This window comes from Salvelinus fontinalis, chromosome 30 (genome assembly GCF_029448725.1).
Source record: "Salvelinus fontinalis isolate EN_2023a chromosome 30, ASM2944872v1, whole genome shotgun sequence".
In the NCBI taxonomy this organism is placed as follows: domain Eukaryota; kingdom Metazoa; phylum Chordata; class Actinopteri; order Salmoniformes; family Salmonidae; genus Salvelinus; species Salvelinus fontinalis.
This window is the reverse complement of record NC_074694.1, coordinates 10,870,750-10,942,838: the sequence shown is the minus strand read 5'-3', so window position 1 is coordinate 10,942,838 and position 72,089 is coordinate 10,870,750. Positions and strand designations below refer to the sequence as shown.

Below are 72,089 nucleotides of genomic sequence, written 5' to 3'. Positions count from 1 at the left end.
AGTGGAGGGGCGGCAGGTAGCCTAGTGGTTAGAGTGTAGGGACGAGAGGTATCCTAGTGGTTAGAGTTTAGGGACGGCAGGTATCCTAGTTGTTAGAGTGTAGGGACGGCAGGTATCCTAGTTGTTAGAGTGTAGGGACGGCAGGTATCCTGGTGGTTAGAGTGTGGGGACGGCAGGTATCCTAGTTGTTAGAGTGTAGGGACGGCAGGTATCCTAGTGGTTAGAGTGTAGGGACGGCAGGTATCCTGGTGGATAGAGTGTGGGGACGGCAGGTATTCTAGTGGTTAGAGTAAGTATCCTAGTGGTTAGAGTGTAGGGATGGCAGGTATCCTAGTGGTTAGAGTGTAGGGATGGCAGGTATGCTGGTGGTTAGAGTTTAGGGGCGGCAGGTATCCTAGTTGTTAGAGTGGAGGGGCGGCAGGTATCCTAGTGGTTAGAGTGTAGGGACGGCAGGTATCCTAGTGGTTAGAGTTTAGGGGCGGCAGGTATCCTAGTTGTTAGAGTGTAGGGACGGCAGGTATCCTAGTGGTTAGAGTGTAGGGGCGGCAGGTATCCTAGTGGTTAGAGTGTAGGGGCGGCAGGTATCCTAGTGGTTAGAGTTTAGGGACGGCAGGTATCCTAGTGGTTAGAGTATGTATCCTAGTGGTTAGAGTGTAGGGGCGGCAGGTATCCTAGTGGTTAGAGTGTAGGGGCGGCAGGTATCCTGGTGGTTAGAGTGTGGGGACGGCAGGTATCCTAGTGGTTAGAGTGTAGGGGCGGCAGGTATCCTAGTGGGTTAGAGTGTAGGGACGACAGGTATCCTAGTGGTTAGAGTTTAGGGACGGCAGGTATCCTAGTGATTAGAGTTTAGGGACGGCAGGTATCCTAGTGGTTAGAGTTTAGGGGCGGCAGGCATCCTAGTGGTTAGAGTGGAGGGGCGGCAGGTAGCCTAGTGGTTAGAGTGTAGGGACGAGAGGTATCCTAGTGGTTAGAGTTTAGGGACGGCAGGTATCCTAGTTGTTAGAGTGTAGGGACGGCAGGTATCCTAGTTGTTAGAGTGTAGGGACGGCAGGTATCCTGGTGGTTAGAGTGTGGGGACGGCAGGTATCCTAGTTGTTAGAGTGTAGGGACGGCAGGTATCCTAGTGGTTAGAGTGTAGGGACGGCAGGTATCCTGGTGGATAGAGTGTGGGGACGGCAGGTATTCTAGTGGTTAGAGTAAGTATCCTAGTGGTTAGAGTGTAGGGATGGCAGGTATCCTAGTGGTTAGAGTGTAGGGATGGCAGGTATGCTGGTGGTTAGAGTTTAGGGGCGGCAGGTATCCTAGTTGTTAGAGTGGAGGGGCGGCAGGTATCCTAGTGGTTAGAGTGTAGGGACGGCAGGTATCCTAGTGGTTAGAGTTTAGGGGCGGCAGGTATCCTAGTTGTTAGAGTGTAGGGACGGCAGGTATCCTAGTGGTTAGAGTGTAGGGGCGGCAGGTATCCTAGTGGTTAGAGTGTAGGGGCGGCAGGTATCCTAGTGGTTAGAGTTTAGGGACGGCAGGTATCCTAGTGGTTAGAGTATGTATCCTAGTGGTTAGAGTGTAGGGGCGTCAGGTATCCTAGTGGTTAGGGTGTAGGGACGGCAGGTATCCTAGTGGTTAGAGTGTAGGGGCGGCAGGTATCCTAGTGGTTAGAGTGTAGGGGCGGCAGGTATCCTAGTGGTTAGGGTGTAGGGACGGCAGGTATCCTAGTGGTTAGAGTGTAGGGGCGGCAGGTATCCTAGTGGGTTAGAGTGTAGGGACGACAGGTATCCTAGTGGTTAGAGTTTAGGGACGGCAGGTATCCTAGTGATTAGAGTTTAGGGACGGCAGGTATCCTAGTGGTTAGAGTTTAGGGGCGGCAGGTATCCTAGTGGTTAGAGTTTAGGGACGGCAGGTATCCTAGTGGTTAGAGTTTAGGGGCGGCAGGTATCCTAGTGGTTAGAGTGGAGGGGCGGCAGGTAGCCTAGTGGTTAGAGTGTAGGGACGGCAGGTATCCTAGTGGTTAGAGTTTAGGGGCGGCAGGTATCCTAGTGGTTAGAGTTTAGGGACGGCAGGTATCCTAGTGGTTAGAGTTTAGGGACGGCAGGTATCCTAGTGGTTAGAGTGTAGGGGCGGCAGGTATCCTAGTGGTTAGAGTGTAGGGGCGGCAGGTATCCTAGTGGTTAGAGTGTAGGGACGGCAGGTATCCTAGTGGTTAGAGTGTAGGGGCGGCAGGTATCCTAGTTGTTAGAGTGTAGGGACGGCAGGTATCCTAGTGGTTAGAGTGTAGGGGCGGCAGGTATCCTAGTGGTTAGAGTGTAGGGGCGGCAGGTATCCTAGTGGTTAGAGTTTAGGGACGGCAGGTATCCTAGTGGTTAGAGTATGTATCCTAGTGGTTAGAGTGTAGGGGCGTCAGGTATCCTAGTGGTTAGGGTGTAGGGACGGCAGGTATCCTAGTGGTTAGAGTGTAGGGGCGGCAGGTATCCTAGTGGGTTAGAGTGTAGGGACGGCAGGTATCCTGGTGGTTAGAGTGTAGGGACGGCAGGTATCCTAGTGGGTTAGAGTGTAGGGACGGCAGGTATCCTAGTGGTTAGAGTGTAGGGACGGCAGGTATCCTAGTGGTTAGAGTGTAGGGGCGGCAGGTATCCTAGTGGTTAGAACAGGTATCCTAGTCGTTAGAGTGTAGGGACGGCAGGTATCCTAGTGGTTAGAGTGTAGGGACGGCAGGTATCCTATTGGTTAGAGTGTAGGGGCGGCAGGTATCCTAGTGGTTAGAGTGTAGGGACGGCAGGTATCCTAGTGGTTAGAGTGTAGGGACGGCAGGTATCCTAGTGGTTAGAGTGTAGGGGCGGCAGGTATCCTAGTGGTTAGAACAGGTATCCTAGTCGTTAGAGTGTAGGGACGGCAGGTATCCTAGTGGTTAGAGTGTAGGGGCGGCAGGTATCCTAGTGGTTAGAGTGTAGGGACGGCAGGTATCGTAGTGGTTAGAGTGTAGGGGCGGCAGGTATCCTAGTGGTTAGAGTGTAGGGGCGGCAGGTATCCTAGTGGTTAGAATTTAGGGACGGCAGGTATCCTAGTTGTTAGAGTGTAGGGACGGCAGGTATCCTAGTGGTTAGAGTGTAGGGGCGGCAGGTATCCTAGTGGTTAGAGTGTAGGGGCGGCAGGTATCCTAGTGGTTAGAGTTTAGGGACGGCAGGTATCCTAGTGGTTAGAGTATGTATCCTAGTGGTTAGAGTGTAGGGGCGTCAGGTATCCTAGTGGTTAGGGTGTAGGGACGGCAGGTATCCTAGTGGTTAGAGTGTAGGGGCGGCAGGTATCCTAGTGGGTTAGAGTGTAGGGACGGCAGGTATCCTGGTGGTTAGAGTGTAGGGACGGCAGGTATCCTAGTGGGTTAGAGTGTAGGGACGGCAGGTATCCTAGTGGTTAGAGTGTAGGGACGGCAGGTATCCTAGTGGTTAGAGTGTAGGGGCGGCAGGTATCCTAGTGGTTAGAACAGGTATCCTAGTCGTTAGAGTGTAGGGACGGCAGGTATCCTAGTGGTTAGAGTGTAGGGACGGCAGGTATCCTATTGGTTAGAGTGTAGGGGCGGCAGGTATCCTAGTGGTTAGAGTGTAGGGACGGCAGGTATCCTAGTGGTTAGAGTGTAGGGACGGCAGGTATCCTAGTGGTTAGAGTGTAGGGGCGGCAGGTATCCTAGTGGTTAGAACAGGTATCCTAGTCGTTAGAGTGTAGGGACGGCAGGTATCCTAGTGGTTAGAGTGTAGGGGCGGCAGGTATCCTAGTGGTTAGAGTGTAGGGACGGCAGGTATCGTAGTGGTTAGAGTGTAGGGGCGGCAGGTATCCTAGTGGTTAGAGTGTAGGGGCGGCAGGTATCCTAGTGGTTAGAATTTAGGGACGGCAGGTATCCTAGTGGTTAGAGTATGTATCCTAGTGGTTAGAGTGTAGGGGCGGCAGGTATCCTAGTGGTTAGAGTGTAGGGGCGGCAGGTATCCTAGTGGTTAGAGTGTGGGGACGGCAGGTATCCTAGTGATTAGAGTAGGTATCCTAGTGGTTAGAGTAGGTATCCTAGTGGTTAGAGTGTAGGGATGGCAGGTATCCTAGTGGTTAGAGTGTAGGGGCGGCAGGTATCCTAGTGGTTAGAACAGGTATCCTAGTCGTTAGAGTGTAGGGACGGCAGGTATCCTAGTGGTTAGAGTGTAGGGGCGGCAGGTATCCTAGTGGTTAGAGTGTAGGGACGGCAGGTATCGTAGTGGTTAGAGTGTAGGGGCGGCAGGTATCCTAGTGGTTAGAGTGTAGGGGCGGCAGGTATCCTAGTGGTTAGAATTTAGGGACGGCAGGTATCCTAGTGGTTAGAGTATGTATCCTAGTGGTTAGAGTGTAGGGGCGGCAGGTATCCTAGTGGTTAGAGTGTAGGGGCGGCAGGTATCCTAGTGGTTAGAGTGTGGGGACGGCAGGTATCCTAGTGGTTAGAGTAGGTATCCTAGTGGTTAGAGTAGGTATCCTAGTGGTTAGAGTGTAGGGATGGCAGGTATCCTAGTGGTTAGAGTGTAGGGATGGCAGGTATGCTGGTGGTTAGAGTGTAGGGACGGCAGGTATCCTAGTGGCTAGAGTGTAGGGGCGGCAGGTATCCTAGTGGTTAGAGTGTGGGGACGGCAGGTATCCTAGTGGTTAGAGTAGGTATCCTAGTGGTTAGAGTGTAGGGATGGCAGGTATCCTAGTGGCTAGAGTGTAGGGACGGCAGGTATCCTAGTGGTTAGAGTTTGGGTCGGCAGGTATCCTAGTGGTTAGAGTGTAGGGGCGGCAGGTATCCTAGTGGTTAGAGTTTAGGGACGGCAGGTATCCTAGTGGTTAGAGTGTAGGGGCGGCAGGTATCCTAGTGGTTAGAGTGTAGGGGCGGCAGGTATCCTAGTGGTTAGAGTTTAGGGGCGGCAGGTATCCTAGTGGTTAGAGTGTAGGGACGGCAGGTATCCTAGTGGTTAGAGTTTAGGGACGGCAGGTATCCTAGTGGATAGAGTTTAGGGGCGGCAGGTATCCTAGTGGTTAGAGTTTAGGGACGGCAGGTATCCTAGTGGTTAGAGTTTAGGGACGGCAGGTATCCTAGTGGTTAGAGTTTAGGGGCGGCAGGTATCCTAGTGGTTAGAGTGTAGGGACGGCAGGTATCCTAGTGGTTAGAGTTTAGGGGCGGCAGGTATCCTAGTGGTTAGAGTGTAGGGGCGGCAGGTATCCTAGTGGTTAGAGTGTAGGGACGGCAGGTATCCTAGTGGTTAGAGTGTAGGGGCGGCAGGTATCCTAGTGGTTAGATTGTAGGGACGTCAGGTATCCTAGTGGTTAGAGTGTAGGGGCGGCAGGTATCCTAGTGGTTAGAGTTTAGGGACGGCAGGTATCCTAGTGGTTAGAGTATGTATCCTAGTGGTTAGAGTGTAGGGGCGGCAGGTATCCTAGTGGTTAGAGTGTAGGGGCGGCAGGTATCCTAGTGGGTTAGAGTGTAGGGACGACAGGTATCCTAGTGGTTAGATTTTAGGGACGGCAGGTATCCTAGTGGTTAGAGTGTAGGGACGGCAGGTATCCTAGTGGTTAGAGTGTAGGGGCGGCAGGTATCCTAGTGGTTAGAGTGTAGGGGCGGCAGGTATCCTAGTGGTTAGAATTTAGGGACGGCAGGTATCCTAGTGGTTAGAGTATGTATCCTAGTGGTTAGAGTGTAGGGGCGGCAGGTATCCTAGTGGTTAGAGTGTAGGGGCGGCAGGTATCCTAGTGGTTAGAGTGTGGGGACGGCAGGTATCCTAGTGGTTAGAGTAGGTATCCTAGTGGTTAGAGTAGGTATCCTAGTGGTTAGAGTGTAGGGATGGCAGGTATCCTAGTGGTTAGAGTGTAGGGATGGCAGGTATGCTGGTGGTTAGAGTGTAGGGACGGCAGGTATCCTAGTGGCTAGAGTGTAGGGGCGGCAGGTATCCTAGTGGTTAGAGTGTGGGGACGGCAGGTATCCTAGTGGTTAGAGTAGGTATCCTAGTGGTTAGAGTGTAGGGATGGCAGGTATCCTAGTGGCTAGAGTGTAGGGACGGCAGGTATCCTAGTGGTTAGAGTTTGGGTCGGCAGGTATCCTAGTGGTTAGAGTGTAGGGGCGGCAGGTATCCTAGTGGTTAGAGTTTAGGGACGGCAGGTATCCTAGTGGTTAGAGTGTAGGGGCGGCAGGTATCCTAGTGGTTAGAGTGTAGGGGCGGCAGGTATCCTAGTGGTTAGAGTTTAGGGGCGGCAGGTATCCTAGTGGTTAGAGTGTAGGGACGGCAGGTATCCTAGTGGTTAGAGTTTAGGGACGGCAGGTATCCTAGTGGTTAGAGTTTAGGGACGGCAGGTATCCTAGTGGTTAGAGTTAAGGGACGGCAGGTATCCTAGTGGTTAGAGTTTAGGGGCGGCAGGTATCCTAGTGGTTAGAGTGTAGGGACGGCAGGTATCCAAGTGGTTAGAGTTTAGGGGCGGCAGGTATCCTAGTGGTTAGAGTGTAGGGGCGGCAGGTATCCTAGTGGTTAGAGTGTAGGGACGGCAGGTATCCTAGTGGTTAGAGTGTAGGGCCGGCAGGTATCCTAGTGGTTAGAGTGTAGGGACGGCAGGTATCCTAGTGGTTAGAGTGTAGGGGCGGCAGGTATCCTAGTGGTTAGAGTTTAGGGACGGAAGGTATCCTAGTGGTTAGAGTATGTATCCTAGTGGTTAGAGTGTAGGGGCGGCAGGTATCCTAGTGGTTAGAGTGTAGGGGCGGCAGGTATCCTAGTGGGTTAGAGTGTAGGGACGACAGGTATCCTAGTGGTTAGAGTGTAGGGGCGGCAGGTATCCTAGTGGTTAGAGTTTAGGGACGGAAGGTATCCTAGTGGTTAGAGTATGTATCCTAGTGGTTAGAGTGTAGGGGCGGCAGGTATCCTAGTGGTTAGAGTGTAGGGGCGGCAGGTATCCTAGTGGGTTAGAGTGTAGGGACGACAGGTATCCTAGTGGTTAGATTTTAGGGACGGCAGGTATCCTAGTGATTAGAGTTTAGGGACGGCAGGTATCCTAGTGGTTAGAGTGGAGGGGCGGCAGGTAGCCTAGTGGTTAGAGTGTAGGGACGGCAGGTATCCTAGTGGTTAGAGTTTAGGGGCGGCAGGTATCCTAGTGGTTAGAGTTTAGGGACGGCAGGTATCCTAGTGGTTAGAGTTTAGGGGCGGCAGGTATCCTAGTGGTTAGAGTTTAGGGACGGCAGGTATCCTAGTGGTTAGAGTTTAGGGACGGCAGGTATCCTAGTGGTTAGAGTGTAGGGGTGGCAGGTATCCTAGTGGTTAGAGTGTAGGGGCGGCAGGTATCCTAGTGGTTAGAGTGTAGGGACGGCAGGTATCCTAGTGGTTAGAGTGTAGGGGCGGCAGGTATCCTAGTGGTTAGAGTGTAGGGACGGCAGGTATCCTAGTGGTTAGAGTGTAGGGGCGGCAGGTATCCTAGTGGTTAGAGTGTAGGGGCGGCAGGTATCCTAGTGGTTAGAGTTTAGGGACGGCAGGTATCCTAGTGGTTAGAGTATGTATCCTAGTGGTTAGTGTGTAGGGACGTCAGGTATCCTAGTGGTTAGGGTGTAGGGACGGCAGGTATCCTAGTGGTTAGAGTGTAGGGGCGGCAGGTATCCTAGTGGGTTAGAGTGTAGGGACGGCAGGTATCCTAGTGGTTAGAGTGTAGGGGCGGCAGGTATCCTAGTGGTTAGAGTGTAGGGACGGCAGGTATCCTATTGGTTAGAGTGTAGGGGCGGCAGGTATCCTAGTGGTTAGAGTGTAGGGACGGCAGGTATCCTAGTGGTTAGAGTGTAGGGACGGCAGGTATCCTATTGGTTAGAGTGTAGGGGCGGCAGGTATCCTAGTGGTTAGAGTGTAGGGACGGCAGGTATCCTAGTGGTTAGAGTGTAGGGACGGCAGGTATCCTAGTGGTTAGAGTGTAGGGGCGGCAGGTATCCTAGTGGTTAGAACAGGTATCCTAGTGGTTAGAGTGTAGGGACGGCAGGTATCCTAGTGGTTAGAGTGTAGGGGCGGCAGGTATCCTAGTGGTTAGAGTGTAGGGACGGCAGGTATCCTAGTTGTTAGAGTGTAGGGGGGGCAGGTATCCTAGTGGTTAGAGTGTAGGGGCGGCAGGTATCCTAGTGGTTAGAGTTTAGGGACGGCAGGTATCCTAGTGGTTAGAGTATGTATCCTAGTGGTTAGAGTGTAGGGGCGGCAGGTATCCTAGTGGTTAGAGTGTAGGGGCGTCAGGTATCCTAGTGGTTAGGGTGTAGGGACGGCAGGTATCCTAGTGGTTAGAGTGTAGGGGCGGCAGGTATCCTAGTGGTTAGAGTTTAGGGGCGGCAGGTATCCTAGTGGTTAGAGTGTAGGGACGGCAGGTATCCTAGTGGTTAGAGTTTAGGGGCGGCAGGTATCCTAGTGGTTAGAGTGTAGGGGCGGCAGGTATCCTAGTGGTTAGAGTGTAGGGACGGCAGGTATCCTAGTGGTTAGAGTGTAGGGGCGGCAGGTATCCTAGTGGTTAGAGTGTAGGGACGGCAGGTATCCTAGTGGTTAGAGTGTAGGGGCGGCAGGTATCCTAGTGGTTAGAGTTTAGGGACGGCAGGTATCCTAGTGGTTAGAGTATGTATCCTAGTGGTTAGAGTGTAGGGGCGGCAGGTATCCTAGTGGTTAGAGTGTAGGGGCGGCAGGTATCCTAGTGGGTTAGAGTGTAGGGACGACAGGTATCCTAGTGGTTAGATTTTAGGGACGGCAGGTATCCTAGTGATTAGAGTTTAGGGACGGCAGGTATCCTAGTGGTTAGAGATTAGGGGCGGCAGGTATCCTAGTGGTTAGAGTGTAGGGGCGGCAGGTATCCTAGTGGGTTAGAGTGTAGGGACGGCAGGTATCGTAGTGGTTAGAGTGTAGGGGCGGCAGGTATCCTAGTGGTTAGAGTGTAGGGACGGCAGGTATCCTATTGGTTAGAGTGTAGGGGCGGCAGGTATCCTAGTGGTTAGAGTGTAGGGACGGCAGGTATCCTAGTGGTTAGAGTGTAGGGGCGGCAGGTATCCTAGTGGTTAGAACAGGTATCCTAGTCGTTAGAGTGTAGGGACGGCAGGTATCCTAGTGGTTAGAGTGTAGGGACGGCAGGTATCCTATTGGTTAGAGTGTAGGGGCGGCAGGTATCCTAGTGGTTAGAGTGTAGGGACGGCAGGTATCCTAGTGGTTAGAGTGTAGGGACGGCAGGTATCCTAGTGGTTAGAGTGTAGGGGCGGCAGGTATCCTAGTGGTTAGAACAGGTATCCTAGTCGTTAGAGTGTAGGGACGGCAGGTATCCTAGTGGTTAGAGTGTAGGGGCGGCAGGTATCCTAGTGGTTAGAGTGTAGGGACGGCAGGTATCGTAGTGGTTAGAGTGTAGGGGCGGCAGGTATCCTAGTGGTTAGAGTGTAGGGGCGGCAGGTATCCTAGTGGTTAGAATTTAGGGACGGCAGGTATCCTAGTGGTTAGAGTATGTATCCTAGTGGTTAGAGTGTAGGGGCGGCAGGTATCCTAGTGGTTAGAGTGTAGGGGCGGCAGGTATCCTAGTGGTTAGAGTGTGGGGACGGCAGGTATCCTAGTGGTTAGAGTAGGTATCCTAGTGGTTAGAGTAGGTATCCTAGTGGTTAGAGTGTAGGGATGGCAGGTATCCTAGTGGTTAGAGTGTAGGGGCGGCAGGTATCCTAGTGGTTAGAACAGGTATCCTAGTCGTTAGAGTGTAGGGACGGCAGGTATCCTAGTGGTTAGAGTGTAGGGGCGGCAGGTATCCTAGTGGTTAGAGTGTAGGGACGGCAGGTATCGTAGTGGTTAGAGTGTAGGGGCGGCAGGTATCCTAGTGGTTAGAGTGTAGGGGCGGCAGGTATCCTAGTGGTTAGAATTTAGGGACGGCAGGTATCCTAGTGGTTAGAGTATGTATCCTAGTGGTTAGAGTGTAGGGGCGGCAGGTATCCTAGTGGTTAGAGTGTAGGGGCGGCAGGTATCCTAGTGGTTAGAGTGTGGGGACGGCAGGTATCCTAGTGGTTAGAGTAGGTATCCTAGTGGTTAGAGTAGGTATCCTAGTGGTTAGAGTGTAGGGATGGCAGGTATCCTAGTGGTTAGAGTGTAGGGATGGCAGGTATGCTGGTGGTTAGAGTGTAGGGACGGCAGGTATCCTAGTGGCTAGAGTGTAGGGGCGGCAGGTATCCTAGTGGTTAGAGTGTGGGGACGGCAGGTATCCTAGTGGTTAGAGTAGGTATCCTAGTGGTTAGAGTGTAGGGATGGCAGGTATCCTAGTGGCTAGAGTGTAGGGACGGCAGGTATCCTAGTGGTTAGAGTTTGGGTCGGCAGGTATCCTAGTGGTTAGAGTGTAGGGGCGGCAGGTATCTTAGTGGTTAGAGTTTAGGGACGGCAGGTATCCTAGTGGTTAGAGTGTAGGGGCGGCAGGTATCCTAGTGGTTAGAGTGTAGGGGCGGCAGGTATCCTAGTGGTTAGAGTTTAGGGGCGGCAGGTATCCTAGTGGTTAGAGTGTAGGGACGGCAGGTATCCTAGTGGTTAGAGTTTAGGGACGGCAGGTATCCTAGTGGATAGAGTTTAGGGGCGGCAGGTATCCTAGTGGTTAGAGTTTAGGGACGGCAGGTATCCTAGTGGTTAGAGTTTAGGGACGGCAGGTATCCTAGTGGTTAGAGTTTAGGGGCGGCAGGTATCCTAGTGGTTAGAGTGTAGGGACGGCAGGTATCCTAGTGGTTAGAGTTTAGGGGCGGCAGGTATCCTAGTGGTTAGAGTGTAGGGGCGGCAGGTATCCTAGTGGTTAGAGTGTAGGGACGGCAGGTATCCTAGTGGTTAGAGTGTAGGGGCGGCAGGTATCCTAGTGGTTAGAGTGTAGGGACGGCAGGTATCCTAGTGGTTAGAGTGTAGGGGCGGCAGGTATCCTAGTGGTTAGAGTTTAGGGACGGCAGGTATCCTAGTGGTTAGAGTATGTATCCTAGTGGTTAGAGTGTAGGGGCGGCAGGTATCCTAGTGGTTAGAGTGTAGGGGCGGCAGGTATCCTAGTGGGTTAGAGTGTAGGGACGACAGGTATCCTAGTGGTTAGATTTTAGGGACGGCAGGTATCCTAGTGGTTAGAGTGTAGGGGCGGCAGGTATCCTAGTGGTTAGAATTTAGGGACGGCAGGTATCCTAGTGGTTAGAGTATGTATCCTAGTGGTTAGAGTGTAGGGGCGGCAGGTATCCTAGTGGTTAGAGTGTAGGGGCGGCAGGTATCCTAGTGGTTAGAGTGTGGGGACGGCAGGTATCCTAGTGGTTAGAGTAGGTATCCTAGTGGTTAGAGTAGGTATCCTAGTGGTTAGAGTGTAGGGATGGCAGGTATCCTAGTGGTTAGAGTGTAGGGATGGCAGGTATGCTGGTGGTTAGAGTGTAGGGACGGCAGGTATCCTAGTGGCTAGAGTGTAGGGGCGGCAGGTATCCTAGTGGTTAGAGTGTGGGGACGGCAGGTATCCTAGTGGTTAGAGTAGGTATCCTAGTGGTTAGAGTGTAGGGATGGCAGGTATCCTAGTGGCTAGAGTGTAGGGACGGCAGGTATCCTAGTGGTTAGAGTTTGGGTCGGCAGGTATCCTAGTGGTTAGAGTGTAGGGGCGGCAGGTATCCTAGTGGTTAGAGTTTAGGGACGGCAGGTATCCTAGTGGTTAGAGTGTAGGGGCGGCAGGTATCCTAGTGGTTAGAGTGTAGGGGCGGCAGGTATCCTAGTGGTTAGAGTTTAGGGGCGGCAGGTATCCTAGTGGTTAGAGTGTAGGGACGGCAGGTATCCTAGTGGTTAGAGTTTAGGGACGGCAGGTATCCTAGTGGTTAGAGTTTAGGGACGGCAGGTATCCTAGTGGTTAGAGTTAAGGGACGGCAGGTATCCTAGTGGTTAGAGTTTAGGGGCGGCAGGTATCCTAGTGGTTAGAGTGTAGGGACGGCAGGTATCCTAGTGGTTAGAGTTTAGGGGCGGCAGGTATCCTAGTGGTTAGAGTGTAGGGGCGGCAGGTATCCTAGTGGTTAGAGTGTAGGGACGGCAGGTATCCTAGTGGTTAGAGTGTAGGGGCGGCAGGTATCCTAGTGGTTAGAGTGTAGGGACGGCAGGTATCCTAGTGGTTAGAGTGTAGGGGCGGCAGGTATCCTAGTGGTTAGAGTTTAGGGACGGCAGGTATCCTAGTGGTTAGAGTATGTATCCTAGTGGTTAGAGTGTAGGGACTTCAGGTATCCTAGTGGTTAGAACAGGTATCCTAGTGGTTAGAGTGTAGGGACGGCAGGTATCCTAGTGGTTAGAACAGGTATCCTAGTGGTTAGAACAGGTATCCTAGTGGTTAGAGTGTAGGAGCGGCAGGTATCCTAGTGGTTAGAACAGGTATCCTAGTGGTTAGAGTTTAGGGACGGCAGGTATCCTAGTGGTTAGAACAGGTATCCTAGTGGTTAGAACAGGTATCCTAGTGGTTAGAGTGTAGGAGCGGCAGGTATCCTAGTGGTTAGAACAGGTATCCTAGTGGTTAGAGTTTAGGGACGGCAGGTATCCTAGTGGTTAGAACAGGTATCATAGTGGTTAGAACAGGTATCCTAGTGGTTTGAACAGGTATCCTAGTGGTTAGAACAGGTATCCTAGTGGTTAGAACAGGTATCCTAGTGGTTAGAACAGGTATCCTAGTGGTTAGAACAGGTATCCTAGTGGTTAGAACAGGTATCCTAGTGGTTAGAGTGTAGGGACGGCAGGTATCCTAGTGGTTAGAACAGGTATCCTAGTGGTTAGAACAGGTATCCTAGTCGTTAGAACAGGTATCCTAGTGGTTAGAACAGGTATCCTAGTGGTTAGAGTTTAGGGACGGCATGTATCCTAGTGGTTAGAGCAGGTATCCTAGTGGTTAGAACAGGTATCCTAGTGGTTAGAACAGGTATCCTAGTGGTTAGAGTTTAGGGACGGCAGGTATCCTAGTGGTTAGAGCAGGTATCCTAGTCGTTAGAGCAGGTATCCTAGTGGTTAGAACAGGTATCCTAGTGGTTAGAACAGGTATCCTAGTGGTTAGAACAGGTATCCTAGTGGTTAGAACAGGTATCCTAGTGGTTAGAACAGGTATCCTAGTGGTTAGAGTGTAGGGACGGCAGGTATCCTAGTGGTTAGAACAGGTATCCTAGTGGTTAGAACAGGTATCCTAGTGGATAGAACAGGTATCCTAGTGGTTAGAACAGGTATCCTAGTGGTTAGAACAGGTATCCTAGTGGTTAGAACAGGTATCCAATTGGTTAGAACAGGTATCCTAGTGGTTAGAACAGGTATCCTAGTGGTTAGAACAGGTATCCTAGTCGTTTTGCCACTGTTCCCCGGTAAGCCGTCCTCGTAAATAAGAATTTGTTCTTAAAACCTTAACACTTCTTAATACTTTTAGACTTTTATTCAAGTATTATTTTACTTGGTGACTTTCACATTTTACTTTAGTCATTTTCTATTAAGGTATCTTTACTTTTACTCAAGTGTGGCAATTGGGTACTTTTTCCACCGCAAGCAAACTTATAGTCTACAGTTCAAAGAGAAGGCAAAGAGGGAAGGCTATCCGTTTATTATAGCAAATGTAGATGTTGTAAATCAGCTAGTTAGCTGTTTAACTAGTTAGTTATGTTGTTGAAACAATCTAACTAGTCTTTACTTGTGATAGGAGTTTGTTCTGCTGCTGACATCTGCGTCTAAGGCCTACTAACAAACAGACTAATTGGAACCTTCCCTGTTCCCGACTGTGAAATGACACACGCAACTCACAAGGGAAACGGTACTACACTACTCTTCTGGGCCGGTACTACACTACTATTCTGGGTCGGTACTACACTACTCTTCTGGGCCGGTACTACACTACTCTTCTGGGCCGGTACTACACTACTCTTCTGGGCCGGTACTACACTACTCTTCTGGGCCGGTACTACACTACTCTTCTGGGCCGGTACTACACTACTCTTCTGGGCCGGTACTACACTACTCTTCTGGGCCGGTACTACACTACTCTTCTGGGCCGGTACTACACTACTCTTCTGGGCCGGTACTACACTACTCTTCTGGGCCGGTACTACACTACTCTTCTGGGCCGGTACTACACTACTCTTCTGGGCCGGTACTACACTACTCTTCTGGGCCGGTACTACACTACTCTTCTGGGCGGGTACTACACTACTCTTCTGGGCCGGTACTACACTACTCTTCTGGGCCGGTACTACACTACTCTTCTGGGCCGGTACTACACTACTCTTCTGGGCCGGTACTACACTACTCTTCTGGGACGGTACTACACTACTCTTCTGGAACGGTACTACACTACTCTTCTGGGACGGTACTACACTACTCTTCTGGGCCGGTACTACACTACTCTTCTGGGCCGGTACTACACTACTCTTCTGGGCCGGTACTACACTACTCTTCTGGGCCGGTACTACACTACTCTTCTGGGACGGTACTACACTACTCTTCTGGGACGGTACTACACTACTCTTCTGGGACGGTACTACACTACTCTTCTGGGACGGTACTACACTACTCTTCTGGGCCGGTACTACACTACTCTTCTGGGCCGGTACTACACTACTCTTCTGGGCCGGTACAACACTACTCTTCTGGGCCGGTACTACACTACTCTTCTGGGCCGGGAGCTTCTGCTTGCAGGACGAGTGCAGCGCACACTCCCATTGGGGGCAGGGAGGGTGAATTTTCCAAGAAGAAAAAAAAAGAGAGAAATTAACTAGTTTGAGCAATTAATTGAAATAGCAAGAGTCTCTCATGGGGACGATATGTACAGATGTAGGATCTTAATTTTAGACAGTTTGCTACAGAAGGAAAACAATCCTGTGGCAACAGGACATTTGAATTATTAATGGACATTTTTGTAGGGGTTGGTACATTTTTCTTGATGGAAAATCAAGTCTAAAATTTCAAAGTGGAAATTACAAAGTTCAGAAGCCTTTTTAAACCTCAAATACACTACAATTTCCTGTATTGCAGGACAGTTATCCTGCAACAGGGTGATCAAATTAAGAGCCTATATTTGTATATGTGTCACGGATTCCCCCAGTATTGCTGCTCATTCCTACGTCACCGCCTTCTAGGTGTCACTGAACTGGATCATCACCATCAACCCCGGACTGTTTTGTCTCATTACGCACACCTGGTTCCCATTCCCCCTGATTAGTGTGTGTATATATGTGCCCTCTGTTCCCCATTGTCCTTCTCGGTTATTGTTACCAGGTCCGTTGGTTCTGTGAGTACCTGTGCTGTTGTATCGGCTTCCATGCTACGTGCTATTGTTCCCTTGTTTTACGGGTCTCATCCCGTGTATTATTTAGAGGTTTACACCTCACTCTTTTGTTTGGGTGTAGAACATAAAACCCCCTATTACGTATTCCTATGCGTGTCTCCGATCATTATACAGCGTGACATTATGTCTCTCCATCTCAAGTATGGGTAACTGCACACGTGGAGTGTGTCTGAAAGTAGGCGTTGCAAAAGAAGTGGTTGTAAAACAACAACAACAACGATGGGTGTAAAATCAGCGCGCTGTATTGGTTAGACCGGCCATAGCAAGGTGCACCACTGTCAGCTCAATGTTTACGTAGCATGTTAATAGAATTTATGTAGCAGGTTAGGAGAATTAACCTAGCAGGTTAGGAGAATTAACCTAGCAGGTTAGAATAATTAACGTGGCAGGTTAGGACAATGAGGTTAAGGTTTAGAGTTTAGTTAAAATGCTACCGTTTGTCAACAATCGATTCATCATGCAGCACAATCAGCTACGCAAAATGGTCTTGAGTAGTAAACAAATCTGCACAATTAGCTGATTCGCTTTCCATACACCCACTTCTGTTGATCCTCCTACTTCTGTTAACACGCCCACTTTCAGACATACTCCAAGTATGCAGTTACCCATGACTCGTCCATCTTTAGCTGCCATGGGGGACCAGAGCCCTTTACTACGAATCAGGTTTGAGGAGTTAGCGAGGTGACTTAGGTCAACTCTGAGTTCAACTTGGGATAACAGGTACCATTAAAGTGGCTCACCTTTAAGCCAGGTACGTTTCTATGGCAATGAATCCTTCATAACTAACCTACTTCGGGGCAGGCTAACTCACGGCTAACGCCACCTATCCTGAATGAAGTGTCTGAGCTGCGAGTGGAAGACCAACAAAATCATGTTCCCTCCCTTTCGCAAAGATTGCGTCATCATCCCTTATTTGAAGAAGACCCCTGATTAAATATTTGATTAAACAATTTTTTCGGGGGTACATTTTTTATAAATATTAAAATACCTATCACATTACACGTGTAGTAATGACAGGATGCATAAAAGTTAAAAGAGCAGATGCTGAATATCCATTTGAGCGTGGTAAAGCTATTATTTACACTTTAAGATGGTGTATCAATACACCCAGTTACTACATAGATACAGGCGTCCTTCCTAACTCAGTTGCCGGAGAGGGAGGACACTGCTCAGGGATTTCACCATGAGGCGACTTTTAAAACAGTTACAGAGTTTAATGGCTGTGCTAGGAGAAAACTCAGGATGGATCAACAACATTGTAGTTACTTCACAATACTAACCTAAATGACAGACTGAAAAGAAGGACAGCTGTACAGAATACAAATACTCCAAAACATGCATCCTGTTTGCAACAAGGCACATAAGTAATACTGCAAGAAATGTGGCTTAGAAATGTACTTTATGTCCTAAATACAACGTGTTATGTTTGAGGCAAATCCAACATAACATATCGCTGAGTACCACTCTTCATATTTTCAAGCATGGTGGTGGCTACATAATGTTATGGGTATGCTTGTCATCGGCAAGGACTAGGGAGTTTTTCAGCATAAAAAATAAACGGAATACAGCTATAAGCACAAGCAAAATCCTAGCGGAAAACCTGGTTTAATCTGCTTTCAAACAGACACTATGTCACGCCCTGGCCTTATTATTCTTTGTTTTCTTGATTATTTTAGTTAGGTCAGGGTGTGACATGGGTAATGTTTATGTTTTGTTGGTTTTTGATGTTTATTTGGTAAAGGGGTTATGGGGTGTAAAATATGGTTTTGTGTTTAGTATAGATGTCTAGCGTTGTCTATGTTGGTGAGTGATCTAGAAGAGTCTATGGTTACCTGAATGAGTTCCCAATTAGAGACAGCTGATGTCGGTTGTCTCTGATTGGGAGCCTTATTTAGGGTAGCCATAGGCTCTCATTAATTGTGGGTAATTGTCTATGTAAGAACGTTAGTAGCCTGTATGTTTGTGCACAACGTTTGTAGCTTCACGGTCGTTTTGTTATTTTGTTAGTTTGTAAAGTGTTTTTGTGTCGTGTTCATCTTCGTTCGTGTTTAATAAAAGAAGATGGCATATTTTCCAAATGCTGCATTTTGGTCCATTAATCCGCCACACGATCGTGACAGAATTACCCACCATAGGACCAAGCGGCATGGAAGGCGGCAACAGGACATACCTACACAGGATCTCTGGAGTTGGGAGGAGGAATTGGAAGAAGATCCATGGGCACAACATGGAGAATATCGCCTCCCTCGTGAAGAGCTGGAGGCAGCGAAAGCCGAGAGGAGGCGATATGAGGAGGCAGCACGGAGACAAGGCTGGAGACCCGTGAGTACACCCCAAAAATTTCTTGGGGGGGGCCTTAAAGGGAGGGTGGCGAAGTCAGGTAGAAAACCTGCGCCTACTCCCTGTACTTACCGTGGAGAGCGGGAGTACGGGCAGACACCGTGTTACGCAGTAGAGCGCACGGTGTCTCCTGTACGCGTGCATAGCCCGGTTCGGTACATTGCAGCTCCACGTATCGGCCGGGCTAGACTGAGCGTTGAGCCATATGTCATGAAGCCGGCCCAACGCATCTGGTCACCAGTGCGTCTCCTCGGGCCGGCGTACATGGCACCAGCCTTACGCATGGTGTCCCCGGTTCGCCTACATAGGCCGGTGCGGGTTATTCCACCTCCCCGCACTGGTCAGGCGACGGGGAGCATAGAACCAGGTAAGGTTGGGCAGGCTCGGCGTTCAAGGGAGCCAGTACGCCTGCACGGTCCGGTATTTCCGGCGCCACCTCCCCGCCCCAACCCAGTACCACCAGTGCCTCCTCCACGCACTAGCTATATGGTGCGTGTCTCCAGCCCTTTACCACCAGTGTCTAAACCACGCACCAAGCCTCCTGTGTGTCCCCAGAGTCCTGTGCGTCCTGTTGCTGCTCCCCGCACTAGCCCTGAGATGCGTGTCCCCAGCCCGGTGCCACCAGTCCCGGCACCACGCACCAGGCCTACAGTGCGCCTCAGCCGGCAGGAATCTGCCGTCTGCACAGCATTGACTGAACTGCTCGTCTCCCCAGCGCCATCTGAGCCATCCGTCTCCCCAGCGCCATCTGAGCCATCCGTCTCCCCAGCGCCATCTGAGCCATCCGTCTGCAATGAGCCTGCAAAGCCGCCCGTCTGCCATGAGCCTGCAAAGCCGCCCGTCTGCCATGAGCCCACTGAGCCGTCCGCCAGACAGGAGCCGCTAGAGCCGCCAGCCAGACAGGAGCCGCTAGAGCCGTCCGTCAGACAGGATCTGCCAGAGCCGCCAACCAGACAGGATCTGCCAGAGCCGCCAACCAGACAGGATCTGCCAGAGCCGCCAACCAGACAGGAGCAGCCAAATCAGTCAGCCAGCCATGAGCAGCCAGATCCGTCAGCCAGCCATGAGCAGCCAGATCCGTCAGCCAGCCATGAGCAGCCAGATCCGTCAGCTAGCCATGAGCAGCCAGATCCGTCAGCTAGCCATGAGCAGCCAGATCCGTCAGCTAGCCATGAGCAGCCAGATCCGTCAGCTAGCCATGAGCAGCCAGATCCGTCAGCTAGCCATGAGCAGCCAGATCCGTCAGCTAGCCATGAGCAGCCAGATCCGTCAGCTAGCCATGAGCAGCCAGATCCGTCAGCTAGCCATGAGCAGCCAGATCCGTCAGCTAGCCATGAGCAGCCAGATCCGTCAGCCAGCCATGAGCAGCCAGATCCGTCAGCCAGCCATGAGCAGCCAGATCCGTCAGCCAGCCATGAGCAGCCAGATCCGTCAGCCAGCCATGAGCAGCCAGATCCGTCAGCCAGCCATGAGCAGCCAGATCCGTCAGCCAGCCATGAGCAGCCAGATCCGTCAGCCAGCCATGAGCAGCCAGATCAGTTAGCCAGCCATGAGCAGCCAGATCTGTCAGCCAGCCATGGGCTGTCCCTCAGTCCGGAGCTGCAGTCCCTCAGTCCGGAGCTGCAGTCCCTCAGTCCGGAGCTGCCATTCCTCAGTCCGGAGCTGCCCCTTACCCTGGAGCTGCCCCTTACCCTGGAGCTGCCCCTTCCCCTGGTGCTGCCCCTTACCCTGGTGCTGCCCCTTACCCTGGTACTGTCCCTGACCCTAGTACTGCCCCTGACCCTGGTACTGCCCCTGACCCTGGTACTGCCTCTTACCCTGGTTCTGCCCCTTAGTCTGGAACTGCCCCTGAATGCAATGGGGTTAATGTGGAGGGGGGTCGTTTGGAGGAGGCCTAGGAGGTGGTTAGGTACTGTGGTGACGTGGGGACTACGACCAGAGCCGGAGCCGCCACCGTGGAGGGGAGCACACCCAGACCCTCCCCTAGACTGTGTATGGTGCGCCCGGAGTTCGCGCCTCAAGGGGGGGGTTATGTCACGCCCTGGCCTTATTATTCTTTGTTTTCTTGATTATTTTAGTTAGGTCAGGGTGTGACATGGGTAATGTTTATGTTTTGTTGGTTTTTGATGTTTATTTGGTAAAGGGGTTATGGGGTGTAAAATATGGTTTTGTGTTTAGTATAGATGTCTAGCGTTGTCTATGTTGGTGAGTGATCTAGAAGAGTCTATGGTTACCTGAATGAGTTCCCAATTAGAGACAGCTGATGTCGGTTGTCTCTGATTGGGAGCCTTATTTAGGGTAGCCATAGGCTCTCATTAATTGTGGGTAATTGTCTATGTAAGAACGTTAGTAGCCTGTATGTTTGTGCACAACGTTTGTAGCTTCACGGTCGTTTTGTTATTTTGTTAGTTTGTAAAGTGTTTTTGTGTCGTGTTCATCTTCGTTCGTGTTTAATAAAAGAAGATGGCATATTTTCCAAATGCTGCATTTTGGTCCATTAATCCGCCACACGATCGTGACACACTGGGAGATTAATTCACCTTTCAGCAGGGCAATAACCTAAAACACAAGGCCAAATATACACTGGAGTTGTTTATCAAGATGACATAGAATGTTCCTGATCGGCCTAGTTTTAGTTTTGACTTAAATCGTCTTGAAAATCTATGGCAAGACTTGAAAATTACTGTCTAGCAATGATCAACAATCAATTTGACAGAGCTTGAAGAATTCATAAATAAATAATGGGAAAATACTGTACAATCCAGGTGTGCAAAGCTTTAAGAGACTTACCCAGAAAGACTCACAGCTCTTAGAGACTTACCCAGAAAGACTCACAGCTCTTAGAGACTTACCCAGAAAGACTCACAGCTCTTAGAGACTTACCCAGAAAGACTCACAGCTCTTAGAGACTTACCCAGAAAGACTCACAGCTCTTAGAGAGACTTACCCAGAAAGACTCACAGCTCTTAGAGACTTACCCAGAAAGACTCACAGCTCTTAGAGAGACTTACCCAGAAAGACTCACAGCTCTTAGAGACTTACCCAGAAAGACTCACAGCTCTTAGAGAGACTTACCCAGAAAGACTCACAGCTCTTAGAGAGACCTACCCAGAAAGACTCACAGCTCTTAGAGACTTACCCAGAAAGACTCACAGCTCTTAGAGACTTACCCAGAAAGACTCACAGCTCTTAGAGACTTACCCAGAAAGACTCACAGCTCTTAGAGACTTACCCAGAAAGACTCACAGCTCTTAGAGACTTACCCAGAAAGACTCACAGCTCTTAGAGACTTACCCAGAAAGACTCACAGCTCTTAGAGACTTACCCAGAAAGACTCACAGCTCTTAGAGACTTACCCAGAAAGACTCACAGCTCTAAGAGACTTACCCAGAAAGACTCACAGCTCTAAGAGACTTACCCAGAAAGACTCACAGCTCTTAGAGAGACTTACCCAGAAAGACTCACAGCTCTTAGAGACTTACCCAGAAAGACTCACAGCTCTTAGAGAGACTTACCCAGAAAGACTCACAGCTCTTAGAGACTTACCCAGAAAGACTCACAGCTCTTAGAGAGACTTACCCAGAAAGACTCACAGCTCTCAGAGACTTACCCAGAAAGACTCACAGCTCTTAGAGAGACTTACCCAGAAAGACTCACAGCTCTTAGAGACTTACCAAGAAAGACTCACAGCTCTTAGAGACTTACCCAGAAAGACTCACAGCTCTTAGAGACTTACCGAGAAAGACTCACAGCTCTTAGAGACTTACCCAGAAAGACTCACAGCTCTTAGAGACTTACCCAGAAAGACTCACAGCTATAATAGCTGCCAAGGGTGTTTCTACAAAGGATTTATTCAAGGGTGTGAATACGTTTTGACTTTGTTATTATGGCCAAATTGAATAGACTAACTCTGATTTGATTTGGCATGTATCATTCCTTCATTTGACATCCTAAAAGATCATTGTCCGTTTCGTTTAGACTCCCCCTCAAATGGAGGCTGTTAACAGATTGTGAATTTGATGGGAAATGGTGTCACCCGACATAAAGTCAACATCCATTCACTTCAACATGCCATAATGAAAAACACGGGCAGCCGCTGCAGTTGCATTGACTTGGTGCCATGTACTATTGTGTAATGAGCCGCTTTGATTTACTCACTCTTTGAGCCTTCGATATTACATAATGCGATGTTTCTGTCCAACCGACACTGTACCTTCGCTAGGTCTAGATAGCCCTCTCAGACTAGAAAACGATTGTCGCTAGACTAGAACAATATTATGTTGGCCTTTTACTCTGTACTCTAGTATCAAATCACCTACTAAGCTACCTGAGTGTGCAGCACTCGCCCACTACATTGTTTTCTCTTATGTTGCTGTAAATAATATCTCGCTCCTTTCTAGTTTTACAGTTTTATTGAAACCAAAAAAAGTAAAAATGCTACATTTGATTTTCATACCGACCACTCGTTGTGGCTTTGTCATGATTCTAAGAAAAGAATGAGTGAGATAAGATTGAATTAACCAAAGGATCCAGCCCTGTAATGATGATGACGACGTGACTGCTTCCTAATTAGGCGTTATTGTTTACGGTTGTCAGTGAGGAGAGGCAACGCAGCCTGTACCCAGGCCAGACCTGCGTTCAAACAACTATTTGTTTCCATTCAAACACTTTTCAGCATTTCATTGAGCCTGCCTGGAGTGCCAGATGGGTGGGGTTTGCACTTTTGGGATTATTCCAATGATTCCATTGCGTCAGGCAAGTTCAATCAAGCGCTGATAAAGCCTTCGAAAAAGAAAAACAAATTCTATTTGAGCCCAGGTCTGATTCAGCCCAGGAGGCAGCTAGGCACACACCCAAACCATGGACTTGACACCCTCCTTATGCAATGTCATTCAGATGTTGGTACTTCACATTCAAACCACATAATTACTTTGTCATTACAGTGCTGCACTGTAATCCCGTTCACACATTTACATACTGTATATTATGCTAATTAGGGTAACATTTGAATAGAATCAACATGATTATGATTAGAGTAAACCATTTTGCTTTCCTTTCAACAGGTATCTTATTGTGCACCTTGCTGATAATACTGCGTGTGTTATTTTATCAAGGTAATTTGAATGTACGTTTCAAGAATTCAGGCATGCATATGGCTTTGAACATATTGGTTTATGTCTCAAATGGCACCCTATTTCCTTTTATAATGCACTACTTTGGACTAGAGCCCTATGGGACCTGGTCAAAAGTAGCCCACTACTAAGGGAGTAGGGTACTATTTGAGACACAAACATTGACTTAACTAGACTAGAGAAGGGTTTAAAGTGTGTTTAGTCTATTGTAGCTCACGGTGGTGTAATGGAAGGTTGGTGGTCTATGGTTCAACTTTAGACTGGATTCTAGCTTTATCTGGGTATATTAAGACCAAGGCAGGAACTCAGAGTACACTTTAAAGCCACAATACTGAGTTTGTGTTTCAGCTTGTATACCAATCAATTGGAAAGGGCCATTGAACAGCGGGCGAAATCCCAGATTGTGCCTTCAAACAGACACAGAGAAAGGTGTCTGTCACGATGTTTTTTTTTCTGGTGAGTCGTTTCCCCTCCACTGTGGATCTGGTGTGCATCCCAATTGACACTCGTATATCCTATGTAGTCCACAGTGGGCCCTGGTCAGAAGTAGTGTACGGTGGGCCCTGGTCAGAAGTAGTGTACGGTGGGCCCTGGTCAGAAGTAGTGTACGGTGGGCCCTGGTCAGAAGTAGTACATGGTGGGCTCTGGTCAGAAGTAGTGTACGGTGGGCCCTGGTCAGAAGTAGTGCACGGTGGGCCCTGGTCAGAAGTAGTGTACGGTGGGCCCTGGTCAGAAGTAGTGTACGGTGGGCCCTGGTCAGAAGTAGTACATGGTGGGCCCTGGTCAGAAGTAGTGTACGGTGGGCCCTGGTCAGAAGTAGTACATGGTGGGCTCTGGTCAGAAGTAGTGTACGGTGGGCCCTGGTCAGAAGTAGTGCACGGTGGGCCCTGGTCAGAAGTAGTGTACGGTGGGCCCTGGTCAGAAGTAGTGTACGGTGGGCCCTGGTCAGAAGTAGTGTACGGTGGGCCCTGGTCAGAAGTAGTGTATGGTGGGCCCTGGTCAGAAGTAGTGTACGGTGGGCCCTGGTCAGAAGTAGTGTACAGTGGGCCCTGGTCAGAAGTAGTGCACGGTGGGCCCTGGTCAGAAGTAGTGTACGGTGGGTCCTGGTCAGAAGTAGTGTACGGTGGGCCCTGGTCAGAAGTAGTGTACGGTGGGCCCTGGTCAGAAGTAGTGTACGGTGGGCCCTGGTCAGAAGTAGTGTATGGTGGGCCCTGGTCAGAAGTAGTGTACGGTGGGCCCTGGTCAGAAGTAGTGTACGGTGGGCCCTGGTCAGAAGTAGTGCACGGTGGGCCCTGGTCAGAAGTAGTACACGGTGGGCCCTGGTCAGAAGTAGTGTACAGTGGGCCCTGGTCAGAAGTAGTAGAGGACTTTATAGGGCCATAATAATACCATTGTGCATGTACAGTATGTGTGTTCTGTAACAGCACCAGTAGAAAGAAATTGATTCCAAAATAGCCTATACCCGGTCTATCATCAATCAAAGTCAGTTTTCTCTTATTGACCAAAGTCAGGAAAAAGGCCAACCTCTCTGTGTCTATTTGAGTGAAATGGTCATTTTCAGTTATAATGCTTAATTCATCCCCCTTTAGACAGGATTCAGAAGCTTTTTAAAAAGTTGCACTAAAATGGCCTTTACTATAAATACGGCATAAAAACGCTTTTAGTTTCTATTCAGCTGCTCTTCTTCCTCAGTCTTTTAGTAACTGCTCTTCTTCCTCAGTCTTTTAGTAACTGCTCTTCTTCCTCAGTATTTTAGTAACTGCTCTTCTTCCTCAGTATTTTAGTAACTGCTCTTCTTCCTCAGTATTTTAGTAACCGGTGTTCTTCCTCAGTATTTTAGTAACTACTCTTCTTCCTCAGTATTTTAGTAACTGGTGTTCTTCCTCAGTCTTTTAGTAACTGCTCTTCTTCCTCAGTATTTTAGTAACTGCTCTTCTTCCTCAGTATTTTAGTAACTGCTCTTCTTCCTCAGTATTTTAGTAACTGGTGTTCTTCCTCAGTCTTTTAGAAGATACCTATTTTATGGGTCATCACCCTGCCACCAGTTTATTTTCTTATTTTTATCTGCGGCTGCATGGTCTGACAAAGCCAGCATGTTATCCATTTAGCTTTGCCTGATGGCCTTCTCTCTTGCTTGACCCTGAAGTACATAGAAGTAATGACATCACCCAGCACCACAGCCTATCTGTAAGTAATTATTGCAGATTGTCGAATGAGGAAAGGAAGGAAGGAAGGAGGAAAGGAAGCTTTGCAGCTCCAATTAGTTGCTCCTTATTCTCTTTCATCTGTCAGTGGGGCGTATAGAGGCTAACCTCTCCTGTACTGTCCAAGGCCAACGAGCTAGAGAGAGAGAGAGGGGAGAGAGAAAGGGGGGGAAAGGGGAGAGAGAGCGGGGGAGAGAAAAGGGGGAGATAGGGAGAGGGAGAGAGAGCGATTTGGTATTTTTTGTATTTATTATGGATCCCCCTTAGCTGCTGCCAAGGCAAAATTAAGGCAGCTAAACTCTCCTGTCCTGTCCAAGGCCAACGAGATAGAGAAAGAGAGCCTCAATCTCCAAAGTACACTTTGGCAATATGTACATTGTTATGTCATGCCAATAAAGCAAATGTAATTTAATATAATTGAGACAGGGAGAGAGAGATAGGGGGGGAGAGAGAGAGGGGGGAGATACATGTTACGCAGACCATTTGTCAGTGGTTAAACCCATCTATGGGATCAGGTTGCTGTGACCAACTGCAGTGCCACAATGGACCCTAACCCTGACCCTTCCTTAACCCCTATCCTTGACCCTTCCTTAACCCCTATCCCTGACCCTTCCTTAACCCCTATCCCTGACGTTTCCTTAACCCCTATCCCTGACCCATCCTTAACCTCTATCCCTGACCCTTCCTTAACCCCTATCCCTGACCCTTCCTTAACCCCTATCCCTGACCCTTCCTTAACCCCTATCCCTGACCCTTCCTTAACCCCTATCCCTGACCCTTCCTTAACCCCTATCCCTGACCCTTCCTTAACCCCTATCCCTGACCCTTCCTTAACCCCTATCCCTGACCCTTCCTTAACCCCTATCCCTGACCCTTCCTTAACCCCTATCCCTGACCCATCCTTAACCCCTATCCCTGACCCTTCCTTAACCCCTATCCCTGACCCTTCCTTAACCCCTATCCCTGGCCCTTCCTTAACCCCTATCCCTATCCCTAACCCTTCCTTAACCCCTATCCCTGACCCTTCCTTAACCCCTATCCCTGGCCCCTCCTTAACCCCTACCCCTATCCCTGACCCATCCTTAACCCCTATCCTTGACCCTTCCTTAACCCCTATCCCTGACCCTTCCTTAACCCTTGACCCTTCCTCAACCCCTATCCCTGACCCTTCCTTAACCCCTATCCCTGACCTTTCCTTAACCTCTATCCCTATCCCTGGCACTTCCTTAACCCCTATCCATATCCCTGGCCCTTCCTTAACCCCTATCCCTATCCCTGGCACTTCCTTAACCCCTATCCCTATCCCTGACCCTTCCTTAACCTCTATCCCTGACCCTTCCTTAACCCCTATCCCTGGCCCTTCCTTAACCCCTATCCCTGGCCCTTCCTTAACCCCTATCCCTGGCCTTTCCTTAACCCCTATCCCTGACCCTTCCTTAACCCCTATCCCTGGCCCTTCCTTAACTCCTATCCCTGACCCTTCCTTAACCCCTATCCCTGGCCCTTCCTTAACCCCTACCCCTGACCCTTCCTTAACCCCTATCCCTGGCCCTTCCTTAACTCCTATCCCTGACCCTTCCTTAACCCCTATCCCTGGCCCTTCCTTAACTCCTATCCCTGACCCTTCCTTAACCCCTATCCCTGACCCTTCCTTAACCCCTATCCCTGACCCTTCCTTAACCCCTATCCCTGGCCCTTCATCACTGTATGATTAAGGTTGTGCCTGTCCGTCTGCACGCGCCAGGCTGAGCGTATATTTTTCCTTTCTTTAATCCAGGCTGATTTTTGACAGACACAGGAGAGGATAGGACATGAGACAAAGAGGTACCATTAGAAAGAGCACCATGCTTGAAATACCTTCCCTTGCCTTGTAGATGATGATGGCGTAGTTGATTGACTGTTCAGATGCAAGAAACATTATTCTGGAAGTTGACCTTATTTCAGCAAGTGTTCTCTAAAGACCTTTTCCTAGATGATGGTACCTTATATATCTTGTAGGACAAGAGTATCAAGATCTTGCAAGATCCTCTAAGATATTAAACAAGATTGTCACCAGGGTAATTGTTCATTTTCTCATTCAGGTCTGGGTAGAGTTACCACCAAGACATACTTTTTTTTACACAGGGGCACGTGATGTCGTGCTATAAGATTTGAGTCTCACATCTCTCTGTGTGTCTGTCTGTAGCCTGGGGCCGCTGCCAAACAGCAGATGCAGGAAATGGAAACAAGTCGTCTGGTTATACGGAATGGATCCAGCTGGGCTGCAGTACAGGACAGTTCATTCAGTCACTAGAGGGTAACTAACTCAATGGGAAGAGGGAGAATTATCAATTAGAAAGAGTGTGAGATAATTGTTTATTAATAAATTAACTGATTTAGCCCAGTTATAGAAATCCAAAAACTACAGGTATCCTGACCAACACTGTTATGTGAAAATTAAGATGCAATATTGTGTATAATTCATGGTCATTTTAACACTTTTGAAGTGAAGTTAGCTTGTACAGTACAGTAGATATTGGGTCATTTCTCACCAGGTAGATTGTTTCTCTTTGAAATTAATGCATTACACATGATCCTAACTCTGGAGCTATAAATGTCATAACTTGCTCCATAATTTGTTGAGGCAGTAATGCACTAAATAATGTGCACACTGCCATAAAACCTCAACGAAGAAGAAGAAAATATAACTTGTTGCTTCATAACTTGTTGCTTCGTAACTTGTTGCTTCGTAACGTGTTGCTTCGTAACTTGTTGCTTCATAACTTGTTGCTTCATAACTTGTTGCTTCATAACTTGTTGCTCCATAACTTGTTGCTCCATAACTTGTTACTTCATAACTTGTTGCTCCATAACTTGTTGCTCCATAACTTGTTGCTCCTTTACTTGTTGCTTCATAACTTGTTGCTCCATAACTTGTTGCTCCTTTACTTGTTGCTTCATAACTTGTTGCTCAATAACTTGTTGCTCCATAACTTGTTGCTCCATAATTTGTTGCTTCATAACTTGTTGCTCAATAACTTGTTGCTTCATAACTTGTTGCTCCATAACTTGTTGCTTCATAACTTGTTGCTCAATAACTTGTTGCTCCATAATTTGTTGCTTCATAACTTGTTGCTCCATAACTTGTTGCTCCATAACGTGTTGCTTCATAACTTGTTGCTCAATAACTTGTTGCTTCATTACTTGTTACTCCTTTACTTGTTGCTTCATAACTTGTTGCTTCATAACTTGTTGCTTCATTACTTGTTGCTTCATAACTTGTTGCTTCATTACTTGTTACTCCTTTACTTGTTGCTTCATAACTTGTTGCTTCATAACTTGTTGCTCATAACTTGTTGCTTCATTACTTGTTACTCCTTTACTTGTTGCTTCATAACTTGTTGCTTCGTAACGTGTTGCTCCATAACGCGTTGCTTCATAACGTGTTGCTTCATAACATGTTGCTTCATAACTTGTTGCTCCACAACTTGTTGCTCAATAACTTGTTGCTTCATTACTTGTTACTCCTTTACTTGTTGCTTCATAACATGTTGCTTCATAACGTGTTGCTTCATAACTTGTTGCTCCACAACTTGTTGCTCAATAACTTGTTGCTTCATTACTTGTTACTCCATAACGTGTTGCTTCAAAACTTGTTGCTCCACAACTTGTTGCTCAATAACTTGTTGCTCCATAACTTGTTGCTTCATAACTTGTTGCTTCATAACTTGTTGCTCCAACACTTGTTGCTTCATAACTTGTTGCTTCGTAACTTGTTGCTTCGCTACTTGTTGCTTCATAACTTGTCGCTTCGCTACTTGTTGCTTCATAACTTGTTGCTTCATAACTTGTTGCTTCATAACTTGTTGCTTCATAACTTGTTGCTCCATAACTTGTTGCTCCATAACTTGTTGCTTCATAACTTGTTGCTTCATAACTTGTCGCTTCATAACTTGTCGCTTCATAACTTGTTGCTCCTCAACTTGTTGCTTCATAACTTGTTGCTTCATAACTTGTTGCTCCATAATTTGTTGCTCCTTTACTTGTTGCTTCATAACTTGTTGCTTCATAACTTGTTGCTCCATAACTTGTTGCTTCATAACTTGTTGCTTCACAACTTGTTGCTTCATAACTTGTTGCTTCATAACTTGTTGCTTCATAACTTGTTGCTCTTTCACTTGTTGCTTCATAACTTGTTGCTTCATAACTTGTTGCTTCATAACTTGTTGCTTCATAACTTGATGCTTCATAACTTGTTGTTTCATAACTTGTTGCTTCATAACTTGTTGCTTCATAACTTGTTGCTCTTACACTTGTTGCTCCATAACTTGTTGCTTCATAACTTGTTGCTTCATAACTTGTTGCTTCATAACTTGTTGCTTCATAATTTGTTGCTTCATAACTTGTTATTTCATAATTTGTTGCTTCATAACTTGTTGCTTCATAACTTGTTGCTTCATAACTTGTTGCTCCATAACTTGTTGCTTCATAACTTGTTGCTCCATAACTTGTTGCTTCATAACTTGTTGCTTCATAATTTGTTGCTTCATAATTTGTTGCTTCATAACTTGTTATTTCATAATTTGTTGCTTCATAACTTGTTGCTTCATAACTTGTTGCTTCGTAACTTGTTGCTTCATAATTTGTTGCTTCATAACTTGTTGCTTCATAACTTGTTGCTTCATAACTTGTTGCTTCATAACTTGTTGCTTCATAATTTGTTGCTTCATAACTTGTTGCTTCATAACTTGTTGCTTCATAACTTGTTGCTTCATTACTTGTTGCTTCATAACTTGTTGCTTCATAACTTGTTGCTCTTTCACTTGTTGCTTCATAACTTGTTGCTTCATAACATGTTGCTTCATAACTTGTTGCTCCATAACTTGTTGCTTTGTAACTTGTTGCTTCATAACTTGTTGCTCCTAATCAACAACAATGCCAATCAAACCTCATTTTATCAGAGATTGACTGATTGACCTTTAAATGATTAATAGATTAGTGCCTTAACTGTTTCTGGAACATGAGCTGAGTTTCACTCTGAAATAGGAGTCCCTAAATGTTGGCATTGCTTTCCTGGTGTTCCCTTTCATAGCATGCACAAGCCAGAAATGAAACAAAGCAGGCATCCACTTTACCTAAGCCTCCTGTATTTGATTGCCAAATACTGCTACCTATGCATTCAGTCTTGGCCTAGCCCTCTGGCTGTTGAATATTGCTACCCATCCACTCACATTAGAAGCCAAATGCTCCTGACGATGACAAGGAGGGATCACTGAAGATGACAAGGAAGAATCACTGAAGATGACAAGGAAGAATCACTGAAGATGACAAGGAGATTTCACTGAAGATGACAAGGAGGGATCAGTGAAGATGACAAGGAGGGATCACTGAAGATGACAAGGAAGAATCACTGAAGATGACAAGGAGGGATCAGTGAAGATGACAAGGAGGGATCACTGAAGATGACAAGGAGGGATCACTGAAGATGACAAGGAGGGATCAGTGAAGATGACAAGGAGGGATCACTGAAGATGACAAGGAGGGATCACTGAAGATGACAAGGAGGGATCACTGAAGATGACAAGGAGGGATCACTGAAGATGACAAGGAGGGATCACTGAAGATGACAAGGAGGGATCACTGAAGATGACAAGGAGGGATCACTGAAGATGACAAGGAGGGATCACTGAAGATGACAAGGAGGGATCAGTGAAGATGACAAGGAGGGATCACTGAAGATGACAAGGAGGGATCAGTGAAGATGACAAGGAGGGATCAGTGAAGATGACAAGGAGGGATCAGTGAAGATGACAAGGAGGGATCACTGAAGATGACAAGGAGGGATCAGTGAAGATGACAAGGAGGGATCACTGAAGATGACAAGGAGGGATCACTGAAGATGACAAGGAGGGATCACTGAAGATGACAAGGAGGGATCACTGAAGATGACAAGGAGGGATCAGTGAAGATGACAAGGAGGGATCACTGAAGATGACAAGGAGGGATCAGTGAAGATGACAAGGAGGGATCAGTGAAGATGACAAGGAGGGATCACTGAAGATGACAAGGAGGGATCAGTGAGGATGACAAGGAGGGATCACTGAAGATGACAAGGAGGGATCACTGAGGATGACAAGAAGGGATCAGTGAAGATGACAAGGAGGGATCACTGAAGATGACAAGGAGGGATCACTGAAGATGACAAGGAGGGATCAGTGAAGATGACAAGGAGGGATCACTGAAGATGACAAGGAGGGATCAGTGAGGATGACAAGGAGGGATCACTGAAGATGACAAGGAGGGATCACTGAGGATGACAAGGAGGGATCACTGAAGATGACAAGGAGGGATCACTGAAGATGACAAGGAGGGATCAGTGAAGATGACAAGGAGGGATCACTGAAGATGACAAGGAGGGATCACTGAAGATGACAAGGAGGGATCACTGAAGATGACAAGCAGAACTGCTGTTTCTGACTGCTGCTCTATAACGAGAACCAGAGAGTTTTTTAGCACAAGAGCAAGGTTTTGCGTGCTGTCATGTGACAGAGGGGCTTGTCTCTGACGAGGAAAGAGAGGCCAACTGTATCTGGCAAAGCTTCAAAGTCGGGATTGAGGAGCCTGATCTTCAAAGTCGTGACAGAGGAGCTAGATCTAGCAAGGCTTTTGAAGTCCCTGGACAGTCCCATTCAATCCTTAAACAATTCCTCTAATCACTTTGTTAAAGTCGTCTGAATGGCTCAGTTAGCTAGCATAACAAAAACAGTATCTTATCGACCACTTATATGAGCAGGCATATTTCAAACATTTGTGCATCAAGATTAAATATACAAATGTTTATGAATGCATCTATAACAGTTTTAGATGCTAGATGCAAAGGGAGAGGCAAACTCATCCACTGCTTGTAGTTTTCAGAGGCCAGTTGCACAACTGTCATCTTGTGCTTGGCTATCATACTGAGGTACATATTCACCTCTTCTTCGGTGGACCCTGAGGTATCCACATACTTGGAGGGAAAGTTATTTTTCAACTGGGCAGGTATTTCCTAACCCCTCCTCTGCCTTCATCCATCATTAAACCACAGGAGGTTGGTGACACCTTAATTGGGGAGGATGGGCTCGTGGTAATGGCTGGAGAGGAATAAGTGTATCGGTATCAAACACATTGTTTCTTTACGTTTGATGCCGTTCCATTTGCTCCGTTACAGCCATTATTATGATCCGTCCTCCAATCAGCAGCCTGCTGTGTTACATATTACAGCCATTTGCTCCGTTACAGCCATTATTATGATCCGTCCTCCAATCAGCAGCCTGCTGTGTTACATATTACAGCCATTTGCTCCGTTACAGCCATTATTATGATCCGTCCTGCCCTCAGCAGCCTGCTGTGTTACATATTACAGCCATTTGCTCCGTTACAGCCATTATTATGATCCGTCCTCCCCTCAGCAGCCTGCTGTGTTACATATTACAGTCATTTGCTCCGTTACAGCCATTATTATGATCCGTCCTGCCCTCAGCAGCCTGCTGTGTTACATATTACAGCCATTTGCTCCGTTACAGCCATTATTATGATCCGTCCTCCAATCAGCAGCCTGCTGTGTTACATATTACAGCAATTTGCTCCGTTACAGCCATTATTATGATCCGTCCTCCAATCAGCAGCCTGCTGTGTTACATATTACAGCCATTTGCTCCGTTACAGCCATTATTATGATCCGTCCTCCAATCAGCAGCCTGCTGTGTTACATATTACAGCCATTTGCTCCGTTACAGCCATTATTATGATCCGTCCTCCAATCAGCAGCCTGCTGTGTTACATATTACAGCCATTTGCTCCGTTACAGCCATTATTATGATCCGTCCTGCCCTCAGCAGCCTGCTGTGTTACATATTACAGCCATTTGCTCCGTTACAGCCATTATTATGATCCGTCCTCCAATCAGCAGCCTGCTGTGTTACATATTACATCCATTTGTTGGTCTTTTGTAATCTGGTTCTAATGACATCACACAGTGATACTGCCTTTTTAAAAATATATCTGCCAAAAAAAGTGTTTCAGTCTGAACCTGACGTCTCCAAAGCAAAATGGAAGCCAGCAAGCCCTGCTCCTCTGAGGCTGGTTTTGTCTGTCAAAACAGGGGTCCATGTGAAGCAGGAAGACCTCAGTCCAGCAGCAGACAAAACACAGGAGATCACAAGTCTGTAGGAGAGCTGGGTCTGTCTGAAAGTAAAGTTCCCATACAGGTTCAAATACAAGAAAGGGTGTTCCGGTCATAGTTTGGAAAGGGAGGTGGATTGTTTTGTGTTGTTGACACCATTTTATAGTTCTACATTCTTGTCCTTAGATTCAGGGTCACTGAAAAAACACAAGTATCCAGGAGCTTGATAAAGGGCTAAAGAAGTAATACAATTAGATGAAAGATTATACACTGCCGCTGATACCTGGTCTCTGTCTCCTATGGGTTTGCATAATGAGAGTTAGTCCAACACTTCCTATTGAGATGTTTGTTCTACTCATATACAACTGCATTGTTTTAATAAACAGGGGAGGTGCGGAGGTGAAGGGTGGAGGTGGAGGGGAGGGTGGAGGTGGAGGGGAGGGTGGAGGTGAAGGGGAGGGCGGAGGTGAAGGGTGGAGGTGGAGGGTGGAGGTGGAGGGGAGGGTGGAGGTGGAGGGGAGGGCGGAGGTGAAGGGTGGAGGTGGAGGGTGGAGGTGGAGGGGAGGGTGGAGGTGGAGGGGAGGGTGGAGGTGAAGGGTGGAGGTGGAGGGGAGGGTGGAGGTGGAGGGGAGAGTGGAGGGTTGAATGGCACAAAAGAGGAACAGTAACTCACCTACAATATCTCGAACCACTACCCTACTACTAATACCCTTCAAGGCACTCAACAATGTGGGACTATTCTTTCCTTTCAAACAGGAAGTGGCCTCAATGTGCCTTTCCTGGTCACTACTTTTAAATGAATAATTCAATAAATAAATGGATTATTAAATGGTGTGACCGGGGTTGACTCTTTACTTTCCCACCAACATCTCCCCCCCCTCCGTGTCAACTTTTATTTCCCTCCTCCCTCGGCGGTACATAGCGTCTCCGTCCCAAATGGTAACCTATTGGCTATAAAGTGCACTGAATTTGAGCAGGGCCTCCCCTCTGGTCTTGACAGACTTTAATTACACTCCTCACCATTGACATGATTGTAAAACATGCATACAAGGGTAGTGGAGAAGTTTGTATCAAATGAAAGTGTGTGATTTCAGACTATTCACAATAATTCCCGTTTTATGTAAACGTAGGTTGTATTTTGCGGGTTATATCGATACATTATTCTTAATGCAATCTTTTGAGTCATCCTTGAAAATGAGTCGATTCTTAAAAATGTAACTGGAGTTATGTGACTCATTTTCTGTCTCTTTCTCTGCCAGTTTAATAGGAAGTGAATCAGATCACTCAGCTGCCAGAATAGATCAAACACACGCACACATCCACAGCACTGACTCCAGAGTCCAGACTCCAGAAGTTGACATTAGTGTCAATCTTCTCGAACCGTAAACGTAGGAATTTTCCATGGAACTCAGTTTAGTCCATTTTATTCTCTTCATTATCCCTCTCTTCTCTTAAAGACACGTGGCTCGATGGAGGGGTGTTATTGTCATGTATTTCCATTTCCTTTCTTCCAAAACTGGGTTTTATCATTGTGACATGATGACAGGGGAGTTAAACGAGACACTGTTTAAAATGTGTCAAAACAAAGTTTCTTTCCCCATTTTTTTCTCCCTTAGAGCAGACCTGTGATTAAAGCACAACTGTAGACTCCCTGATTAACCATAATGTCTGTCACTAATGATAATGTCTGTCACTAATGAAATATTGGTTTGTTGGGTCTTTAGTTTGTATTTCTAGTGTGACCAGTGCCTTCCATCCCTCTGTATCGCCCGCCAGGTGCATCTGGTTGGCTAATCAAGGTTGTGCCAATGATTTTTTTTTTAAGTAGAATGCTTCCTCCCATCAACAGATTGTTTTGGAAAGTTGGTGTGCATTTGGAGGATGAGAGCGACAGCACAAATCCAGAGTCTTAAAATAGTTTGTACAGTGATAACTGAAATTTACTGTCTATCGAATTTAATTCACATTTGAACGCAGATGTCGGTTGAGCTGTATCTGAAAATCCAATGACTTGACTGCGGAGACTTACTTACAGTCACAAGAGCACTAGTGAGGTTGAGGACTGATGTTGGGCGAATAGGCCTGGCTCGCAGTCAGCGTTCCAATTCATCCCAAAGGTGTTTGATGGGGTTGAGGTTAGGGCTCTGTGCAGGCCAGTCAAGTTCTTCCACACCGATCTCAACAAACCATTTCTGTATAGACCTCGCTTTGTGCATGGGGGCATTGTCATGGTGAAACAGGAAAGGGCCTTCCCTAAACTGTTGCCACAAAGTTGGGAGCACAGAATCGTCTAGAATGTCATTGTATGCTGTAGGTTTAAGATTTCCCTTCACTGGAAATAAGGGGCCTAGCTACAACCATGAAAAACAGCCCCAGACCATTATTCCTCCTCCAATAATCTGTAGAGTTGGCACTATGCATTCGGGCAGGTAGTGCTCTTCTGGCATGAGCAAAACCCAGATTTGTTAGTCGGAATGCCAGATAGTGAAGCTTGATTCATCACTACAGATAACGTGTTTCCACTTTACACCACTCCAGCCAACGTTTGGCATTGCACATGGTGATCTTAGGCTTGTGTGCAGCTGCTCTGCCATGGAAACCCATTTAATGAAGCTCCCCTGACGAACGGTCCTTGTGCTGACGTTGCTTCCAGAGGCAGTTTGGAACTCAGTAGTGAGTGTTGCAACCGAGGACAGATGATTTTTACGTGCTACGCGCTTCAGCACTCGACTGTCCTGTTCTGTGAGCTTGTGTGGCCTACCAACTTCGGGGTTGAGACGTTGTTGCTCCTAGACGTTTCCACTTCACAATAACAGCACTTATAGTTGACCGGGACCGCTCTAGCAGGGCTGAAATTTGACGAACTCACTTGTTGATAAAGTGGCATCCTATGAAGCAGCCATATTGAAAGTCACTGAGCTCTTCATTAAGGACATTCTACTGCCAATGTTTCTCTATGGAGACTGCATGGCTGTGTGCTCAATTTTATACACCTGTCAGCAATGGCTGTGGCTGAAATTGCCAAATCTACTAATTTGAAGGGGTGTCCACATACTTTTGTATATATAGTGTAGCTAGCTAGCTACCTGGTAAAAAAAATAAACTGGCTTATATTCAACTGGCTTATATTTAACGATATACATGCACTTCATACGCCTTCCACTAGATGTCAACAGGCAGTGGAAGGTGGAATGGGGTGTCTAGCTTGATCTGAGGTCGCACAAGAGCTTTTGGAGTGGCAGGTCAGGAATTTCCTTTCTCTACCAAGGCGCGCGAAGCACCTCGATATTGTCTTCTGATAAGCGTTCGGTTTACACGGCGAATATCTCCGGCTCTGATTTTATTTGATACATGTGATAATAACATCGTAAAGTAGGTTTTTTCATTAGAGTTTAATCAGATTATTCAACGTTTATTGGGACTTTTGGAGTTTTCCGTTCTTTGCGTCGGGAGAAAATGGGAACGTTATCAACATTAGCTAGCATTGTGGCGCAAATTCGACAGAAGAAAAGGACATTCTAAAACCAAACAACGATTTATTCTGGACCAAGGACTCCTTGTACAAGATTCTGATGGAAGCTCAGCAAAAGTAAGAACAATTTATGATGGTATTTCGTACTTCTGTGGAAAATGTTGATTCCTATTCTCTGCCGTTTTGGCGAGCGCTGTCTCGCAATAACGCAAGCTGTTTGTTATGGTAAAGTTATTTTAAAAAATCTAACACGGCGGTTGCATTAAGAACCAGTGTATCTTTCATTTGCCATACAACAAGTATTTTTATGTAAAGTTTATGATGAGTTCTTTGGTCAGATTAGGTGAGTGTCCAAAATATCTCTGGAGATTCTGGTGAATCGATGCTACGTATTCACAATGTATAATCAGGATTTGTAGCTCTAAATATGCACATTTTCGAACAAAACACAAGTGTATTGTATAACCTGATGTTATAAGACTGTCATCTGATGAATTTATTCAAGGTTAGTGATTAATTTTATCTCTATTTTGTCGGTTTTGTGCAAGCTATTTTTGCGGGGAGTAAATTGTGTTGTGTGTTTGGCTACTGTAGTGAGCTAATAGAAATCAATATTGTGTTTTCGCTGTAAAACACTTAAAAAATCGGAAATATTGGCTGGATTCACAAGATGTTTATGTTTCATTTGCTGTACACCATGTATTTTTCATAAATGTTTTATCATGAGTATTTAGGTATTTCACGTTGCTCTCTGTAATTATTCTGGCTACTTCGGTGCTATTTGTGATGGTAGCTGCAATGTAAAACTATGATTTATACCTCAAATCTGCACATTTTTCGAACAAAACATAAATGTATTGTATAACATGTTATAAGACTGTCATCTGATGTCGTTGTTTCTTGGTTAGTGACTAATTATATCTCTATTTGGTCGGTTTTGTGATAGCTACCTATGCGGTAGAAACATGGTGAAAATATGTGGTTGAGTCTGGCTATTGTGGTTATCTAATAGAAATACATATTGTGTTTTCGTTGTAAAACATTTTAAAAATCGGAAATGATGGCTGGATTCACAAGATATTTTTCTTTCATTTGCTGTATTGGACTTGTGATTTCATGAAAATTATATTATATGATATCCCTGTCGCGTTAGGCTAGGCTATGCTAGTCATCTTTTTTGATGAGGATGCTCCCGGATCCGGGATGGGTATCACTGAAAGGTTTTAAGCATTACGAAACTTCTATTCAATCAAATAAACCTCACGTAGCAAAAAAGCCATTCACTGGGATATGAAGGTTTGTGTCGTACATTTTTTAAATCTGACACAGCGGCTGGATTAACAAGAAGTTAATCTTTATTTTGATGTATGACACTTGTATTTTCATTAATGTTAAATATTTATATTTCTGTCATTTGAATTTGGCGCTCTGCAATTTCACCGGATGTTGTCCAGGTGGGTCGCTAGCGGAACGCATGCAGGTCAACCTCCACGGGATCGGTGTTTTAAGTAACAAGAGCATTTCCAAGAACATAGACATATCCGATATGGGCAGAAAGCTTGAAATCGTGTTAATCTAACTGCACTGTCCAATTTACAGTAGCTATTACAGTGAAAGAATACAATGCTATACAATGCCATTTTTCTGGCATTTTTCTAGAATTTTCTAGCTCACCCCATAGATTTTCCGGTGACGTAGTATCCCCATGAGTGACAGAACACTGAGCCAATCACGGCGCAACTAGAGAACAATACCAACCCCTACGCTCCGTATTTTCCGCTGGCTGCCCCCCACCCCCCCACACAGAAAGCACTGGTGGACTTGTTTACGTGCTGCTGTGCGGTTTGTTGCTAATGTTACTTTGCTACCTGTCAACGTTAAGTTTTTTAATTACCGTTTTTTTTTTCCCTCGCTCAACTTTTTTCATTAAACACTTTCACCCTGGACGCTTTATCTGGACTTGGTTCTACAGGACCTCCACCAGCCGAAGCTAAGTAGTAACATTAACATTATGCCTTCTAATTGCAGTCGCTGTACTCATAATATACAGGAGAACGATCGCCTTACGGTGAGGATAGACGTACTTAAAACGAATCATCCAGCGATCATACACTGTTTACCAGGGGGCAGGGCTACCGACATTAAAGCTGATCTGAAGATGGTGCTGGCTAAGGCTAAAACTGGCGAGTGTAGAGAGTATAGGGATATTGTTATCCACGTCGTCACCAACGACGTTAGGATGAGACAGTCAGAGGTCACCAAGCGTAACATAGCTTCAGCGTGTAATCAGCTAGAATGATGTGTCGGCATCGAGTAATTGTCTCTGCCCCCCTCTCAGTTAGGGGGAGTGATGAGCTCTACAGCAGAATCTCACAACTCAATCGTTAGTTGAAAACTGTTTTCTGCCCCTCCCAAAGAATAGAATTTGTACATAATTGGCCCTCTTTCTGTTACTCAAGCTCAAACAGGACCAAGCCTGGCCTGCTCAGAGGAGTGAGGAACTCCCTCCTAGCTGGAGGGGTGCCCTCATCTTATCTATGAACATAGACAGGTCTCTAACTTCTCTAGCTCCGCAATGAGATAGGGTGCAGGCCAGGCAGCAGGCTGTTAGCCAGCTATCCCCATTGAGACCGTGTCTGTGCCTCGATCTAGGTTGGGAAGAACTAAACATGGCGTTGTTCGCCTTAGCAATCTCACTGGACTCACTGGAATAAAGACCTCCCCCATTCCTGTCATTATTGAAAGAGGCGGTGATATCTCAACTCTCGAAATAGGTCTACTTAATGTAAGATCCCTCACTTCCAATACAGTTATAGTCAATGAACTAATCACTGATCCTAATCTTGATGTGATTGGCCTGACGGAAACATGGCTTAAGCCTGAGGAATGTACTGTGTTAACTGAGGCCTATTCTCCTGGTTACGCTAGTGACCATAACCCCATGCATCCCACAAAAGCGGATGTGTTGCTAACATTTACAATAGCAAATTTCAATTTACCCCCCAAAAATTACTGTGTTTTCATCTTTTGAGCTTCTAGTCATGGAATCTATGCAGCCTACTCAATCACTTTTTATAGATACTGTTTACAGGCCTCCTGGGCCATATACAGCGTTCATCACTGAGTTCCCTGAATTCCTATCGGACCTTGTAGTCATGACAGATAATATTCAAATATTTGGTGACTTTAATATTGACATGGAAAAGTCCACAGATCCATTCCAAAAGGCTTTCGGAGCCATCATCGACTCAGTGGGTTTTGCCCGACATGTCTCCGGACCTACTCACTGACATAGTCATGCTCTGGACCTAGTTTTGTCCCGTGGAATAAATATTGTGGAAAATAAATTTTCCTCATAATCCTGGACTGTCGGACCACCATTTTCTTACGTTTGCAATGGCAATAAATAATCTGCTCAGACCCCAACCAAGGATCATCAAAAGCTGTGCTATAAATTCTCGGACAACCCAAAGATTCCTAGATGCCCTTCAAGACTGGCGGCAAATGTTTTACTTATAAACTCGGACAAAACAGAGATGCTAGTTCTAGGTCCTAAGACACAAAGAGATCTTCTGTTGGAACTGACAATTCATCTTGATGGTTGAACAGTCGTCTCAAACAAAACTGTAAAGGACCTCGGTGTTACTCTGGACCCTGATCTCTCTTTTGACGAACAAATCAAGACTTTTTTAACGACAGCTTTTCCATCTACGTAATATTGCCAAAAATCTGAAACTTTTTGTCCAAAAATGTTGCAGAAAAATGCTTTTGTCACTTCTAGACTAGACTAGTGCAATGCTCTACTTTCCGGCTACCCGGATAAAACACCAAATACGTTTCAGTTAGTGCTGAACACGGCTGCTAGAATCTTTACTAGAACCAAAATAAATGATCATATTACTCCAGTGCTAGCCTCTGGCTTCCTGTTAAGGCTAGGGCTGATTTCAAGGTTTTACTGCTAACCTACAAACATTACATGGGCTTACATGGGCTTGCTCCCACCTATCTTTACGATTTGGTCCTGTCATACATACCTACATTACACGTACGCAACGGTCACAAGATGCAGGCCTCATTATTGTTCCTAGAATTTCTAAGCAAACAGCTGGAGGCAGGGCTTTCTCCTATAGAGCTCAATTTTTATGGAATGGTCTGCCTATCCATGTGAGAGATGCAGACTCGGTCTCGACCTTTAAGTATTTCTTGAAGACTCATCTCTTCAGTAGGTCCTATGAGTGTAGTCTGGCCCAGGGGTGTGAAGGTGAACGGAAAGGCACTGGAGCGACAAACCGCCCTTGCTGTCTCTGCCTGGCCGGTTCCCCTCTCTCCACTGTGATTCTCTGCCTCTAACCCTATTATGGAGGCTGAGTCACTGGCTTATTGGTGCTCTTCCATGCCGTCCCTAGGAGGGGTGCATCACTTGAGTGGGTTGAGTCACTGACGTGATCTTCCTGTCTGGGTTGGTGCCCCCCTCGGGTTCGTGCCTTGGGGGAGATCTTCGTGGGCTATACTAGGCCTTGTCTCAGGGTAGTAAGTTGGTGGTTGAAGTGATTCCTCTAGTGGTGTGGGGGCTGTGCTTTGGCAAAGTGGGTGGAGTTATGTCCTGCCTGGTTGGCCCTGTCCGGGGGTATCGTCGGATGGGGCCACAGTGTCTCCCGACCCATCTTGTCTCAGCCACCAGCATTTATGCTGCAGTAGTTTATGTGTCGGGGGGCTAGGGTCAGTCTGTTATATCTGGAGTATTTCTCTTGTCTTATCCGGTGTCCTGTGTGAATTTAAGTATGCTCCCTCTAATTCTCTCTCTCTTTCTTTCTCTCTTTCTCTCTTTCTTTCTCTCTCTCGGAGGACCTGAGCCCTAGAACCATGCCTCAGGACTACCTGGCCTGATGACTCCTTGCTGTCCCCAGTCCACCTGGTTAAGCTGCAGCTCCAGTGTCAACTATTCTGCCTGCGGCTATGGAACCCTGACCTTTTCACCGGACGTGCTACCTTATCCCGGACCTGCTGCTTTTCACTCTCACTCTCTCTACCGCACCTGCTGTCTCTAACTCTGAATGATCGGCTATGACAAGCCAACTGACATTTTCTCCTGAGGTGCTGATCTGTTGCACCCTCTACAACCACTGTGATTGTTATTGTTTGACCCTGCTGATCATCTGTGAATGTTTGAACATCTTGGCCATGTTCTGTTGTAATCTCCACCCGGCACAGCCAGAAGAGGACTGGCCACCCCTCATAGCCTGGTTCCTCTCTAGGTTTCTTCCTAGGTTCCTGCCTTTCTTTTTTTTCATATCCACCATGCTTCTACATCTGCGTTTCTTGCTGTTTAAAGGTTTTAGGCTGGGTTTCTGTATAGCACTTTGTGACATCAGCTGATGTAAAAATGGCTTTATAAATACATTTGATTGATTGATTGATTGACTGAGCTAGGCTGAAAAACCTGAATTTTGGAGCTGCCTTACTCAAAAAAGCAAAAAATAGAATATTTGTATGCGGCTTTATTAACTCAATGATAGTTTAAAAAAAAACATTGTTTGCAAACTGATATGTGACATATATTAATGCCAAAATAATATGCAGGTGGGGCTCTGCTCCACCTGCCCTGAATGACGGGTCGACACTGGACGCAGGCAGTATAGGAGCATCAAGTAAAAACTGACCAATAGCTTCTACCCCCACACAATCAGACTGCTGAATAGCCACCTATAGGCAGCTACCTGCTCCCCCACTCCCCCCAGAATTGCAAATATGTACAGTACCAGTCAAAAGTTTGGACACACCTACTCATTCAAGGGTATTTCTTTATTTTTACTATTTTCTACATTGTAGAATAATAGTGAAGACATCAAAACTATGAAATAACACATATGAAATAATGTAGTAACCAAAAAAAGTGTTTTAGATTTTAGATTCTTTAAAGTAGCCACCTTTTGGCTTGATGACAGCTTTGCAAACTCTTGGCATTCTCTCAACCAGCTTCTCCTGGAATGCTTTTCCAACAGTCTTGAAGGAGTTCCCAATTATGCTGAGCAATTGTTGGCTGCTTTTCCTTCGCTCTGCGGTCCAACTCATGCCAAACCATCTCAATCGGGTTGAGGTCGGTGATTTTAGAGGCCAGGTCACCTGATGCAGCACTCAATCACTCGATTTGATGAAATAGCCCTTACACAGCCTGGAAGTGTGTTTTGGGTCATTGTCCTGTTGAAAAACAAATGATAGTCCCACTAAGTGCAAACCAGATGGGATGGCGTATCACTGCAGAATGCTGTGGTAGCCATGCTGGTTAAGTGTGCATTGAATTCTAAATAAATCACAGACAGTGTCACCAGCAAAGCACCCCCACACCATCACACCTCCTCCATGCTTCACGGTTGGAACCACACATGCAGAGATCATCCGTTCACCTACTCTGTGTCTCACAAAGACACGGCGGTTGGAACCAAAAATCTCAAATTTCCTCCGGTCTTATGTAAATTGCTCATGTTTCTTGTGCCAAGCAAGTCTCTTCTTCTTATTGGTGTCCTTTAGTAGTGGTCTCTTGCAGCAATTCGACCATGAAGGCCTGATTCACACAGTCTCTGCAGCAGAGGTAACTCTGGGTCTTCCTTTCCTGTTGCAGTCCTCACGAGAGTCAGTTTCATCATAGCGCTTGATGGTTTTTGCGACTGCACTTGAAGAAACTTTAAAAGTTCTTGAAATTTTTCGAATTGACTGACCTTCATGTATTGAAGTAATGATGGACTGTCGTTTCTCTTTGCTTACATTGACTTGGCCTTTTACCAAATAGGGCTTTCTTCTGTATACCACCACTACCTTGTCACAACACAAACGATTGGCTCAAACGCATTAAGAAGGAAAGAAATTCCACAAATTAACTTTTAACAAGACACACCTATTAAATTAAATGAATTCCAGGTGATTACCTCATGAATCTGGTTGAGAGAATGCCAAGACTGTGCAAAGCTGTCAAGGCAAAGGCAAAGGCAAAGGGTGGCTAGGCAAAGGGTGGCTACTTTGTTGAATCTCAAATAAAAAAGATATTTTGATTTGTTTAACACTTTTTTGGTTACTACATGATTCCATATGTGTTATTTCATAGTTTTGATGTCTTCACTATTATTCTACAATGTAGAAAATAGTAAAAATAAAGAAAAAACATTGACTGAGTAGGTGTGTCCAAACTTTTGACTGGTACGGTATATACGGTGCCTTCGGAAAGTATTCAGACCCCTTCACTTTTTCCACATTTTGTTACGTTACAGCCATTTTCTAAAATGGATTAAATAAAAATGTTCCTCAGCAATCTACACGCAATACCCTATAATGACAAAGCGAAAAAAGGTCATGTAGATTTTTTTTGCAAATGTATTAAAAATAACAAACAGAAATACCTTATTTACTTAATTAAGTAATCAGTCCCTTTGCTAAGAGACTCGAAATTAAGCTTAGGTGCATCCTGTTTTCATTGATCATCCTTAATATGTTTCTACAACTTGATTGGAGTCCACCTGTGGTAAATCCTACGGATTGGACATGATTTGGAAAGGCACACACTCTAAATTAGGTCCCACAGTTGACAGTGCATGTCCGAGCAAAAACCAAGCCATGAGGTCCAAGGAATTGTCTGTAGAGCTCTGAGACAGGATTATGTTGAGGCACAGATCTGGGTAAGGATACCAAAACATTTATGCAGCATTGAAGGTCCCCAAGACCACAGTGGCCTCCATCATTCTTAAATGGAAGAAGTTTGTATCCCCCAAGACTCTTCCTAGAGCTGGCCACTCAGCCAAAGTGAGCAATCAGGGGAGAAGGGCCTTGGTCAGGGAGGTGACCAAGAACCAACCCGATGATCATTCTGACAGAGCTCTAGAGTTTCTCTGTGGAGATTTGAGAACATTCCAGAAGGACAACCATCTCTGCAGCACTCCACCAACCAGGCCTTTATGGTAGAATGGCTAGATGAAAGCCACTACTCAGTAAAAGACAAATGACAGCCCACTTGGAGTTTTCCATAAGGCACCTAAAGACTCTCAGACTATGAGAAACAAAATTCTCTGGTCTGATGAAACCAAGATGAACTTTTTAGGGATAGGGGGCAGCATTTTCACTTTGGATGAATAGCATGTCCAGGGTGAACTGCCTCCTACTCTGTCCCAGATGCTAATACATGCATAGTATTATTAATATTGGATATAAAACACTCTGACGTTTCTAAAACGGTTTGAATGATGTCTGTGAGTATAACAGAACTCATATGGCAGGCAAAAACCTGAGAAAAAATCCAAACAGGAAGTGAGAATTCTGAGTCTGGTCGATTTTCAACTCATCGCCTATTGAAATCCCAGTGGGATATGGATCTGTTTGCACTTCCTACGCCTTCCACTACATGTCAACAGTCTGTAGAACGTTGAATGAAGCTTCTACTGTGATGTTGAGCCGGATGGGAGCTGTTTGAGTCAGTGGTCTGGCAGAGTGCCAGGTCCTGGTTAAGCGCATTCCACATGATAGCGACTTGCGTTCCATTACTTCTATAGACACAAAGGAATTCTCCGGTTGGAACGTTATTGAAAATGTATGATAACAACATCCTAAAGATTGATTCTATACTTAGTTTGACAAGTTTATTCGACCTGTAATATAACTTTTTGAAGTTTTCGTCCGAAGTTCGCCTGGACCTTCACGAGCGTTTTGGATATGCATACTAAACGTGCTAACAAAAGTAGCTACTTGGACATAAATAATGGACATTATCGAACAAAACAAACATTTCTTGTGGAATTAGGATTCCTGCGAGTGCATTCTGATGAAGATCATCAAAGGTAAGGGAATATTTATCATGTAATTTCGTATTTCTGTTGACTCCAACATGACCGAGAAATGTTGTTTCTATCTGAGCGCCGTCTCAGATTATTGCAGGGTTTGCTTTTTCCGTAAAGTTTTTTTTTTTTTAATCTGACACAGCGGTTGCATTAAGAACAAGTGTATCTTTAATTCTATGTTAAACATGTATCTTTAATCAAAGTTTATGATGATAATTTCTGTTATTTGATGTGGCTCTCTGCAATTTCTCCGGATATTTTGGAGGCATTTCTGAACATGGCGCCAATGTAAACTGAGATTTTTGGATATAAATATGCACATTATCGAACAAAACATGCAGTATTGTGTAACATGATGTCCTATGAGTGTCATCTGATGAAGATCATCAAAGGTTAGTGATACATTTTATCTCTATTTCTGCTTTATGTGACTCCTATCTTTGGCTGGGAAAATGGCTGTGTGTTTTTTGGACTTGGCGGTGATCTAACATAATCATATGTTGTGTTTTCGCTGTAAAGCATTTTTTAAATCAGACACAATGGGTAGATTAACAAGATGTTTATCTTTCATTTGCTGTATTGGACTTGTTAATGTGTGAAAGTTACATATTTCTAAAAAATATTTTTGAATTTCCCGCGCTGTCTTTTCAGCGGAATGTTGTCAGGGGTTCCGCTAGCGGAATGTTGTCAGGGGTTCCGCTAGCGGAATGTTGTCAGGGGTTCCGCTAGCGGAACGTGTGTCCTAGAAAGGTTAACCTCTTTGGCATAGAGAGACCTGAAAATAGCTGTGCAGCAACGCTTCCCATCCAACCAGACAGAACTTGAGAAACACCCCAAATACAGGTGTGGCAAGCTTGTAGCGTCATACCCAAAGAGACTCAAGGCTGTAATCGCTGCCATAGTTCCTTCCACAAAGTACTGAGTACACAAAGTACTGAAAGGGTCTGAATACTTATGTAAATGTAATATTTCCATTTTTTTATTTTTTATTCTTAATAAATTTGCAAAAATGTCTAAAAACCTGTTTTTGCTTTGTCATTATGGGGTAAAATGTGTAGATTGATAAGGAAAGAAAACAATTTAATCAATTTTAGAATAGGGCTGTAACGTAACAAAAATGTGGAAAAAGTCAAGGGCTCTGAATACTTTCCGAATCAACTGTATCATTACTTGTATTACTGTTTCATTCAATACATTAAACATGTTAATCAGCACAGCATTATGACAGCATTTTCTAAACTGCAGAGGGGGTTCTTGCTATTATTCTGCTCCACCTATGGACATCCCCTCTGAGACATTCTGTCCCCCAACTGTTGGAGCTCGGAGCTTAAGAATTTCACTGTACCCTGTGCATGTGACTAATAAAGTCATCAAAATCTATCTAAATCTAAAGATGAATCTCAATGCATTAATAATAGACTTCATGAATTTATTTGTTGCCGACATTATGAGTAGTGGGATCGATAGATTCAATGGGCTAGAAGACTAGATTAGAAATGTATAGAGCAGGAAATGTACAAAGGAAAGTGTGTCAAAGCAAGAGAAAGGGAAAGAGATGGAAATAGGTGAAGTGTGTCAGGGTGAAATAAATAGAAAGGGATGCTGCTGATCCCTATTGCTTTAACAGTAATACCTACTGCATTCTGGGAAGACGACAAGACGTAAGACACTAAACCACAACTGCAGAAGGTAAGGCTTCTGACGAACATGTAGTAAAGAGTGGGGTAAGTTGAGCCGAGGGGGTAAGTTGAGCCACCATTGTTTCCAGAAAACCATACACAAAATGTAGCATTTGAACAAATATTTAGGAAGACGTCATCATTTCATGGAGTCTGTGAAAGTAGAAACCACATGGAAAACGTTAAGCAAGTTAGGTACAAAAAAATGATTTTCACCAAGTCAAATGAATATATTGTGTTAGAGGCTTCATGATGCTTGTATCTAAACCAAAGTAGATCATTTTAAGATTGTTCTATATGTCAGTTGAGGGTCTCTATAAGCTTTAATATGAGGATCTAAACCAAGCATCCTTGTAGCTGTGTGGGCTAATATAGACCAAATGTTTGCCTTGGGGTAAATTGAGCCAATGGTTAAGCCAAAGGGAAGTTAAGTTAATTGAAGTGTTTTCTTCCCAGGTGTAATGCAAGGCATTATCACTGGGATATGAGGTAACAACAGGGCCTGGCCGATGTTAAAGTGTTTTAAAGAGTAAAAAGTTATTGTTAGGTGTTAAGCCATGTTAAAATATGCTTAAAATGATTAAGAATTGTGTTTAATTATGTTTAGGAAATAAAGATAGACATGGTTTTATAAAGGTAGTGGTAATATTTCATTCAGTACAGAAATTTGTAGGCAGCTCAACTTATCGCATACCCGGGGTAAGTTGTGCCAAGAGACCATTTTTTGGGGGGACAACCTATGTTTTCAAAACTGTAATGTTTACATTATTTCTGATTATATCCAGGGATACACAACATCCTGAAATATATGTATTGTATATATCTTTATTAGAAACAATACTATATTTCCCTTGACAGAGTGATGCTGAATGTAATAAGGACTCAACTTACCCCACTCACCCCTACAGGGTCTCTTCAGAACACACTCTACCAGAGCTGACCCGCTGAGCTTTGACGAATTCTGTATTTTCCATATCTGCATCCCAAATACCACCCTATTCAACGCAATGAACAGAACTGCAATTGATCATTCATTGAGGTTTTATTGAAAAAAGAACAATATAATAAATCGCTTGTACAATAATAATAACAATAATATTACGAATAATATAAAAATCTGTACATTCCGTTGTTCTGCAGTACAAGTGGAAGACTCTGATACAAAATGACTGGAACAGGGAGGGCGGGGGGGGGGGGGGGGGGGGGGGGGGGGTCTGTGTACAAGAAAAGGAACGTTGTAGCCTAGGAGATAGACGTGTCACAATGCAAACTCTACAGGCTTTCAACACACCTTATTAACATGCCTGGGATACAGTACTGTTGGCTTATTAAACCATGTTCTCCAATCCAAGATTCCCTAGTAAAAACAACAAACAACTTATAATGAAAAATAAAATAATATTTGATGACAAGGCATGGCAATCCATAGACCTACTCTGGATATAAATATGAATGCATGAACAGCAACGATAGGGTACGACAGAGGGGTATATGTACTGTCTTTAATTCTCTCCTTATTTAAAGAGCCTATAGGTGAACATGTGCTCTTTTTGTGATGGCAGAATAGATTGTAAAGTACTAAGAAAAAAAAATGGATGTTTTGTTGCTTTACTTAAAAATGATTTTGAACTGAAAAAAAGGAAAGTGTTGTAACACTGTTATGTTCTGAGCATGTGCTTAATTAAAGCCCTCTCGCCTTAACTACATGTTACTTGGTCAAGTCCAGGGCCTAGGACCTGGCTTATATATGTTTACCTTTGAATATGAAAACCATGGTACAACTTTACAGAAGCCCTGGCATCATAAGAGCCATACAACTGTGTTTATCATGACTGTTACCACGGTGATATTGATTAAGTATTATGTTGTAAGAGTTCCAATTAAGGTCGAGCAACATCTATAAAATGATAACTGTAATAACACGTGTTAGAAAATAAATATTTTGTCTTGATTTTTTAAAAATTTTACTTCAAAAATACTCTACTTCTACCACTTATAACAAATGGATGAGACACATAATTCTAATAATAATAATAATAATATTTTGGCGTCTTCTGTTATCAAACCCTACAAAATGCAACAGCGTAGCAGCACTTTTTTTAACAACATTCGTATGCTAATTTTTCCTCCCTCCCTTGTCTTGTTGGTGTCGTTTGTAAAGTTCTGCTGCTCTTTCCAATACTAAAACCACCCTGCTAATTTCCTTCCAACAAACCAGCCATGTTTCTATTGATTTGACCAGCATTGAACGACCCATTAATGTATGTTACGCTGTACGTCTGTTATTAAGAGAATAACAGTACTCATTACCAACAGTACATACAACATGACTGTGTCTGCTTTGGATACGTACAGTATGGATGAATGCTAATAGTTCAGAAACATTTCTCTAATTGATCATTTGAAAGGTTTTGTCCCACTACTTTTACAATGGCTGCATAGTGTGTTTTCTCCGATAGTGTGAATGTCTCTCTACATCGAGCTACATTTCCTTGGATGTAATTCACCAAAGATCCCCAGTGGACTGCAACATGACAGTCTATTGAAAGGCTAAAACAGTTTTGCATTCACTGGAAAATTGGTGATTCCAAAAATTACAATCTCAGCAAAAGATGGAGAAAAAAACAAGGTCTCGTTACAAGGCTGTACTGTATCTTTAATTGTTTGGAGTAACATTCCAAAACTTTAGAGTACTTTGGAGCCGGGTGCCCAGGATCAATTCAAAGTGCAAATTAGCTAAATAAAAATAATATTTGGTTTTCACAGAGCAGAAGCTTTCTACATATCTCTGTTACTCTATGGGTAGGCATCTTTGCATGTTTTTCCCCCAGTTTCTCTGCAACGAGAAAGTAGAGAATTTGATTATAGCAGCATTTGTTTTATATACTAAAAGACAAAATAATAGAAATAGAACTGTTGTTCTCATCTTGTTCATGATTTGCTGGACAGATGAACAGAGAGACATGCCTGCTATTTTCAAGTCATCGTAGCTAACACCCATTCCAATATGTTATACAGATGCACATTCCTTTCTATACATAGATGCTAAAGTGATACATACATTTCATTTTCTTGTGGGAATCATTTTCAAGAACGTTTTCCTTCCTATATGCACGTGTTTCATAGTGCTGTGCTTGCTGTAATATGCAATTACATTGTTTAAAAAAAAGTTACAAGTCCCCAGCTATCCCCTTCCCACAGCAGTACCGTCGGCATGAACCTGTCCTTTACACTAGGCCCAGCTCAGCTCAATGTCCTTTACACTAGGCCCAGCTCAGCTCAATGTCCTTTACACTAGGCCCAGCTCAGCTCAATGTCCTTTACACTAGGCCCAGCTCAGCTCAATGTCCTTTACACTAGGCCCAGCTCAGCTCAATGTCCTTTACACTAGGCCCAGCTCAGCTCAATGTCCTTTACACTAGGCCCAGCTCAGCTCAATGTCCTTTACACTAGGCCCAGCTCAGCTCAATGTTCTTTACACTAGGCCCAGCTCAGCTCAATGTCCTTTACACTAGGCCCAGCTCAGCTCAATGTTCTTTACACTAGGCCCAGCTCAGCTCAATGTCCTTTACACTAGGCCCAGCTCAGCTCAATGTGCCATTTATAACAACTAGATGGGATTCTAGAATCAGAATCTTCTTCTCTGTGCGGTGGTCTGCAGTCTCTGCACAGTCAAATTTCAGATTCTCGTCTCAGGGGCCTGGACTCTAGTGGCACAGTGGCCTGCTGATGCTCTGAGTCTGACATATTGTCTGTCTGGGTTACATCTGGGCCCACGCTACCCCCGTTCCCCTCGTCCATCTCCTCTTTGTTAGTCAGCGCCACCTCGTTCTCGTAACAGAAGGAGTTGGAGCTGGACAGGATGTATTTTTTCTCGGCCAGGTCTCTGGCGCTGCACAGCGGGGTGCTGGGAACCTCATAAGTCTTATGAAAACGAGAGTAGTCCACCTTGTAGTAGCTCTTCTCCTCGAAGAGCACCGGCTCGAAGCGGTGGCCCCACAGGATCTCGCTGGCCAGGTAGGAGCTGCGGCACTGGGTGGTCATGGCCGTGGCCTCCACCATCCCTTCCAGGATCACCACGATCTCGAACTCGGACGTCTCCAGCTCTTGCTTGCTCATGTTATAGAATGGGCTGTCCTCGTCGATCTCGTGGACGATGGTGATGGGCGTCACCAGGAAGATACGGTCGACTCCGCTGTCGAAGCCCACATCAATGTCCATCTGGTCCAGAGGGATGAACTCCCCCTCTGCCGTGGTGCGTGACTTGAGGAGGTGGGCACGCACGTGGGCCTCTACCAGGTGGCTTTTTCTCAGGTTGCCCACGCGCCACATCAGACACAGCTTGTTGTCCCTCATGGCCACTGTAGCGTTGTGGCTGAACACCAGCGTCTCGTTCCTCTTCTTGGGCTTGGCCATCTTGGCCATGACGGCGCCGATGATGAAGGCGTCGATGATACAGCCCACAATGCTCTGGAAGACCACCGTGAAGACCGCCACGGGACACTCGTCGGTGACGTAGCGGTAGCCGTAGCCGATGGTGGTCTGGGTCTCGATGGAAAACAGGAAGGCTGCAGTGAAACTGCTCACGTTGGAGACGCACTTCTGGGAGTTGTTCTCCAAGTCCCCGTGGAAGATGGCGACCAGCCAGAAGACGCAGCCGAAGAACAGCCACGACAGGAGGAAGGCAAGGCAGAAGATGACAAACATCCACCGCCAGCGGATGTCTACGCATGTCGTGAAGATGTCGGCGAGGTAACGTTGGCCTTTCTCGGACACATTGATGAACTGCACATTGCAGTGACCGTCCTTCTTGACGAAGCGGCTCTGGGGTTGGTGCCGCGTGTGCACCTTGCCCTTGCCATTCCCATACCCGTTGGGCACTGCCACGGTGGCCAACTTCATACCGTTCTCCTCGGTTGACACTATGCTGTAGCGGTTGGCTCGCACACTTCCCATCACCCCGTTCTGGTGGGAGGGCTGTGGCGCTGCTTCTACTTTGGAAAACAGTCTGAGTTTCTTGAAAAAGCGTTGGAGAAACAGTTTTGAAACACTAACGGGACCAACTCAAGCAGAAAATTGGGTGGTGAAGTGAGGCGGACGGAGGAAAAGGAGGGAGGAGGAGACAAAGCCTCTCTCTCGGTCCTCGACGGCCTCTAGCTTGACTGCAACCAGGGAGAGGTCCTTGGGGTTGAGTAGTGCTCTCTCATCGGGCAGCCTGGCCTCACCAATGACGTATGCTGAGATGAAAAGAGAGAGAGAAAGGTTTTAGACTTGCTGATGAGATATGATACATGAAATACCACCAACTGTCATGAATGATTATTTCAATATCCAATCGATTACTCTGTCGTGTGTGAAGCCTGAGAAAACAATCACATACTGTATACCCAAGGTCAAGAACAAGCACGTCTCCTCATGCCAACAATATTTCATTCAGTTATGACAACAGTCATATTTAACCCCTAACCTGGCTTCTCCACTCTCTACTGAGAGAGTTCAGGGAGCAATGGGAGCGATGTCCCACCGATGGTAAGTCACAAAGCATACTTGTTTTTTGTTGCCCACAGTGTCGAAAAAGATAATTTCCTGTTGGAATGTGGGTTGCGGTGTCTCTACGGGATCACGTACACTCATGGTTTCTTTGGATCCCCCCCCCCCCCCCCCCCCCCCCCAGGTTGACCGTTACTGTTTCTAAAAAATACAAATAAAAGGATAAATGCTAACTGATCATGCTCAGACGCACGTATAACCATTGCAATTTCGTATTTCTGGGGAACAACAACAGACAGTACATTACTTTGTAACATGGAAGAGGAAATACCAGTCCTGTTAAAAGCAGAAAATTAACGATTTCCTTCAGTTTAATACTCCTTTACAAGTAGACCTGTCACTTCCACTCTGTGAAGAGTCTTACTGTCTGTCACAGCAGCCTGTTTGTCAAACTGCACGGTGCGTGGACCAATCCTACTGCCACATTACCCACTGGTGCGTTCTTAATATCCATTTTCACATACCTTGCTAATCACAACCTTGGAAAGATGGAAAATGTTTTGTTGCTTGAATGTAAGCTACTGTACCACATCACTTGGCCAACCGACCAAACGGGATCTTTTCTTTGAATGTCACTTATTAGGGTTCTGGAAACTCTCTATAGCTCAAGATGGGTTTTTCTGGTTGTAATGAGGTACTTTAATGGGGTGTCAATTGTACAGAAATAACAGTTATTCCATTTTCTGTGTCTCTTGATTATATTCATGTTTGTGGAGACTTTCCGATTAGTGATAACTTGACTTAGGACATACAGAGACCTTGATGAAAAGGTAGTGTGTGTCAACTAGACAAATGAGAAAGCCAAAACAAAACCATACAAAGCAAGACGACACGGAGGTCCAAGGGAGCGGCGTAGGCAGTCAGTGTGTTGGTATGGGACACAGGCTCGGTTCCATTTCTCACCCTAGCCACTTCTCCTAGCACCTGCCACTAAGGTTCACAGACCTACATGCATAGAAACATACATTACATTACATTACAGTCATTTAGCAGACGCTCTTATCCAGAGCGACTTACAGTAGAGTGCATACATTTGTATTATATTATTTTTTTTTACATACTGAGACAAGGATATCCCTACCGGCCAAACCCTCCCTAACTCGGATGACGCTATGCCAATTGTGCTTTGCCCCACGGACCTCCCGGTTGCGGCCGGCTGCGACAGAGCCTGGGCGCGAACCCTGCCCAGCCTGGGCGCGAACCCAGAGACTCTGGTGGCGCAGATAGCACTGCGATGCAGTGCCCTAGACCACTGCGCCACCCGGGAGGGGTGGCGCACGTATATTACACTGAACTGAGTTACAATTCATATAAGGAAATCAGTCAATTTAAATGAAGTAAATATGCCCTAATCTATGGATTTCACACGACTGAGCAGGGGAGCAGCCATGGGTGGGCCTAGTTCCAATCAGAATGAGTTTTTGCCAACAAAAGGGCTTTATTACAGACAGAAATACTCCTCCGTTTCATCAGCTGTCTGGGTGGCTGGTCTCAGATGATCCTGCAGGTAAAGAAGCCGGATGTGGAGGTCCTGGGCTGGTGTGGTTACACGTGGTCGGAGGTTGTGAGGTCGGTTGGACGTACTGCCAAATTCTCGAAAATGACATTGGAGGCGGCTTATGATAGAGAAATGAACATTCAAATCCCAGCCAACAGTTCTGGGTGACATTCCTGCAGTCAGCATGCCAATTGCACGCTCCCTCAAAACTTGAGACATCTGTGGCATTGTGTTGTTTGACAAAACTGCACATTTTAGAGTGGCCTTGTATTGTACCCAGCACAAGGTGCGCCTGTGTAATGATCATGCTGTTTAATCAGCTTCTTGATATGCCACACCTGTCAGGTGGATGGATTATCTTTGCAAAGGAGAAATACTCACTAACAAGGATGTAAACAGAGAAATTAGCTTTTTGTGTACATGAAACCTTTTGGAGATCTTTTATTTCAGCTCATGAACCTCTCGTTCTCTCAAACAGAGTATTAGTGAACATAAAAGTTCAATCAGGAGAAACGACAGTCGCAGTACATTTTAATGACCTAAGGCATGACATTTCTACCTTTAGATTTTGTGGCACAGAGAAAGTTAAGATATCAGACAGGGGAGGTGATATTAATAATACTCTGAGTAAAAGAGAATGTTTTGGGATTTTCACCCTCCAGACATTATTTCCTAAAGGACTTAATGATGAAATGCCTATGTATGTTATGTTGTGAATTTGAACATGAATTATGTCCCTATTTAAGATTACACTGATGTTTTTCGTACGATGTACCCAATGATTAATGAAAACTTGCTATGTTCTCATTGTGGTTTTACAGACGTGTTTAATACGTCTTATTACACACTTTATTTGAATATTTATGAAATGTATATTGTTATATTTGGTAGCACTTTTTTTTTTTCCTTCGCCTCCAACCCCTTTCCATGTGTGGAACGAATGTGGTTGGGGCAGGGTCTACATAAGGGTGCTATTTTCTGACGAAGGCCGTGAGGCCGATACGTAAGCTTATTAAAGATCAGTGATACTATCAAGAGCAGTGTGCGGTATCATTTTCCATTCATTTCAGCTCATGGAACATGGAACCAACGCGAAATGAATATGAAACATACATGAATGTGAACACAGTCTCTCTCTCTCTCTCTCTCTCTCTCTCTCTCTCTCTCTCTCTCTCTCTCTCTGTACTTGAGTACAGCAGCATAGCTTGTTGACTCACAGAGTCCTCTGGGACTTCATATTCTCTCAGCAGCATAATGGCTGTCCTGTGAGGATTCTGTCTCTGGCACTACAGAAACACCACTCATTAGAGAGAGCCCTGCCTGCCTGTGTCTGAAGTGTTATACATGTTCTAGGCCTCGCTGTCCTAGCAACCAACCATGGTTGCAACGAACACTGTGAACTCTTCTGTTATGTTTTTTTTTAGGGGGGGTGGGGTTATATCCAAAAAATGTGTTTAGATTGTTTAAAAAATACTTTTGGGAGATTTGGTGATATGAGAGTCAGTGATGAAAAGATATGTGAGTGCGTGAGGAAAATATATGGAATATATTTGTGTTCTTTAACATGTAAAGGTGAAGAAATAGCTATTCTTATTGTCCTTTAACATTAAAAGGATAAGATATTGCTTTTCTTCTTGCTCCCTTGCAAAACTGAAATCACCAAATATAATGATTTTGACTCGTGAAACGTGAATAGATATGAGTAGACTACAGTCTCTGTTAAGTCAATTTACAAACATTTCTCTAGTATGTAGACTGCCTTCAGATATTTCCCTTCATGTTTGTAAAAATGGTTTATAGAGTGGTATCTGCAGTATCAGCTCCTAGAATATGTCCTTAACTCGCTCTTATTAAATTGGATCTCAAATAGCATGTTGGTGGTGAGTAGAGTCAGGAGGAACTCTGTCATCAAACATGGCCACTATTTTGGGAATTTGGGGAATGCTGGATTGTTGACAGTAATTACTTATTAGACATGCAAAGTCAGTCTGCATCTCAACCTCTCCTCAATCAACACCAGTGAGGATGACTGTGCAGTTTACACAGCACATGATTCATATGAGCTTTTCCCGCCAACTAAATAAGTCTCTTTCCAACTTGTACTAATCTGTTTTCTGACAGAGTGACGTGAATAGAAATTGATATGGCTATGTTTTGTTTGTTTTTGGGGGGTTGAGAGGACACTTAATGGAAAATGATTACAGACATGTTGAATTTTTGTATTGTCTTTTAGTAACATCAATAGATGCTAAATTCCCATCTGTTGCCATGACACCATGATAACAGATTGGAAAAGCATGACTGCTTATTGTTCTGTTATAGCCCCTTTTTTTGATCGGTGGGATAATTATGTTCTGTGGAAAATTGAATCCCTCTGATCTTTGATTGAATTAGTTCTGCTGGACTGGCCTAATCTGAGAGGTGTATATACGGTGCCAATATTCACACTGTGTAAAACGATGTCATGGTTGAAGTATCCTGCAGAAAAGGACCTTACAGACTTTAAGGTAACTCCCTGACCCGCTGCCAGCGCACAGTCATTTACGGTCACCTTGAGGATGGTCTTTGTCGCAGTTACCTCTGGGCCATACAAAAAAAAGCTATGTCTCATCTAGGACTACCATTTAAAATGTCCAGTGGAGTCAAAAAACGTGAGTTTCCTGTTTCATATATACATATATTTCAACACTATGAGGCTGGAATAATAACTGTGAATTTGTCAAAATTATGATAATGCCTTTTAAGTGTAAGAGCTGCTTGAAAATACATTTCTGTCTGTTTTGGTGGAATGGAGTTTTGGCCTGCCTGACAAATGAGTTAATAGACCAATAAGAAGGAGTTCCAAACCTTTCTGCCAATAACAGCTAGTCTTCAGTTTTCCCCTCCCCACTCAGACTACTCCCAGACAGTCTTAGGTAAATTATTGCTTGAGAAATTGCTCTTTGCTATGAAGCTAGTTTTTGTTTATTTTTGATCATTTCAATTGAAAACAATAGCAGTAAGGTACCTAATTGTTACCCAGTAATGATTTGATATTGAGATAAAAACGGTTGCATTGGACCTTTAACATAGAATAAAGTATGTGGCTCCAGACTCCAAGCAGCACTCGAAATGTAGCACATGCCAACGAGAAATGCGAACAGGTGCGGGCTAAAAAACGAGAACCGACTGAGTGATGCAATCTCTCATACATCGTTCAAACATTCCATCCATACCGTTATAATTGTACATGAATGTACGTTTACATGGGAAAAAGATATACGAATAAAACTGATTGCATGACAAATTGTAACTTTTGGGATGTTTCAGCCTATGTTTGTGAGCAGCGTATTACAACATAACTGTATGAATCATCCGACGCATTAACATGGCATGTTTTTGCACTTAAATTGTATTATTATGGATTTAAACAGGTTGATGAAATGATATGCATTAATAAACAATAAAAAGTCCTGCTCTGCAAGCTTCTAGCCACAGTGGGTATGACTTTGTCTGAAAGTCGGCGCAGCGCATCCATTCAATGGAGCGACTGTCCAAGTGCAACTGTGCCAATATTCTCAAATATATAAAATAAACAGTAGTCTATGTTATGCAAAGTCGTCATCTTCCCCACACGTTTGATACGAATTGCTACAAAGAGGTTGTTAAACCTTACCTGTTGCACATTTATAGACCGGGACAAAATCAAAAGTTAGTTGAAATTAGATTCCAGAAGATATGTCCGCTATTAAACACTTTGCAAAGCGTTTGTTTCTGTTTTGGAGTAATGTTGCCTTCTTGTTATGATGACAGCGAGAACTGAAACTCACTCATGTCAATGAAATGACTGGTCTTAATAATGTGCTTGGCGAATAGTTCTCCATGGCAATTTAAATAGCGTATACCGGCATGCTCCGCCTTCTGGACCCTACCCAGCCAATAGTATTACAGAGAGGAAGAACGCGTTGATGTAGGCTGATACATTTACACTGACGTATGAAACCGTGTGAGTGAAAATTCATAGGCTACAAACCGCAAGTAATGTTTTGGGAGACACATGTCAGGGGTTTGGATAGGAGGGTCATGCGTAACAACAAATGTGTTGTTTTTAGCGGTGCTTATTCATATTGATGATCGATTGTTCGTTTTTGGGTTGCCTGGGGCGGGGATGTCATCTCATTTTAGGCAGAACACAGGAACATAATTTCACCCTAAGGGTAGATTTTTCTAGTCTAAAAAGGGGACAAGTTATATATTTCAACCTCTCCCCGACCCAGTCTGTAATACCTACATGTTTCAAGCAGACCACCATAATCCCCGTGCCCATGAACGCCAAGGTAACCAGTCTAAATGACTACATGAAGTTGATGCAAAGAGTCAAGATTTGCAGTGTTGACCCTTCTTTTTCAAGACCTCTGCAATCCGCCCTGGCATGCTGTCATTTAACTTCTGGGCAACATCCTGACTGATGGCAGCCTATTCTTGTATAATCAATGCTTGGAGTTTGTCAGAACTTGTGGGTTTTTGTTTGTCCACCCGCCTCTTGAGGATTGACCACAAGTTCTCAATGGGACTAAGCTCGGGGAGTTTCCTGGCCATGGACCCAAAATATCATGTTTTGTTCCCCGAGCCACTTATTTATCACTTTTGCCTTATGGCAAGGTGCTCCATCATGCTGGAAAAGGCATTGTTCGTCACCAAACTGTTCCTGAATGGTTGGGAGAAGTTGCTCTCGGAGGATGTGTTGGTACCATTCTTTATTCATGGCTGTTCTTAGGCAAAATTGTGAGTGAGCCCACTCCCTTGGCTGAGAAGCAACCCCACAGATGAATGGTCTCAGGATGCTTTACTGTTGGCAAGACACAGGACTGATGGTAGCGCTCACCTTGTCTTCTCCGGACAAGCTTTTTTCCGGATGCCCCAAACAATCGTAAAGGGGATTCATCAGAGAAAATGACTTTACCCCAGTCTTCAGCAGTTCAATCCCTGTACCTTTTACAGAATATCAGTCTGTCCCTGATGTTTTTTTGAGAGAGAAGTGGCTTCTTTGCTGCCCTTCTTGACACCACCATCTTTGAAATGCAAGAGAAAGGCCATAATGTATTATTCCAGCCCAGGTGCAATATACATTTTGGCCACTAAATGGAGGCAGTGTATGTGCAAAGTTTTAGACTAATCCAATGAACCATTGGATTTCTGTTCAAAATCTTGTATCAAGACTGCCCAAATGTGTCCAATTTGTTAATAAAAAACGTTTTATGTTCAAAACGGTGCACTCTCCTCAAACAATAGCATGGTATTCTTTCACTGTAATAGCTACTGTAAATTGGACAGTGCAGTTAGATTAACAATAATTTAAGCTTTCTGCCCGTTAAGACGTGTCTATGTCCTGGGAAACTTTCTTGTTACTTTCTTGTTACTTACTACAACCTCATGCTAATCGCATTAGCCTACGATAGCTCAACCGTCCTGTAAAAACGTTAAAGTACAACTTAAGTTTTTTTTTGTACAACTTAAGCTTTTAAAACATTTTTTTACAACAATTTACAGTTGAAGTCGGATGTTTACATACACTTAGGTTGGAGTCATTAAAACTTGTTTTTCAACCACTCCACAAATTTCTTGTAAACAAACTATAGTTTTGGCAAGTCTGTTAGGACATCTACTTTGTGCATGACACAAGTAATTTTTTCAACAATTGTTTACAGACAGATTGTTTCACTTATAATTCACTGTATCACAAATGAAGTGGGCCAGAAGTTTACATACACTAAGTTGACTGTGCCTTTAAACAGCTTTGAAAATTCCATAAAATTATGTCACGGCTTTAGAAGCTTCTGATAGGGTAATTGACATAATTTGAGTCAATTGGAGGTGTACCTGTAGATGTATTTCAAGGCCTACCTTCAAACTTAGTGCATCTTTGCTTGACATCATGGGAAAATCAAAAGAAATCAGCCAAGACCTCAGGAAACACAATTAGAGTCTGGTTCATCCTTGGGAGCAATTTCCAAATGCCTGAAGGTACCACCTTCACCTGTGCAAACAATAGTACACAACTATTATCACCATGGGACCACGCAGCGGTCATACCGCTCCTAGAGATGAAAGTACTTTAGTGCGAAAAGTGCAAATCAATCCCAGAACAACAGCAAAGGACCTTGTGAAGATGCTGGAGGAAACAGATACAAAAGTATCTATATCCACAGTAAAACGAGTACTATATTGACATAACCTGAAAGGCTGCTCAGCAAGGAAGAAGCCACTGCTCCAAAACTGCAATAAATTTGCCAGACTACGGATTGCAACTGCACATGGGGACAAAGATCGTACTATTTGGAGAAATGTCCTCTGGTCTGATGAAACAAAAATAGAACTGTTTGGCCATAATGACCATCGTTATGTTTGGAGGAAAAAGGGGGAATCTTGCATGCCGAAGAACACCATTCCAATCGTGAAGCAAGGGGGTGGCAGCATCATGTTGTGGGGGTGCTTTGCTGCAGGAGGGACTGGTGCACTTCACAAAATAGATGGCATCACGAGGAGGGACAATTATTTTCATATATTGAAGCAACATCTCAAGACATCAGTCAGGAAGTTAAAGCTTGGTCGCAAATGGGTCTTCCAAATGGTCAATGACCCCAAGCATACTTCCAAAGTTGTGGCAAAATGGCTTAAGGACAACAAAGGCGAGGTATTGTAGTGGCCATCACAAAGCCCTGACCTCAATCCTACAGAAAATTAGTGGGCATAACTGAAAAAGCGTGTGCGAGAAAGGAGGCCTACAAACCTGACTCAGTTACACAAGCTCTGTCAGGAGGAATGGGCCAAAATTCACCCAAAATTCAAACTTGTGGAAGGCTACCCAAAATGTTTGACCCAATTTAAACAATTTAAAGGCAATGCTACCAAATACTAATTTAGTGTATGTAAACTTCTGACCCCCTGGGAATGTGATGAAAGACATAAAAGCTGAAGTAAATCATTCTCTCTACTATTATTCTGACATTTCGCATTCTTAAAATAAAGTGGTGATCCTAACTGACCTCAGACAGAGAATATTTACCAGGATTAAATGTCAGGCATTGTGAAAAACTGAGTTTAAATGTATTTGGCTAACGTGTATGTAAACTTCCAACTTCAACAGTATATTTTTGACTACTTTTACTTCCCTAAATTCCTAAAGAAAATAATGTACTTTTTACTGCATAAATTTTTCCTGACACCCAAAAGTACTTGTTACATTTTCAATGCTTAGCAGGACAGGAAAGTGGTCCAATTCACTCACTTATCAAGAGACCATCCCTGGTCATCCGTACTGCCTCTTATCTGGAGGACTCACTAAACACAAATGCTTCGTTTGTAAGTGATGTCTGCGTGTTGTGGTGTGCCCCTGGCTATCCTCAATTTTTTAAATGTTTATTTATCTCTTTATTTATCTTTTTCTCAAGTAGTATTTTTCTGGCTGACTTTCACTTTTTCTTGAGTCATTTTCTATGATGGTATCTTTACTTTTACTCAAGTATGACAATTGGGTACTTTTTCCACCACTGGCTATTACTTCAACTACCTCGTACCCTGGCACATTAACTCTGTACCTGTACTCCTTGTATATAGTCTCATTACTACCTCGTACCCTGGCACATTAACTCTGTACCTGTACTCCTTGTATATAGTCTCATTACTACCTCGTACCCCTGCACATTAACTCTGTACCTGTACTCCTTGTATATAGTCTCATTACTACCTCGTACCCCTGCACATTGACTCAGTACCTGTACTCCTTGTATATAGTCTCATTACTACCTCGTACCCTTGTCCATTAACTCAGTACCTGTACTCCTTGTATATAGTCTCATTACTACCTCGTGCCCTTGTCCATTAACTCAGTACCTGTACTCCTTGTATATAGTCTCATTACTACCTCGTACCCTGGCACATTGACTCGGTACCTGTACTCCTTGTATATAGTCTCATTACTACCTCGTACCCCTGCAAATTGACTCGGTACCTGTACTCCTTGTAAATAGTCGATTTACTACCTCGTACCCTGGCACATTAACTCAGTACCTGTACTCCTTGTATATAGTCTCATTACTACCTCGTACCCCTGCAAATTGACTCAGTACCTGTACTCCTTGTATATAGTCTCATTACTACCTCGTACCCCTGCACATTGACTCAGTACCTGTACTCCTTGTATATAGTCTCATTACTACCTCATACCCTTGTCCATTAACTCAGTACCTGTACTCCTTGTATATAGCCTTGCTAATGTTACCTATTGTTTTATTATTTTCTATTCTTATTTGCAAATGTTCTTACTTTTTAACTCAGCGTTGTTAGGAAAGGGCTCATGACTAAGTATTTCACGGTAAAGTCCACACCTGTTGTATTCGGCGCATGTGACAAATATATATTTTTTAGATTTGATAAAACTCCTAAATTTGCTTCACTTTTCAGGCAACAGGCTACTGTTACTGTCCCAGAGTAAAGAGTTGTTAAAAACTATTGAAATGGCTTCATAAGTGCCCATTAACGGATCTGATACACCACTCCATCCCACCTGAAATTATTACCCTACACAGGGGCAGACTGGCCATCTGTCAGTTCTGGAAAATGCCAAAGGGGCTGGACCATCTTTTAGTTGGGTTGGCTGTTCAAAATGTACAACAAAAAAATATATAAAACATTTTTTTAAAGGGATATGGGCGATAGCTTTTGGGCCTGTTAAGATTTTTTTAATGATTTTTGAGCAATTTCTCTGTTGTCATAATAAAATATAATGAGCATTTACGTGATCAGTGGCCAATGGCCAGCTCCCCTACCAAGATGAGCCGGCCTGGTTTTCTGATTGGCTGAGCTGGTCATGAATTCACATTCAAAGTCGAACGTGCATCAGCAGAGACCCACTCTGATTCTCTGTTATCAGACAGTAAAGATCATTGATCGTAAAAAAAAAAACTGAACGGTTAGAGAGACCAACAACAAAAGCCTCTTAAGTCCGACATTTGAAATTAACAACTTATTTTTCTAAAAGTTCTGTCTCTGCTGGTCCGAGTGTTGTGACAAAACAATGCACAGACAGAAAACAGAGAAAGACACACATTGACACAGGCGTAGCCTACTTATATTTCATTTGATTTATTTAACCCTTTATTTTACCAGGTAAGTGGGCTGAGAACACGTTCTCATTTACAGCAACGACCTGGGGAATAGTTACAGGGGGAGAGGAAGGGGGATGAATGAGCCAATTGGAAGCTGGGAATGATTACGTGGCCACGATGGGATGAGGGCCAGATTGGGAGTTTATCGGGGACACCGGGGTTAACATCCTTACTCTTACAATAAGTGCCATGGGATCTTTAATGACCTGAGAGAGTCAGGTCACCCGTTTAACGCCCCATCCGAAAGACAGCAACATACACAGGGCAATGTCCCCAATCGCTGCCTACTGCTGCCTGTTCATATTTTGGCTGTATAGCATGTGAAATAGTAGGTGCATTTACACTTAATTAGGGAAGGGGGGCTTCTGGGAACACTTATGATAGACACTAACATTTATGGGCTACAGAGCGGCGCAGCTGTCTAAGGCACTGCATCTCAGTGTAAGAGGTGTCACTGCAGTCCGTGGTTCAAATCCAGGCTGTGTCACAACCGGCCGTGATTGGGAGTCCCATAGGGCGGCACACAATTAGCCCAGTGTTGTCTGGGTTTTGCCGGTGGAGGCCGTCATTTTAAATAAGAATTTGTTCTTACCTGAGTTGCCTGTAATAGCCTGAAAATTAATTGCACTGAATTAATGCATAATAATTGTTAAATAATCCTGTTAAAAGTCTGTGTATTTACATTTCTTCATCAGTGTTTGTTTGTTTCTGAATCTCAATCTCTTCAGCCAGCAAGGCAAGGTTCTGAGTAGATGAAATGTAGTGAACGCTGGTGTCGGGTTACATTAAATATAACACGCCATTGGAGGATGGAAAGTCCCGCCTAAAATTTGATTTGCCCATCGGAGGGCCAGTCACTTCTTGGCATAAGGACACGCATATGGATACTGTCAAACGAAGCACAACGATGGAAATCTATCTGCATCCACAGAAACTAGTCCCATCGTTCTATGATAAACACAGAAGGTTTAAAATCGAATTCAAAAGAAGAATAATAGAGAGTCTGCCAGTTGCTTAATGTTTTGACTGTATATGTAGCCTAACAAACACTTAGCTAAGTGGGCAGAGGGGAGCACATGACAGGAATCCATTTGCAATATTAAGCAGTTAGGCTGTTATAAGTTAATATAAGTCAATGGTCAATCTATATTGACATTTATTCAGTGACAGACAGGCAGTGTGGTCCCCTGGCCTTCTGGTGACAGAGTGACAGACAGGCAGTGTGGTCCCCTGGCCTTCTGGTGACAGAGTGTCAGACAGGCAGTGTGGTCCCCTGGCCTTCTGGTGACAGAGTGACAACAGAAGAGAACAAGGAGAATCACAGAGTGACAGGCAGTGTGGTCCCCTGGCCTTCTGGTGACAGACAGACAGACAGACAGGCAGTGTGGTCCCCTGGCCTTCTGGTGACAGAGTGACAGACAGACAGGCAGTGTGGTCCCTTGGCCTTCTGGTGACAGAGTGACAGACAGACAGGCAGTGTGGTCCCTGGCCTTCTGGTGACAGAGTGACAGACAGACAGGCAGTGTGGTCCCCTGGCCTTCTGGTGACAGAGTGACAGACAGACAGACAGACAGACAGACAGACAGACAGACAGACAGACAGACAGAGAAGATACAGAGACTGACTGCACAACAAGGAGGCAAGAGAGGCCCAGTTATAGTGGTGAGTTGTAACTCCAGTGGGGGTTTTACATGTTGTATTTGTCTTAAACATGAGCTAGTTAAAAAAGAAGGAGGACCGTGTTTCACCGTCACTGGTAAAGTGAAAGTTGAGAAACGCTGTACTATAGTGTTCTGCCTATGTTATGTGGGCGCATTGATGTGAGCTTGGTTTGGATAAAATGCCACGGCTGAATATTTGTCCCAGTCTGCCCCTGGCCTTACATGTGTGCTCTCAATAAAATATACACTGACTGTACAAAACATTAGGAACACCTTCCTAATTTTTTGACCTCAGAACAGCCTCAATTTGTTCAGGGCATTGACTCTACAAGGTGTCGAAAGGGTTCCACAGCTGGCGTACGCTCTAATAATAGCAGGTCCTATATTTAACTGTCTGAACGTGAGTTCTGAGTTGGTTGTTGGCGCGCACAATATGTTTGCTTTTCATGCCCCGTTTACAACTACAGGAGTCAGACAGACGGTCAGTTTACAACTACAGGAGTCAGACAGACAGTCAGTTTACAACTACAGGAGTCAGACAGACAGTCAGTTTACAACTACAGGAGTCAGACAGACAGTCAGTTTATAACTACAGGAGTCAGACAGACAGTCAGTTAACAACTACAGGAGTCAGACAGACGGTCAGTTAACAACTACAGGAGTCAGACAGACAGTCAGTTTACAACTACAGGAGTCAGACAGACGTCAGTTTACAACTACAGGAGTCAGACAGACAGTCAGTTTACAACTACAGGAGTCAGACAGACGATCAGTTTACAACTACAGGAGTCAGACAGACGGTCAGTTTACAACTACAGGAGTCAGACAGACAGTCAGTTTACAACTACAGGAGTCAGACAGACGATCAGTTTACAACTACAGGAGTCAGACAGACGGTCAGTTAACAACTACAGGATTCAGACAGACAGTCAGTTTACAACTACAGGAGTCAGACAGACAGTCAGTTTATAACTACAGGAGTCAGACAGACGGTCAGTTAACAACTACAGGATTCAGACAGACGGTCAGTTTACAACTACAGGAGTCAGACAGACGATCAGTTTACAACTACAGGAGTCAGACAGACGATCAGTTTACAACTACAGGAGTCAGACAGACGGTCAGTTTACAACTACAGGAGTCAGACAGACGGTCAGTTTACAACTAAAGGAGTCAGACAGACAGTCAGTTTACAACTACAGGAGTCAGACAGACAGTCAGTTTACAACTACAGGAGTCAGACAGACGGTCAGTTTACAACTAAAGGAGTCAGACAGACAGTCAGTTTACAACTACAGGAGTCAGACAGACAGTCAGTTTACAACTGCAGGAGTCAGACAGACGGTCAGTTAATAACTACAGGAGTTAGACAGACGGTCAGTTAACAACTACAGGAGTCAGACAGACGGTCAGTTTACAACTACAGGAGTCAGACAGACGATCAGTTTACAACTACAGGAGTCAGACAGACGGTTAGTTTACAACTACAGGAGTCAGACAGACGGTCAGTTTACAACTACAGGAGTCAGACAGACGAACAGTTTACAACTACAGGAGTCAGACAGACAGTCATGCCACTCCGGGCCACAAGGTGGAGAGCACGAGACTGACATTGGAACATGATTGGCTCCCACATGAGCTCTCCTCTGATGCTGTGTGGAGGAAGTATGAGTGAGCAACGTGGAGACATGTCTTATCTAGAGCCACTTACAGTGAGTGCATGAATCTTAAGATACATAGGTGAGACAACAACATATCACAATCGTATCAAGTACATTTACACCACATGTTATATGTCTTGGACAATATTGTAGTTTTTTTATAGATTTATTATGCTCTGAAGAAAACATTATACTCCCCCAATGACATTATTGCATTAAACATCCCTGTAAATCAAAGCAAGTGAAAGGCACGTGCAGAGTCAGTGTGATCAGCTTGCTGTAAGTCCAAGTTCCCTTGTCATTCAGTGCCTTTGTTCTTACAGACAAATCCCAAAAGCTCTGACGAAGGCCGTGTGGCCGATACGTAAGCTTATTAAATATCGGTGATACTATCAAGAGCAGTGTGCGGTTTCCTTTTCCTTCTTCTTACAGACATAGACCAGACACACCAGATGCCAAGTGCTGTACTGCCACCAATGCCACGGAGCTGGGTACTGTAAATGCCAGGTATTGGGCTGCGGTGTGTATCCAGTTGGCAGACGAATGCCAGACTAACAGGCGTTTACACCACAACGATCACAATATGTCCCTAAATAAAAGTTTACACACCCAATTACAGGTTACCTACTGCAACTAAAGACTGAGTAACAGACTGGTTTAATGCTGATGTTCCTACAGTAACATATTAAGTAACAACATCTCAAGGATGATCAATGGAAACAGGATGCACCTGAGCTCCATTTCGAGTCTCATAGCAAAGGTTCTGAATACTTACGTAAATAAGGTATTTTTTTTATTTTTTATGTACATTTACAAAAATGTCTAAAAACTTGATTTTGTTTTGTCATTATGGGGTATTGTGATGTCATTACGGGGTATTGTGATGTCATTATGGGGTATTGTGTGTAGATTGATGAGGACATTTTTTTATTTAATCCATTTCAGAATAAGGTTGTAACGTAACAAAATGTGGAAAAAGTGAAAGGGTCTGAATACTTTCCCTAAGTAACAACGTAACGTGAGTCATGAATGTTACTACATGCTGCATATTCAAGAATCTGAGCCCAGTTTTTGAAAAGATTTCGCCTATCGGTTAGAATTAAATGCATAGAAATATAATGAACGGAGTGGACGAATCAATGTCTTGATAGGGATATCCGTTCTATTCGTTATATTTCTATGCATTTTATCCTAGCTGACAGGCGAAATTCAGCTTGATAATAAAATAAAAATACCGGGCCTTGATGATTGATTTGTCAATGATGAAACTACCAACAACAAAACACCACCACCACTATCATCAGTATATCTACATTTAGTGCAAATGATAAAAGTAAGGAATAGGGATGTTTAATTGATCAATGTATGTTTTTAAAAGTCCCCTACAGTCAAAATCAAGTTTTCCATGGAATTTGGATGTTATTTGGATGAAACCAGATCAAAGTAGTATGACTAAAGCATGAAAAATGACTGTTGCTTCTACGTTGATGAAGTGTAATCATAAAGTCACTGGTCCCCTTCCCCATGTCAATCACTTGGATTCAGGAGGCGGGATTACCACCAGCCTTTTGTGACATCACAAAAAGCCTCTCATTTTAATACACCAATGGGCAACATCTTATTCTCTTACCTAATTTAAATACCTACAGCCTTGTTATCAACATGGCAGAAAGCATGTTCTCAGAGGGGCATTGTTTTACAGAGCTAGTTAACTAGTCTACTGGTGCCAAAATGTCACTGCAGCTTGTCAGCAAACAGAGTTAGATGGTTCCACTATTCATCTAAGGCAAAGATACTTACAGGTTTCCACTTTCATCTGTGTCTGGTGTTAGATAGTAGATGGATAGCTTTGTCTTCAGCCAGCATAAAACAAACACAGGGGGGAGGGTTGCCCAAAACTCAGACACAGTCGTCATGTCATTACATCAAGAGACATGCCAAACGGAAGAAATGCAAACTTCTTGACATCATTGATAGTCATGATATATGAGCATTGTCTGACACACACACACGCACACACACACACACACACACACACACACACACACACACACACACACACACACACACACACACACACACACACACACACACACACACACACACACACACACACACACACACACACACACACACACACACATACAGTTGAAGTCGGAAGTCTACATACACTTAGGTTGGAGTCATTAAAACTCGTTTTTCAACCACTCCACAAATGTCTTGTTAACAAACTATAGTTTTGGCAAGTCGGTTAGGACATCTACTTTGTGCATGACACAAGTAATTTTTCCAACAATTGTTTACAGACAGATTATTTCACTTATAATTTACTGTATCACAATTCCAGTGGGTCAGAAGTTTACATACACTAAGTTGACTGTGCCTTTAAACAGCTTGGAAAATTCCCGAAAATGCCTTTGAACAGGGTATGGTAGCATGTGCCAGGTGCAACGGTTTGAGTCATGAACTGCAAAGCTGCTGGGTTTTTCACTCTCAACTGTTTCCCGTGTGTATCAAGAATTGTCCACCACCCAAAGGACATTCAGCCAACTTGACACCACTGTGGGGAACATTGGAGTCAACATGGGCCAGCATCCCGGTGAATTAGGTAACGGTAAATTAGTCTAGTTAATCCAGCCAGCTATCTAAACTTGTAGTAATCATGGTTGAATTACCGACCGAGCACGCAGGACACGTGCCCAGGAGCCCTGACCTCCAGGGGGCCCTCATTGATTTTGTTGTTTTTAGATTGATAAGTTAGTCTAGCCATCTTAATGGGCCCCCATTGATTCTGTTGTTTTTAGATTGATAAATTAGTCTAGCCATCTCAATTGGGCCCCCATTGATTTTGTAAGTCACTCTCACTCAGATATCATACTAACCTGGCATAAGTCAGGGCTATGCAACATTTTGCTTAGGGCCCCCAAGAGGCTTTCTGGGTATGGATGTGGATGTGCGAACGCAGACCTGCGAGCCACTATGGCCCCGCATAATGCGTGCCCCCCCCCCCCCCCCCACTTTCCATCAAAACAACTCTCTTCTTCTCCGCTAGGATACAAGGATTGCAGGCATGTGCTTTGTCAGTGGCTGTGATGTAGCGTTCAGCAAGGGGTTGATGGACAGTCCAGAATAACGAATGAAATGGAAGGCGGGACATCCTAGCTTCAAATAGTGTCAGATTTCACAGCCTGAGTCACAAGCTAAAGAGATATACTCCCGAGTCTGTGGGAACTCGGCTATTGCTGAATGCAAGAAATGTCGATATACGTGTACACAGATACATTTTTGAGCAGATTTCTTGGTTGGGACCTGTACTCGACCCATGCTATCTCCCTTTTAAGGGACTATAATAATATATAATATATGAATTTAGCAGACTCCTTCTAAGTGGCTAACCTGTGCAGAATGCCTGTCTGCTCTTACTGTTGCCTGTGAAAACATTGTCAATTGTCCATGAGTTCATTTCTATTTTATTCTATTTTACCTTTATTTGACCAGCTTAGTCTCATTGATATTAACAATCTATGTTATTTTTTATTTTATTAGGATCCCCATTAGCTATTTCGTAAGCGCCAGCTACTTTTCCTGGGGTCCACACAAAACATGAAACATGACATAATACAGAACAATAATAGACAAGAACAGCTCAAGAACAGACCTACATCAATTTGAAAACGGCACACATAGCCTACATATCAATACATACACACAAGATATCTAGGTCCAATAGGGGAGAGGCGTTGTGCCGTGAGGTGTTGCTTTATCTGTTTTTTGAAACCAGGTTTGCTGTTTATTTGAGCAATATGAGATGGAAGGGAGTGTGTTGTCAAAAAAGCAGAGCATCTTTCTATTATGGATAGACCTCTCCCCATCTCCCCAACCATTGAATCTATATGTTTTGACCATGACAGTTTACAATCTAAGGTAACACCAAGGATTTTAGTCACCTCAACTTGTTCAACAGCCACACCATTCATTACCAGATTCAGCTGAAGTCCACCCATTCCAAAACAGACTGCAGCTCTTCGTTAAGGGTTTCAGTGACTTCATTAGCTGTGGTTGCTGATGCGTATATGATTGAATCATCAGCAAACACGGACACATATGCTTTTTTAATTGCCAGTGGCGGTTCACTGACAAATGTAGAAAAAAGTAGAGGGCCTAGAGAGCTGCCCTGCGGTACACCACACTTTGCATGTTTGACATTAGAGCATCTTCCATTAAAGGAAACCCTCTGAGTTCTATTAGATAGAAAGTTCTGAACCCACGATAAGGCAGAGGTTGGAAAGCCAGAAAACATACGTTTTCTCAACAACAAGTTATAGTCGGTAATATCAAAGGCTGCACTGAAATCTAATCCTCTTATTATCAATTTGTTTCAACCAATCATCAGTAATTTGTGTCAGTACATGTCGAGTGCCCCTCTCTATAAGCAGGCTGAAAGTATCTTGTTCATTTGTTTACAAAGAAGTAGCATTGTATTTGGTCAAACACATTTTTTTCCCAACAGTTTGCTAAGAGCTGGCAGAACTAGTAAAGGCCGCTTTACCACTCTTCGGTAGCGGAATGACTTTGGCTTCCCTCCAAGTTGTCAATGCCAGGAGGTTTGTCATCATTGATCAATAACAATAATTTTTTCACCTCTCCCACACTAACTTTACGAAATTGAAACTGGAATTGCTTTCCTTTCATTACAAGTTTTTTCATGCATGAGTACGATGGCCCACTGTTGGAGTACACTGTTGGAGTACACTGTTGGAGTGCAACGTATTTGTCTTTCTGCCCATCATTTCATTTCCATCATTCTTTCTATCATTGATATTGGCTTCATAATACAGTTTCTTCTTCTTTTTGTTGAGTTTAGTCACATCATTTCTCAATTTTCAGTAAGTCAGCCAGTCAGATGTGCAGCCACTCCTTTTGCCCCATCTCTTTCAACCATACAGTTTTTCAGTTCCTCATCAATCCATGGAGTCATAACAGTTTCTTACCACGTGCATGTTTATCAAAAATTGGAAGAAGAAATTTCATATATGCATCAAGTCCAACATCTGGATGCTCCTTATTAATCACATCAGACCAACAATATCTTTTACATCATCCACAGCAACATCTTTTGTATGATCTCTTATATACTATTTTAGGCCCAGCATTTGGAACATTGGTTTTCGTGGACAAAGCCACTATGTTGTGATCACTGCATTCAACGGTGTACGGACACAGCTTTAGAACAAAGTTATACAGTGTTAGTTAAAAATGTGACCAATACTTGTGGATGATCTTGTTCCTGTGGTGTTTGTAAACACCCTGGTAGGTTGGTTAATAACCTGAACCAGGTTACAGGCACTGCTTGCTGTGAGAAGCTTCCTCTTGAGCAGACAGCTTGATGAAAACCAGTCAATGTTTAGGAAAGACGAGACCGAAATAGCAGCACACAAAGTTGCAGACACATTTAAAACATAAAACACAAAGCACTACAGTTAAAAAAAAATCTATTTA

At 44.7% G+C, this 72,089-nt stretch overlaps 2 protein-coding genes across 2 annotated transcripts in view; both read right to left on the bottom strand.

The window, feature by feature from the left end:
• Nucleotides 1-48,286: 48,286 nt before the first annotated feature.
• Nucleotides 48,287-57,949, bottom strand: LOC129828623 (inward rectifier potassium channel 2-like). The gene is made up of 2 exons (XM_055889707.1): nt 57,778-57,949; nt 48,287-52,311 (listed from the first exon to the last, which is right to left on the bottom strand). The coding sequence occupies exon 2, from the start codon at nt 52,028-52,030 to the stop codon at nt 50,747-50,749; it is 1,284 nt and encodes a 427-aa protein (XP_055745682.1). The 5' UTR covers nt 52,031-52,311; nt 57,778-57,949; the 3' UTR covers nt 48,287-50,746.
• Nucleotides 57,950-72,025: 14,076 nt separating this feature from the next.
• The window catches only part of LOC129828476 (inward rectifier potassium channel 16-like), a 17,027-nt gene continuing 16,963 nt past the window's right edge, over nt 72,026-72,089 (bottom strand). Inside the window, exon 2 of the mRNA XM_055889509.1 lies at nt 72,026-72,089. This exon is cut by the window's right edge and continues 2,879 nt beyond it. The gene's annotated coding sequence lies outside the window, so the exon portion shown is untranslated.

Bases quoted from the DNA above. Each gene is read 5' to 3' on its own strand.
- LOC129828623 (XM_055889707.1), bottom strand. From the start codon at position 52,030: ATGGGAAGTGTGCGAGCCAACCGCTACAGCATAGTGTCAACCGAGGAG.